This window comes from Papaver somniferum, chromosome 4 (genome assembly GCF_003573695.1).
Source record: "Papaver somniferum cultivar HN1 chromosome 4, ASM357369v1, whole genome shotgun sequence".
Taxonomy (NCBI): Eukaryota; Viridiplantae; Streptophyta; class Magnoliopsida; order Ranunculales; family Papaveraceae; genus Papaver; species Papaver somniferum.
The window spans coordinates 27,695,513-27,767,601 of record NC_039361.1 but is presented as its reverse complement, the minus strand read 5'-3'; the positions used below and the strand labels follow the sequence as shown (position 1 = coordinate 27,767,601).

The 72,089-nt window shown below is 38.3% G+C and overlaps 3 protein-coding genes across 4 annotated transcripts; all 3 read left to right on the top strand.

The window, feature by feature from the left end:
• Positions 1–46,951: 46,951 nt before the first annotated feature.
• On the top strand, positions 46,952–48,489 carry LOC113273657. Of its 2 annotated transcripts, none has more exons than XM_026523302.1 (5): positions 46,952–47,034; positions 47,122–47,172; positions 47,260–47,322; positions 47,404–47,471; positions 47,591–48,489. In XM_026523302.1, the coding sequence occupies exons 1-5, from the start codon at positions 47,011–47,013 to the stop codon at positions 47,631–47,633; spliced, it is 249 nt and encodes an 82-aa protein (XP_026379087.1). In that variant the 5' UTR covers positions 46,952–47,010; the 3' UTR covers positions 47,634–48,489. The 2 variants fall into 2 exon arrangements, with proteins under 2 accessions (XP_026379087.1, XP_026379086.1); XM_026523301.1 differs by having other exon boundaries at positions 47,400–47,471.
• Positions 48,490–51,312: 2,823 nt separating this feature from the next.
• LOC113272238 lies at positions 51,313–54,450 on the top strand. The gene is made up of 5 exons (XM_026522110.1): positions 51,313–51,417; positions 51,493–51,588; positions 51,695–51,750; positions 51,834–52,936; positions 53,003–54,450. The coding sequence occupies exons 1-5, from the start codon at positions 51,313–51,315 to the stop codon at positions 54,448–54,450; spliced, it is 2,808 nt and encodes a 935-aa protein (XP_026377895.1).
• Positions 54,451–55,582: 1,132 nt separating this feature from the next.
• LOC113272237 (ATP-dependent DNA helicase PIF1-like) lies at positions 55,583–56,173 on the top strand. Its single transcript, XM_026522109.1, has one exon. The coding sequence runs from the start codon at positions 55,583–55,585 to the stop codon at positions 56,171–56,173; it is 591 nt and encodes a 196-aa protein (XP_026377894.1).
• Positions 56,174–72,089: the final 15,916 nt, after the last annotated feature.

The window sequence follows — 72,089 nt, the reverse complement described above, 5'->3', positions numbered from 1 at the left end:
GTCACTATGACGGTGCTAGAGTCTCTCTCCCATAATATGATGCTTTTTCCTTGAGGGAAAAACATTAGTTTTCTTTCTCTCTTCCTTTCTTGCTTCTCTTCTTTTGTCTTGCTTTTTTATTTCTTTTTTTATTTTTTGTCCTTATTTCAATAAATTTGGCCACAATGATGTTTGGACCATTATTTAACTATCATCCAACCTATTGGCGCCATCCACCAGCCTTCCCAGTCTTTCATGAAGTCAACTACATTAAAGTCAACTATCAGTCAATAGTCAAGTTAACATCAAGTGGTGAATACCAAGTTTGCCCGACATGGTCCGCCGGTCCAATTTTTCTAGCCTACATCGGTCCAGTTCGTGCGACTCGACTCACCTAACTCGGTTGGTGGACTCAAATCTCCCACTTCAGTCCATTTATGCTCTCAGTTAATATTTCGGTCAAGCTGCAAGCCAGTCTATCCAGTTGCAAAATATGCTGCGATCCATGTTGTTAATCATGCTGCCAACCATGATGTCATTCAGTCTACAATTCAGTTATTCAATCATGCTTCTAGACATTTTGCCAACGATTCTACTAGCCCATTATGTCTGTCAACCACTCAAGTAAATCTTCCAACAAGTCTTGTCGGTCAAATATATCGACATTCACAGTCAACATGGAGCCAACAACAAAAATTAAATGCATGCCACCTGTATGCACATAATCCATCTCTCGACACGTGGAAGGCATGCATACCACTATACCAAGGGGCATTGAAACTACGAACCACCGAGAAGTAGGGAAAGATGCCCTAAATGTTACTTTACCCAATCTCAAGGATAACTCAAAGATCGACGGTAGGGGTTAAACATATTGACATGTGTGTGATGGGACCTGCAGACAGCTGGCTGTCGCACGCAGACGACCCAACCACCCACATTAAATACCCTAAACATAGGGTACATGTCAAGATATCTAAGGAAGAGAAGGCATCGATCCAGCGGTATCAACAACATTCGCTGGGGGCATCGGTTCGGAACGAAGACACCAGCGGTATTGGCACAGAGAACAAGAAGATAAGATTTCAACGGTCTCTGAAAAGAGACCCCACATATTTTCCCTATAAATACCCTCCTCCTCTGAGAGAGAAGGGGGCGACCAATCTAGAAGAGTGAAGAGAGAACTAGGAGAGAGAAATAGGAAGAGTAAGTATGATTTCCATTTCCTCCATTATCGTATTTCACTTAAAGTCATTCGACTTCATATGTAACCCTTCAACGCATAGTGAAACTCAACACCCCGTGGATGTAGGCCTTAGTGCTGAACCACGTAAATCTCTGTGTTATTTACATTTCAGCATCGTATTTACATTGTATTACTTATATCTGGATCAGTCATGCTTCGTAACCCTGTGGGATGATTGATCTAACTTAATTTCGACTAGACAATGACGAGTCCGAAGACTCTGAGTTGATGAGTCATCGTGTTTATGCTATTTATAACCGTCATATTGTGTATAACATCTTTCATTTATGAATGCGAACATTGTTTGTGGACACGTGGATGCCTTCGTGATTTATGTGTTCACAATCTGGCGCTAGAAACAGGGACTCTGTCCCGGTAAAAGATTTATGTTTCCTGTGATTTTTGAGCCTTTGATACTATTCCTCGTGAAATAGTATCTCAGACGGTTTATTCTAACTTCGTTATAGCCGCCTTTAAAGGCCTTAGCAATTCTATAAGAGTTTTACGCTGATTCTTCTACAGGAGTTTTACACTGATTTTTCCATAAGAGTTTTACGCTGATTCTTCTACAAGAATTTTACACTGATTTTTGCATAAGAGTTTTACGCTGATTCTTCTTCAAACTTCATTTACGGACTTGTAAAAACATCAGATCTGTTTCCTAGGATTTGTCTTCTCTGTTTTAAGGTAACAGATCTGCCATCTGTCCTTTTAAAATACCGAATATGTCCACTTTGAGTGTTGAAACCGCAGATCTGGTACCTTTTCTATTTAAAACAAACAAATCTGCCAACCATTATCGTTTAAAACCGCATATCTATCGTATTAGGATGTTAGAACACATTTAAAACTCCCTCGTGTTATTCTTAGAACTTCACGATGGATCGAAGGAATCAAGAAAATTCAATACCTCTGAAGAGGGGAGTAATAGCTGGAATATCTTTTTCGTACCTTCAGTGTCATGATCGCCAGCACTTAAGTTTAACTATGCTAACAAAACCGTTGCGGTCCCCTTTTCCCTCGACTGCTTATCGTCTTTTGCAGGAATCTGACATGGAAAAAGTCAAAGAGGTAGGAAAAGGAAAGTCCCCATCAAAAGAAACGCTCAGGACCACACCAGTTGTGACCCGCAGTAAGCAGAAGGGTGAGAAACCAAAGACAGCGACCCAGAAGGTGGACACAGCTGAGATCACCTCACCAATAAACGCCAGCACGATAGCAGCGGCAGCGGCAGCGGTCAAAGTTCTTGCTGCACAGGCTGATAAGACCAATCTAGTAACGGGATCACGCGTTCATGAGCAACGTGAAGGGTTCGCAGAATCAACAATGCACCTGGCAGCCTTCGGAATGCCGCAGACAAATGATCAAAACCAGACCATTCCAACCACTCATTCATTGCTGACGACGAATCAACCCATCATAACACAAGGAGAGCCACCGGTGAAGGATACTGATCCCCCTTCCCCCAAAATCCATACAATCGACGAAGGTCGAACCATGGAGGTTGGAGGGCAGGGACAGGTCGGGACACCAAACCAAGGATCGAATCATTCCTCCCAATTGATGGCAGAGCTCGAAGAACTAAAGAAGAATTAGAGAACATACGCAGAAGCAGTGGCATTACTGGCTAGTGAAAACCACGAGCTCAAAGATAAGATGGCGAACCAACATGACGAAGCTAATTCAAAAGCACCAGAGCCAAATCACGATCAAAGAATGGTCGTAACAAACGAAGCCAATCCCGAGCCCTTGAATCGAGGACACATCAGGGGAAACCGATCGTCAGACCAAGAATATGTTCCCGAAGACTCGGATTACTTCGATAGTAATGATCGAATACCAGGGAAATCCGCAGCAATAGCCGGCCATCACCGTGCGATGGAAGATATTCGCGCTGAAATGATGGCAGAGATCAAGCAGCTGAAGGCCAGGCAAGGAGGTGGAAGATTAGAGGAAGTCATGAGAGAAGCTAATACTACTCCTCTAGTCCCAAGCTTAGCCAAAGCTGAAATCCCCAAGAAATGTCCGATCCCAGCATTTGAAGGCTACGATGGATCCAGCGATCACGCGGCCCATCTTCGGTATTACAACCGCATGTTGGCCCTATGGGATCAGGACGACGTGGTCCTCTATAGATATTTCCCTTCAAGCTTGAAGGGATCGGCTCTGTCCTGGTTTGATAACCTACCTCCCAACTCCATCGGATCGTATGAGCAACTCACCGAAATTTTTTTAAGAACTTACATGTATAACAAGGTTGTCCACGCTGGGATGGACAAGTTATTCTCATTAGCCATCAGATACAAGGAGACGACCAGGGAATACACGGATAGATGGCATAAGATATGCCATGCTATAGGGAATGTGGACCCAGTGGTCAGCATTAACTGCTACAAGTGGGGTTTAGACAGGACGAGCCCGTTGTTTGTCGAGATTCATGGGAGCGTACCCACGATGGAAGGGGATCTTCGAGTAATCATCGAAAAACACGCCAGGTTGGAAGAAATCCAACGAGAAAATCTGAGGGCCCATGCTCAAAGATCTCATCGAACTAACTCCACAGAGCAGGCCAGAGGATCGAAAAGAAGTTCAATCGAACGCCCATACGAAGATAGGAGAGGAAGAAGAGAAGGTCCTCGAAACGATGATCGAAGATTCGAAGATCAAGTCTACACGAAGCTAAACACAAGTTACGCTCGAATCTTAAAAGAAATTAAGGGTCGAGAAAACTTGGAATGGCCATGGTCAAAAGGAAAGCAACCCCCAAGATCCGAAAAATCGAAGGAATACTGCGACTACCACTATTTCAATGGGCACCCAACCGAGAAGTGCAAGAACTTGAAGATAATGGTCCAAAAGCTTATCGACAACGGAGAACTGAAGCAATACATAAGGAAGGAAGAAGCAGATGACAGGTCGAAACGAAGCAAACAAGTTCAACTTCCTGAAGGCAATCGAACACTAAACACCATTTCGTGTTCGAAAGCCGTTGGACCATCGTTAACAGTGCAGATTGGAAAAAGGCTGAGAAAGAAATTCGAAGACTACTGCGAGCTGTACAAGATCGATGAGGTAGAGATAGACGATCACGAGCAATGGATGGATGCACCGATCACTTTCGAGGCAGATGATGTGGAGAAAGACATGGAGGATCACAATGACCTTTGATCCTCACACTGCCCATATCAGGGTGCAACATCAAGAAGATCCTCATTCACGGAGGAAGTTCAGTCAACGTCTTGTTTTATGATACGTTCAAACGACTGGAGCTAAACTACGAGCAACTGATATCTTCGTACCACACCATTTATGGATTCAACGGGGCTCCTACGAAACCATTGGGGGACATTATTCTACAAATAAATGCAGGACCGATGAAGATAGACACCCGTTTCAGCGTGGTAGACGCTCCTTCCCCCTACAACGCTATCATCGGATGAAGATGGGTACACAAGCTCAAGGGGATAGCATCAACTTATCACCAGTGTCTTCGATTCCCATCACCCGAAGGGATAATGGAGATCAAGGGTGACCAGGTCACTGCTCGGGAATGCCAAGCTATGCAAAACCAGCTCAATAACGAGGTAGATGAGCAACAAAAATCCCGCAGAAGCCGAAACAAGGAAGATGCCAAAGAAAATGCCATCGATTTGTACCTCGAAGGAATCGCAGAAAAAAGCATGACGAAAGGGTCGACGTCCAATGCGCTGAGGCAAGTACCTCAGCGGACAAGACGACAGAGGAGCCTACCAAATATCAATTAAAGAACGTCCCTCTCCTAGAGGAACCGAAGCCTACATTTACATCTTTGGAACCCGCTAAGGAAATAAACATAGGGACAGACAAAGATCCGAAAATGATCAAGATAGGAACTTTAATGAGCAAGGAAAGAGAGCTAGCCCTAACCAAACTACTCATAGAGTACGCGGATGTCTTCGCGTGGAAATTAGGAGACATGCCGGGAATAGATCCGAAGATAATTCAACATGAGCTCCGTATAATACCAGGCACAACTACTTTCAGACAGAAGGTACGCAAGATAGCTCCAGAGTATCATCAGCCCATTGAGAAGGAACTCAGCAAGTTGCTAAAAGCATGATTCATCAAGGAGGTGAAATACCCCACGTGCTGGTTAAAACCAATACGAAGATTGAGCAGCCAATTTACTATGTCAGCAAGACACTTAACCCGGCGGAACGGAATTACACGAAGATCGAGCAGCTCATTTTGGCACTAGTATGGGCAACTCAGAAGTTGAGAACCTATTTCTTGACTCATTATGTTCGTGTCCCCTGCAAAGCACCGTTAGAGGCTATTCTCAAAAACACTGGGAAAGTTGGGAGGATAGCAAAATGGAACACACATCTCGACCAATTCAACATAATCCATGAGATTCAACATTCCCAGAAATCTCAAGTTTTGGCAGATTTCCTAGCGGACTTGCCTCTGGACAATGACGAGGAAGTCCAGTCCATGCCAGAAACCGAAGATGGAAAAGACCCTGTCGATATTCTGGAACCTACATACCAAAGGCAATGGGAAGTCTTCGTAGACGGGTCCAGAAATCGGGAAGGTGCTGGCATAGGCATTGTAATCACCACCCCCACCGGAGAAAGGATCGTCCATGCGCTGAGACTAGAGTTCAAGGGGCATACCAACAACATCGTCGAATACGAGGTTGTGGTACACGCTCTTCGTTTAATAATAGAAATGGTCTTAACCGAGGTACGGTTTACAAGTGACTCACAGCTGGTCATACGACAAATCGGGATAGAATACAATGCCTACGACGAAACCCTTTCAAAGTATATGGCGTTAGTCTAGACACTGGCATCCCAGATACCGAACATCAAATTTCGGTACCTATGCAGAAAGGAACTCAGGCATGCCGATGCCTTGGCATACGTTTCATCTATGTTAAAAGATGAGAGCGTGAAAGCTATCAAAGTATCCTGGGTGTACGAACCTTCCATCATCGCTCAGCAATCCCTCGCCACACACCGCAAGGAAAAAATTTAGGGAGGACATTGCTGAGGATGATGTAGGGGAGGATATTGCCGACGATTTCATGGAAGATGACATCGTAACGAAAGAAAATGAGGATAAGGATTTTACCAAGGAAAAAATATTGGAGATCTGAGATTCATCTTTACCTTCAAGAAGGTGCTCTACCTGCAGGCCTGAAACTAGCCAGGCAGATACAATCCAAGGCAGGGAGATATGACCTCCGCGAAGGGATCTTATATAAAAAATCTTTCCTCGGGCCATTACTGATGCGTGTCAAGACAAGAGGGGCACCTCATTCTAAAAGAAATACATTATGGCGATGCAGGGAATCATAGCGGAATGAGATCGTTATCAGACAAGGCAAAAATGCAGGGGTATTACTGGCCGCATATGATAAGAGATGCATCTAGGATGGCCAGAAGATGTGAAGAATGTCAACGGTTTTCCAGAAGTATCCATGCTCCCGCAACAAAGTTAAATTCTGTAGATAGCCCCTGGCCCTTCTCCAAATGGGGAATAGACATTGTCGGACCCCTGATCGAAGGGTCAGGGAAAAGACGATTCTTAATCGTAGCCACGAACTACTTCAGCAAGTGGGTGGAGGCCAAGGATCTGGCTAGAATCCGTGACTCAGACGTATTCACTTTCATCTTCCAAAATATCATCTGCAGGTTCGATATCCCAGCGGAAATCGTATCCGACAATGGCAAGCAATTACAAGGAAGAAACATAGACATGCTTTTCGATACTTTCAAAATCAGGAAGAACAAATCTACACCGATCTATCCCCAGATCAAAGGACAGGCCGAAGCCACAAATAAAACTATCGCCCTCATCCTCAAGAAGCAATTGGACAAACACAGAAAACGCTGGTGTGAACAACTACACAACGTCTTATGGGCATACCGAACCACGCGTCGGTCCGCCGCCGGTGAATCTCCATTCCTCCTTACCTACGGGACTGAAACGGTCGTACCAACGGAAATCCTTATGCCAACAACTAAGACCGATGCATGGGAAAAGAACCTCACCACGGACATGATGTTGGAAATGCTAGATGAATTGGAGGAAAGAAGGGAAGCAGCGTTACAAAGGATGGAAAACTGCCAGCAAATGTTAGCAAGGGATTACAATAAAAAGGTTAAGCTTAGAAATTTTGTAGAAGGGCAGTATGTGCTGAGAACTATACCCCAATACCAGCGAGAGAAGAAGTTGGGTAAACTAGCACCAACGTGGGGAGGACCATTTGTTATACACGACATCACAGGAAACGGGGCATACTACCTGCGTAACCTCAAAGGAGAAATCCTCAGACATCCTTGGAATGCTAAATATCTCAAACCATACTACCCATAATGCAGCGCAGCCCTGCACCTGCGTGAAGAGTACCGTAAGAAAAAAGCAGCGTACTCGCTTGACATGTTTCTATCTCTGGACGAGGAGTATCAGCCCTCAATCTATCAATCAAAACGATCCAACTTTTTGAAAAATCTATCCATTGGGGAAATTATTCACTTACAATCTCTCAGGACCCCCCTATAAGTGTTTATAAGTGTAAAACCATGTGGGAGACATCCAGCAGAAAGAGATACCCAACCAACTCTAAGGTAGCGGTTCAGCGGAATGGGTGTTTGTAAATATTTCAATAACTCACCACATATCCGGGAACGTTGCCTCGACCCCCACCGTCTGGGAATCCTCTGGCCCAGGATTAGCCAGTGGGGTATAGGTCCCAAGATGATCACGAAGGTGCACACCTTTGGCATCGGAACCAAACACTTTTATCATTTGAAATCTTATTAAGCATCTAATATATTAACTGACCAAATGTTGCAGGTAGGAAGAAAATTGTAAATATACCAAAAAGTGTTGATCTATTTCATGAAAGTTGATTACAAGATCAGGCAAAACACAAGAAAACAATATTATATCCAAAAAATGGCCCGAAGCCAAATAATCAACAAAGATCAACTTCCCAAATAAAGAAACCTATTTTCCCCTAGATGACTCAGCATGATCAGTGGGATTCTTCTTCTGAGACGAAGGAACGCTCCCACCCGAAGAAGGACCAGAGGAGAAAGTCATAGGTTCGGGCATCGAGTGACGGGGATAGTTATTGACAACATTATGATCCCTTAAGAGGCCTTGCTCGACCCGTGTCAAGACCTTATTGACCTCCTCGGCCAACTAACAACGAGCCTTGTGACCGATAACAATAGCCCGAAGCTCAGATTGGGACAATAAAGCAGTCAACCGAGCCACTTCCTTAGTTGCCTCCGCTTCGTCACGAGAACCAGCTAAACCTTTGTAATACGATGTCTGGCTCTCCTGCTACACTAGGGAAGATTGATCCTCTTTAAGCTTTGCATTTGTAGCAAGAAGCTGTCCCTCGAGCTCTACACAAGGAATAAACGCAACGTATAAGGAATTAAAGATACGAATTTACACACCAAAAAATAATCATATACCTACGACTCTAGACGAAGCTGCCTCTAAATCATAAACAACAGCGTCGCGGCCTTCAGCGAGAAAATCGAACTCATCGGATATTTTCTTATAATCCAACTGAAGATTTGAGAAAGCATATTGACTCTCATCTAACTCTACCTGCTTCATAGAGTCCTGGTGACGAAGGTGGTTAACTTCATCATTCATTTTCTTTATCCCTTTATTAAGCCTATACATGTTCATCTCGAGATTCCTCTCAGACTCGACCATACGGGCAATGTCAGCACGAGAAGCAGTCAAAGCATTGCTAAGAGCATGGGCTTTGGCCCTAGCATCATCTCTCTCTCGAACGAGCTGCTGTATATAATTAGTAACCTCAGGACCATGAGAAGAACGAGCTTGATGTAGCTCCCTCTCTAACTGCTCTACCCTAGCCTCCAAGCTAGAGGCATGTTCAGTGGCCTAACGAATACTATTATGCATATCAATAAAATGGGATTTCCTGGCCCTTAACCCAGCTAGCAGCTTGTTATGCTCTTCGGCCCTAGCATTCCACCTGGTGGCTTCACTCTTGATCTTCTCCACTAACCCCTTGATATGAGAGGCAAGCCGGACCCTCTCCTTCCGAAGCCACATCAACTCTTCGGCTTCACCCGCTGGAGATTGGGTGGGACTCAGAAAGAAAACCAAGAAGACTAAGGAAGAAGACGAAGGTAAGATAACGAAGAGAACACGAACTTATAACTGACGAATAGCCCTTGCGAGCTTCCTCCAACTCGCTGCGAACAAGAGCCAAGTCCGTTCGAAGCTGCTCTTCCATAGCACCCAGTTGCTCTCTTTTTCAATCTGTCATTCAAATCCTGAATCTATTTATCCTTAGCAGAGATGAGAGACTCAGCGGTGCTCAACTCTTCTTCCCGGTGACGAAGCTTGGCCTCAAGCTTAAGGGCTTTGTCCCTGAAAAACTGGTACAAAGTATGGTTGCAATACTCACTCCTCATTATCTGATGGAGCAAAGTAGAAGTCAGATTTTACGCTCACGAAAGAGTGATCAATCAGAGATCTAAAGAACATACCTCGAGTACCCGCTGTTGAGGAAAACCATATTGATATCCATCAGCAATGGCCATCATCTCAGCAACCGATGAAGAATGATCAACCAGGAGTTTCGAAGAAGAACCCCTTAAATCTTTGTCCCACATTTCTGCAACTTTACCTTCGGGAGTCATCTGCATCATCTGACGAGTAAAGGCATCAGATTTTTTCTTACCAGGAACCAGTGGTGCAGGGTGGGGCACGAACATCAGCTTGCTCTTCATCATCCAATCAAGGATTACATCGTCACCTTCAGGCATCTGCAACTGAGGAAATTCCTCTGAGGATGAATCGATGATAGTACCTTCGACGAAAACTTCTTTTCCTATATCAGGATTACCCGTCACTACAGAAGTTTTTTGAACCTCCTTCGCCTTGCCAGCAAGAGCTTCTGCATCTTCACCAATAGAACGGTTCTCCTCCCCAACAGTCTTGTCACCCGTACTGATGGGGTCACCATCCATCCCGTCGCCAAGAACATCCCAATCATCGTTGGGAGAAAGAAGAGAGAAATCCTCTTCCAAATCCATGGCAGCGCCCATATCAACCGACCCACCCAAAGAGTAAATTTTTCCAAAAGAAAACTCTTGGGTAGATACAGGCATCGAAGATTGAGGACCCGCTCCATCATTCCCGTGACTAAGAGTGGGGGGACGACCAAGGCCTCCACCAGGGGAAACTTCTTGCTGCACACCTCCCCCAACGACATCTTCATGTTCCTTAGCACCATCATCAGGAATAACGTCTTTCTCAGCAGAACCATCACCATCATGCTTGGACTCTTCGTGCTCATTGGGGGAAGTACCGGTACGTTCTTCATCATCGGACAAGTCATCCTCAATAAAGTCTTCGTTCACTGGACTATTCACCTCATCAGGCATTTCCGGCTCTTCAGCAGCAGTGGTAGAGGATTGAACGGGTCCAAGATTTTTATTCTTTGTTGCCTAAAAACCAATATGTAATGAGTCCGATGAGTTTTTATCCTCATTTTGACTAAAATGTCAAATTCAACAGAAAAGGGGCAAATACACAGACTAACAATAAACCATACCTTGACGGCAGCGGAACTCTTCGGAGGAAGATTAGAACTCTCCTCCTCATCCATATCAACAATGTCGCAGGCATATTCAAAGTTCATCCCCTCAAAGTTTAATCGCCACGGACAAAAATCACCATAGCGAGAGGGAGGAGTTTCACGAGCCTTGCTACCAACAACGGGACGCCAATCACGTGGACCAGGTATCCAACCATAAGCCCAAGGACCAATAACCTCAATAACGGTAGCATGCCACTCATAATCATGATCACGTTGAATCCTCTCACGATTAGGAAAAATCCTTCGCTGGCTTGACTTTTCGGTACCAGGAACGTATTTCAGCTTGGTACCACACACTTCGCTTAAAATACGAACACCACGACTAGGTGTCGTAATAGTACGAAGACCAACACTCCAAGGCTTGTGTTTCCTCCCATTAACATAATCTCTGAAGAAGCTATTAAAGTTCTCAGGAGTATACCATCCCCGCTCAGCTGGGTTAGGAACATAGCAGGTCATCGTTGTTTGCCCCTTGCTACGGAGATAACATTCCTTGAGTGCAGGAAGATAATTCCTGGTCAGCTGCACCACGGAACGACAGTGTGTATAGGAAGTAGAACCCTCACGATTAGCCAAGGCGTCGTAATAGAAAGAATCGCCAGATTTATACAAAGGAAATATCAATCCGTCCTCGAAGGCCCTCACCGTAGTAAGCAGATGATACTCATCGTACTTATAGATTGATATCATATCAAAGGAAAGATCATCATCAGGAGCATAAAATCTAACATCAAAGTGTTCGAGTTCGTGTTTCGCTTTAAAAGCCTCGAGATCTATGTGCTTGAAAGTTACCTTCTTTCTGGCAACGGAGAGGCTCCGTATCAAGGGAAGGGTCTCGGAATCTTCATCTTAATCTGGAGAAGACCCCTTAGGGGGAATTAAGTCCGAAGCTTTTCTCTTAGATGACGGATTCCTGGATGAACCAATCTTTGAAGCGCCGCCTTTAATGATCTTTCCTCTCATCGGAACGGCCGGAGGGGGGAGGCATCGTGTCAGGAACAAATGAGCGAAGAGGTTGGATATTCAGTGGCGGCTCAGTGAGACGATGAGAAGTAGGTGGTACCGCTGCTGACCCAGCCCGTTGGGTAGCCGCGGGACGACTAACAACGTACTTTGACCCTTGAGGGCCCCTCGCTTGATCCCCCTTCTTAACAGAAGAAGTTATAAAACTTGTGGCAGAAGAGGTCCTCTGGGCACGAAAATCTGGGTGCGAAGACCTAGATGGACCTCCTTCGGACGGAGATATATCTGGGTCCTTGGGAGGAGTCCCATGAAGGCTCAGTGGCGGAGTCTGGTAGGGAGCCCGGTGATGATCAGCCATATCTACACGTAGAAGGCATGAAAACAACACGAAGAGTCAACAAAAGAAACTATAAGGATCAAAAAGTGCAACTTTTCAAGTTTTGCGAACTCATCATGAACATCAGTTGAAAAACCTAAAATAGAGTATCTAGCGGAGAACCCTAGGTAGGTTGCAAACGAAAGAAGTAAATCCACAGAGCAAGAAGTTTATAGGTTTAGTGATGAAGAACAGGGGCAAGTATATATACTTTCGTATAATTTTTCTTCATCACTAAACCAATAATACAGCAGCAGAAAAACAAAACAAACGCAACTGAAAGAAGAGGACAAAACCCCGTACCTGCGATCCAAGCTTACATAGGCGAGTAAGGAAGGTAGCGACAAGCAGACAAAACTCTGAAAAATCCTAGGATATCCTGCTCCTTGCAGCACCAGCAGTAAAGAACTAAAGAATAGAAGAAGAGGATGAAGAGTCAGAGAGTTGAAGACTGACAGAAGAAAGAGAGAGTGAAAGAGAATGTGGATTTATTTCAAAATTAACTCTCTCCCACCATTTATAGCACCAGGAATATTGAGACCAACCCACGAATCGAGAAGAAGTTATTGCAAGGGCGTGGGGAACGTGCCATAAAATCCTGGAGAAGTTATTCAAGAGAGATGGGAGGATTATGACGACAGTTATCTTCTAACCTTGACTAAACCCCACATTAGAAGAAAAGAGGCAAATTGTATGCACATAATCCATCTCTCGACACGTGTCCAAAGATCTACACGTGGAAGGCATGCGGACCACTATACCAAGGGGCACTGAAACTACGAACCACCGAGAAGTAGGGAAAGATGCCCTAAACGTTACTTTACCCAATCTCAAGGATAACTCAAAGATCGACGGTAAGGGTTAAACATACTGACATGGGTGCGATGGGACCTGCAGACAGCTGACTGTCGCACGCAGACGACCCAACCACCCACATTAAATGCCCTAACCATAGGGTACGTGTCAAGATATCTAAGGAAGAGAAGGCATCGATCCAGCGGTATCAACAACAGTCGTTGGGGGCATCGGTTCGGAACGAAGACACCAGCGGGATTGGCACAACGAACAAGATAAGATTTCAACGGTCTCTGACAAGAGACCCCGCATATTTTCCCTGTAAATACCCTCCTCCTCTGAGAGAGAAGGGGGCGACCAATCTGGAAGAGTGAAGAGAGAACTAGGAGAGATAAATAGGAAGAGTAAGTATGATTTCCATTTCCTCCATTATCGTATTTCACTTAAAGTCATTCGACTTCATATGTAACCCTTCAACGCATAGTGAAACTCAACACCCCGTGGATGTAGGCCTTAGTGCTGAACCACGTAAATCTCCGTGTTATTTACATTTCAGCATCGTATTTATATTTTATTACTTATATCTGGATCGGTCATGCTTCGTAAACCTGTGGGATGATTGATCTAACTTAATCTCGACTAGACAATGACGAGTCCGAAGACTCTGAGTCGATGAGTCATCGTGTTTATGCTATTTATAGCCGTCATATTGTGTATAACCTCTTTCATTTATGAATGCGAACATTGTTTGTGGACACGTGGATGCCTTCATGATTTATGTGTTCACACCACCGAATTAAGTCAGTCTGTTGGTCGATGAAAGTTTGACCCTTTTTCACTAATTTAGTGCCAGAATCTGCTAGGAATCTTCTAGAAGTTTCTGGGTTGCTTGTTAATCAAGTTGTTGTGGAGAAAGTTCTAAAATATTTCAGATATCTTGCTGCAAAGTTAATTGCATATGAAGTTTATCTCGTTAATTCAACTTTTTTAAATTATTAATGGAAATACTTTGTTGATCAAAAGTGAAGAAGAAAAACAACTAATACGTTCTTGAGAATTGACGACCCAGATAAAATACCTGGACATGATGAAGAAAATTTTTATACTGCTTGAAGATAAATAACATAGTGACAAGAATATATTAATTCCTTTAAGAGACTCGGAAAAACATGAAGACCTTGAGGATGAAGAGCTCCATCAGGAAGAATCACAACAATTCACAAGTGCGTGAAGTAGTCGGGTAGGTCTTTATACCAGCAAGAGTCTATCTTATGGAAGAAGTAAAGAAGATGCATGCAATTGACAAATGAAACATTGACCTAAAGAAAACCGACCTCAGATTAAAGGCATCGATATACTTTACAGAAAAACATCAATCATTCGGAATGTTTATCAATATAGAATTTTCGGGATCGATCCCACCCAAAACTGATGCCAATTAAAAGGCTGATCATCGAATCTAAGCGAAAGATTTTGAAAGATAAAACAGAAAGGATGTGTAGTTTTCACGAATTCTTAATTATAATATGAAAAACCTAAAATACAAGTTTTGAAGATCAGGCCCTTGGACAGATGAATCTAATCGGTTAGATGGATCCTTAGCTGGAAGCTTGGTTGATTACCTAGAAAGTCTAATTTCATAAAATAACGAATACCCACGAGTTTAACATCAAATCTGTTGGTTATTAGATAAGTTAGTGGGTGTATCGCTAGCGAGCATTGTGTGCATATGTTTTCGTGAATTTTGAATGCCAACTAGAGCGCGGGGGATTTCATTATAAAGTACTTCCCTCTTCAATGAATTCACGTGCTCTTGTTTTTCCTTTTGTCGTAGGTCCGTGCTACCCTGCACTGTCATGCGTATCAGCTTCCTAAGTTAGCGGGTTTTAATATGATAGATCAGATTGTCCACGGACAAGGATACAATACTTGAAAATTTAAATATAACTATTGTTGATACATCAAAATTATTACCTCTAACAGGGCTAGGGAGTCCCTAAATGGGTGACAAATCCAATATGAACAAAGGAGACTTGAGGACTAAGTCCCAAATCCACTAAGAAGCATCCGTGAGGAGAAAAGGATAAGGAGGAAATTAAGAGAAAAGAAGGAAGTTGTATTAGAAAAGGAGTGGCATTAATGGTAATTAAGGAAGTTTAGGACATGTGGCATGATGTCATAAAAAGAAGGGTTTTTGGGAAAGTCTATAAAAGGAGGTACATAGTACAATGGAAAAAAGTTCTCTCTCTTACCATTCCTAGAAAGTGTAGTCATTGGTGTGGCTAGGACGGGTAGAACCAAAATCATATTCACCCCTCAACATTTGGCGACCACATCTGGAGGCTCGTTCCTAGCTCGCCAGGACGCACACAGGAAACACTAGCACAGGCGCGCTAGAAAACCAGCTGATCAACCAATCGCCCAGCTCGAAAGGCGAGAGAGAGGAAATAGTGTCAAGTCTGATCACACAAGGAAGAAAACCGGATGTCGCGCAAGAGAAAGACAAATAGACATCAACAGGCGATGTACCTCCCACGCGGCCATCCATGCAAGAGATGCAGAGCGAACTGGACGATCATGTCCGAAGAGAGCGAGAATGAGGAAATTGTTGAAAACGGCCGAAGTCGAGCAGAACACCAAAGAATCAACGAGAAACATGGGAGAGGAAGAGGAAGAGCCTATGGTCATGTCGTAAGAAGCGATGTCCAAATACCTAGAAGAAAATTATCGGGTAGTAAAGCACGATAACTACGACTTCATGACTAGCCCATACTCCTCCGAAGTCGTAGACTACCAATACTCGGAGGATTATACCTCGCCAAAATTCAAAGTATACGATGGACAAGAAAATGCGCGTGAACACCTTAGCCGATTCTTATCCGCCATGAAAATTTTATTCAGCCCAATGGAGGATCACGACTATAGACCTGAGCAGGTGTGGCCAACGTGTAGGAGAAGAAATAGGAAAATCATCACCCGGTTTCGCCTTTTTTCCCTAGAATGCCACAAGGATATCAAGGAAGAAGCACTGGTAGAAATCTGCGTACGTGGAATGACACCCCCCCCCCCCCCCCTTTAAGAGAATCCTAGTCAACTTTCGGTTTCCAACCTTTGTTGAACTGGAGGAAGCAGTGGAAAGAATCTCCAACTGTGTGGATGAATCTAACAAGGATTACACAAGGCGCAACACAGTTAACTATGTGTCAACTGCTCCAAGAAACACCCGTGCTAATAATAACCAATAAGGGTGGAATACACATGCGATCCAATCTTACAACCGAGAAGGCGCCAGAGACCAGCAAAGAGCATACCCACATCCTCTACCATACAGTAAGGAACATATTAAGGGATTATTGGAGCAATAGTTAATGAACAAAGAAGTCCAACTACCTCCGAAAAAAGCAGACCTCAACACTGTCGATGAGAATAACACCAGATATTGTCGCTTCCACCGAAAGATACATCACCCTACGATCAACTGCTTCAACCTTCGAAGGATCTTTCAAATGAAACTTGAACTTTGCAAAATCGAAATGGGCAACCCAGAAGGTGATAAGTGAATTCAACATCAAGTCATGATGGTCGCCCGTGAGCCAAGCGGGGACATATGGAGGCCTTGGGAAGATAACCACGACGAAGTGTGCGAAGTCGAAATGGAAAACCTCGCATTCGAAAACACATATGGTGTGGCTAGAAAGTTTGTGCTCACGCAACAGTTATTTGACTCACTAGGGTTCAGTGAAAATCAGATCAAGGAGGCATCCAAGGCAATATCAGAAATTGCGGCAGGAAGGCCTTACGACCCCATGCCTAAAGGAGCGATTGTGTTTACTGACGAGGATATCTTTTATCCAGGGGAGCATCTCAGGCCTGCGAACCACTGCAGTAAGAGGGTTTGGCGGACACACACAGACAACCATTGGGATCATCAACTTGGTAATGAGGGTTGGGCTCATTCGAGCGCTTACACTGTTTTACGTTCTAGAGGACGACACCATATTCCATGTGCTTCTAAGGAGAGGATGGATGCTCAATTACAAGGTCGTAGCCTCAACTTACCATCAGTGCGTCAAGACTAATATCAGGGGGAAATAATACCGAATACCCACAACAGGAAACCCTTTTGACCCAGAGAAAACGTACATGGCAGACGCGGTCTTCTACGAGACACCAAAAGACACGGAGAAGGTACCTGATGCGCAGCTCACTCCACTGCCCAAATGGGAGGAAGAAGAAGAGGCGAAGCCAGCTAAATCCGTCTTCAGACGTTCCAGAATGGTGCTCCCGACGGAAAGAAATAGGAAACAAGAGGAACAACCTAGGTTTCAGTGATTCTCAAAGCCAGATGGTGGGGAACGTATACCGGTTATAGCAATTATCTAGGGGGATGTCCTCAAACATACAAGATTGCGCCATGTCATCAATGGATGAAGAGGCGTGAACCCTCTTAGAAAGTGATACCCATGAATAAAGCGAATTACCTTTCGGAGCGATTGACGACGAGGACCTTCGAAGCCAGTACGTGGAAGTAACACGGACAGTCCCGGAAGAACGGAACCTGAGGATCTCACCGTGGACAACGTGAAGGAAATCAACATCGGGACTGAAGAGGACAAATGACCCATTATGATTGGAAAGAATCTGGGCAGAGAAGAAAAGGAAACGCTGATCGAATTGCTCAAAGGATATAAAGATGTCTTGGCCTTCGACTATGACGAAATGTCGGAACTGGACAACAACCTCGTCACCCATAATCTAAGTGTACCACCCGAGTTCAAACCAATAAAGCAGAGAAGCCGTGAATTTCCAAGAGCTACGGCCCTAGCCATAAAAGAAGAGATGAAGCGCTTATTGAAATCTAAATTCATCAAGCCTATCCAACACCCAACCTGGCTCGCACGCATCGTGCCCGTGACAAATAAGAATGGGAAAATCAAATGTTGTGTGGACTATAAGGATCTAAACCGATCATGCCCCAAGGACGACTTCCCACTTCCCAACATCAACATGACGGTAGACGCGACGAGAGGTAAGAAGCGATTCTCCTTCATGGACTGTTTCAGCAGATACAATCAGATACGGATGGTCGTGGCAGATGCAATGAAGACGGTTTTCCAAACCCCGTATGGGAACTTCTATTATGTTGTAATGACATTCGGCTTAAAGAATGCATGCGCTACCTATCAACGCGCCATGACGTCCATATTTCACGACCTGCTGCATCAAACAGTAGAAGTGTATATCGATGACATCGTGGGGAAGTCACAGGTTCCTGAGGATCACATCTCGCACCTAAGGGTTGTCTTCGAGAGGTGCAGAAAATTCCAACATAGAATGAATCCACTCAAATGCGCTTTCGGAGTAACATCGTGGAAGTTTTTAGGGTTCATGGTAACCAACGAAGGGATCCAAGTAGACCCGGATAAAGCCGACGCCATTATAACTATGTCCCCGCCAACAAACACCAAGGAACTAGAGGCATTTATCGGAAGGATATCGTACATACGACGTTTTATACCAAGGCTCGCCCAACTGCTATCCGCATTTCTATCGTTACTAAGGAAAAACGATGTGTTTGCATAGGGAGAGATACAATTCGCGGCGTTCCAAAAACTCAAACAGTGCCTTGTTATCCCAAAAGTATTAAGACCACCTGTCAAAGCGGTCCCATTATATTTGTACACGGCATCGACCAGCTTAGCAATCAGAGCCGTACTGGCACAGAATATGGGGGGTGACCAGTTGTCACCTATCTATTATGTAAGCCGAGTTATACGCGATGCAGAACTCAGATATCCACGAGTCAAGCGAGCATGCCTTGCTCTCATCTAGCCTCACAGAAGCTGCGCCCTTACTTGCTAACCCACAAGACTATCGTGATAGCCCCGGCGAACCCAATAACATACTTAGCTTCCAAACCTATCTTGACGGGGAGGACCGCGCGTTGGTTACTACAACTATCCCAGTTCGAGCTCAAGTATCAACGACCAAAGGTAGTACACGGGTAAGCAATAACTGATCTAATAGAAATGTTCCCAGGGGAAGGGGACGACGAGGTACATGAATACATACCTGGAGAGGAAGTAGCCGCGGAAATTGATAAGCTATGGACCATGTTCTTTGATGGATCGTCTTATGGAAATGTAGGAGGAGTCGGAGTGGTATTCAAAGCCCCGCAAGGCGACTTGTTGTCATACTCGTTCAAACTGGATTTCCTATGTAGTAATAATGTTACTGAATATGAAGCATGGATTCTGGGTCTCAAATTGGCGAAAAAGCTAGACCTGGGAAGCATGGAGATAAAAGGTGACTCTAAGTTAGTAACGAACCAGGGAAACGGTGACTTTCACGTGAAATAGGCGCATCTGGCACCATACAGGGCAGAAGCACAAAGTTTGATCCATCAAACAAAATCGATTCTAGACCACGCAGGTAGGAGCGGGAATAGTCATGTAGACTCCCTGGCCACTCTGGCGAGTAAAATTCTACTTAATGATGGAGAAGAAGGTAAAGTGGCAGTGAGAAGGAAGGAATTACCCAGCACTTGGAAAGAGGACCTAGCCTACGACGAAGCGGATGACTGGCGAAAGGTGTATAACGAAGATCTGACAAAGTTAGACGAGGATCGGGTCATGCCAGCTAAAGCTCTAAGGAAATTTATGATAATACAAGGAGGATTGTACTATCGGGCCGCATGAGGATCCATGGAAAGATGCTTAAACAAGAAGGGAGCATACAAAGTACTACAGAACTTACACGCAGAAACTTGTGGCCAGACATGCGTTGTCCATCTCTACAGGAGGCTCCAAAGGTTGGGAGTATATTGGCCAAGTATGTCGGCACAAGCTGCGACCCTGCAAGATAGCTGCGCTGACTTCCAATATCCACCACAGCCTGCGAAAGTCTGTTCAGCCGAGGGCATCGATTGGAGACAACCATATATCGACTACCTACAGCACGGCAAACTACCTAGCGCAAGGTAGGCTGCACTAAAACTTCAAAGAAAGGCGTCGTCACAATTCTTTATAAACGAAAACGTGCTTTATCGAAGAAGCTACATCATTACAATCTTACGATGCTTATTTGATCAAGAGGCGACCGAAGTCATGACCCAATCCCACAATGCAGAGCACCAAGGGATGCGAAAACTATTCTTGCAACTTTATGAAGGAAGGTTCTACTGGCCAACTATAGAGAGTGACACCGCCTAGCACGTCAAGAAATGCCTGAGTTTTCAGATGCATGGGACGCTGATCAAGGCGCCTCATACCCAATTACATAACATAGTAAATTAAAAAGTGGGGGTTCAACAACCACACTCAATATTTCGCTTAGAAATCTGTATAGACAAACTCCAATATACTTTCTAGAGAATCAACTAGACAGTCAGACTCAATCTAGATAAAAGTATATCAAAGAGTTTATATCTCAATCTCTCGATTTGATATATACTCAAGAAAATAGAAATCTGCGATTATCAAATACTAGAGAGATAACTTGGATGGTACCAAATACCAATATCCAAGTGTCAATCAATTTAAATCAACAACCAAAAGGTCGGATATTCTAATTGATTGTACAACGCACAACCTGTGATATTTCAATTGTATAACAAAATATAATGCGGAAAAGAAATAACACAGACACCAAAATTTTGTTAATGAGGAAACCGCAAATGCAGAAAAACCCCGAGACCTAGTCCAGATTGAACATACATTGTATTAAGCCGCTACATACACTAGCCTACTCCAAACTAACTTCGGTCTAGACTGTAGTTGAACCCCCAATCAATCTCACAATGATCCAAGGTACAGTTATGCTCCTACATCTCTGATCCCAGCAGAATGCTATGTACTTGATTCCCTTAGCTGATCTCACCCACAACTAAGAGTTGCTACGACCCAAAGTCGAAGACTTTAATAAACAAATCTGTATCACACAGAAAAGTCTACGGTAATAGATAAATCCGTCTCCCACGAATATACCTATGAGTTTTGTTCCGTATTTTGATAAATCAAGGTGAACAAGAACCAATTGATAAACCGGACTTATATTCCTGAAGAACATCCTAGTATTATCAATCACCTCACAATAATCCTAATCGACGTAGAGAAAAAAGATATTGTGGAATCACAAACGATGATACGAAGTGTTTGTGATTACTTTTCTATCTTGCCTATCGGAAATATAAATCTCGAGCCAATTATTACAATCGTACTCGTAATGATAGAAGATCCAAGATCAGATCACACAACTACAAGAAAAGTAGTATCGGTATCGATTCACAATCCCAATGAAGTCTTTAAGTCGTTAACCTGGTTTAGAAGAAGAAACCAAAAGTTAAAGGAGAATCGACTCTAGCAATGCAACTAGTATCACACGTAAGGTGTGGGTATTAGGTTTCCCATTTGCTAGAGTTCTCCTTTATATAGTCTTTCAAATCAGGGTTTGCAATCAATGTTAGCTTGGTAACAAAGCATTCAATATCACCGTTAGATGAAAACCTGATTAGATTCAAGCTAATATTTCTCAACCGTTGGATCGAAAACTTAGCTTGTTACACACAAATGAAGTGTCCAATTTTGGGTTCATGTAGCTTTTCCCAAACATTAACATTCGTTGGTTCAACAATAGTTAACCAAATGGTTAGCCATATGATCACTTTCATATCCACCATATTCTTTTTCACCATAACTAGTTCAAATGACTCAAATGAACTAGTTAAATAGTTTTTCAATTGCTTAGATCTTATGTAACTACACAAGACACAATCGAAGCAAAAACGGTTTGATTCACTTGAATCGGTTCATAAACTTAATATCCACGGTTTGCAAAAGCATTCCTTAGTTTATATAAACATGAGTTCAAGAACAACATATTTTAGATATAGCCTGCTCAAGTTCGCGGACTTAAGCTCACGGAAGGAGTTCACAAACTCCAGCAGAAATTCTCGGGTCGAGAACTTCCGCCAGTTCGGGACTGAGTTCGCGGACTTGGCTCACGCCACATTCCGTTTCTCTTGATTAACAAAGTTCGCAAACTTTGGTTCAAGGAATAAGGACTTATACATATATGTGTTTCCATAACAATGCTTATATCCTACCAATGGTTATTTAATCTAAACTCTCATTTCAATCATTGAAACATTCTCAGAGGACGTTATATAGCCGTTATTCACATACCATTTTTCGTCAGAGCAATTTCCAAAGTGATTGAAACATAACACGACATTCGTCACTAAGTAAACATGAATTTGGCTAAAGCGAAAGCTTACCAACACATATTTCGAGAAATTGATAGGCGAGTTACACTCAGCTCGAAATAACAAATGTGTATAATGAAAGTCTATATATCAAAACGATTTTTGCCTCAAGAATAGGAGATAAAGTAGATAGACTTTTGAGTGACAGATAACTTCAAGTCTCCACATACCTTTTAGTCGACGAAGATCCATCAGTTCCTTGAGTAGTCCTTCGTCTTGTATGATGATTGCCATGGAGTCTTGAGATCAAATACACTTTCTATCCTAGTCCGAGACCTTTAGCTATATAGGCTAGAAATTAAGACTTATAGTTTTGATCACTAACATTGACAAACATGCTTGAGATAGCAACGCATGAGAGTTCGACCGAGCAATGCTCTAACAATCTCCCCCTTTGTCAATTTTAGTGACAAAACTATTAATACATATGGAATACAAAAAATAAATAAATTAACTTTTGTAACTCCTATTCTTCAACATTACTCGAAATCTTTGTCACTTCCAAGTACTCCAATGATCCCAAAGGTTTTAAGTTTAGCATCATCGTTGTGAAAAATTCGTAGCTATAACAACAAGAAAACAAAAGTTCTCAATCATTATTATACAATGTCATAATATCATTACACAACGTCAAAGTCCAATTGTATCACAACTTCAACAACAATACTATGGTGATATGTATCACTCTCCCGTAGTCAATACTCCATCTCACATGGAAACCACTCCCCCTTACATAATGATCCGAAAACCATATGTATTTGTAGTTTGAACTACATATTAATTCTCCCGCTTTTTGTCAATAAAATTGGCAAAGGTACAAGAACGGGATCTTAATGAAATTTCCGAAAGAGACATTTCTTGATCAAAAGAAAGCAAAGGTATATCATCTTATTTAGATGCAATCATAAATCCGAAGCTAAATTCATTCATAAAGGAGTTTGTAAAGATACAAGATAACCCCTAAAATATTCCATAGCGGCACTCCCCACAAAGATTTGGCAATTAAGTACAAGTTCAAAAGAACTCTCCCCCATAAAATGTCATTCCCGAAAGAACAACAAGAGCGACCTTAATTTCGAAAGAAAAGAAGGATTTCTTTGGACATAACACATACAAGTATGAATTTGAATCCAAAATACTCAATTAAACTAACCACAAGAGAACCCATGATTAATTTAATCGACAAATGCTTAACATAAGTGAACTTATGGAGACTCAAAATATACAATTAGATTAATCACAAGAGAACCCATAATTAATCTAATTGAAATACACAACCAAACTAATCACAAAAGTAATCAATTTAATTGGTCATGCTCGACATAAGAAAACTTACGGAGCAACAACTAAATAACCACACAAGATGATTAATTTAGTTGAAATTGCTCGACATAAAGTACCTCACGGAACAAAAACATAGCTAATTAAAAATAATCAACTTGGTTGTATAATGCTCAACATAAGACACTTTACGGATCCTCACAGTAATACATAAAATATGGATCAGGGAAGATCAATTACTGTGGAATACACAAGGATTCATTCTATTTTCCATCACTATTCGCATAACGACATACAATAGACATAATCCTTGAAAACAAAAGATTTTAACCTATCTTCCATCAATAATTGACATAATATGCTTAACTTTTGTATTTGTCAAAAGTCTACTCATTCTTTTATCAATACATGCATATCGACATACAAAAGACTTTACTTTTAACAAGGTATGGGACAATCATAGTTCACGGACGCAAACACACATATCCAACAATATTGCAATATATAAAACCATAAAGATTAATACTGCAAAAATCATCTTCCAAACAAATTTTAGAATTTAAACCAATAAATCTAAAAACATGAAGATGAAAACGTTGGAAATAGCTATGTGTAATCACAATAATGGCTATTCCAAACTCTAGTTATTTTTCTAATAAAAACAAGAAAATAAAAGATTTACTAGGCAATAAGACCTTTGAAGAATTCTTTATCATCCCCGAACTCCTTTTCGTCAACAACCATTGGGATATAAGGTTCATTAAGGTAGGAGTTTATATCAATAAACCTTCTCAGCTGATGTTGTCGAACCAGGGCCTTCTGAATCTCATGAGTCTTAAACACAAAAGCCTTTATTTGTTGAATCTCCTTTCACATCTCCTTCAACTCTTAAAGAACACCAGAAAACTTCTGAGAATTTGAAGGAATGGCTCTTGACTTCCTCACATTCCTTCTTTTTCTTTTCAAGGTAGGAGATAACGAAGATTTTTCTTTTTCCTTCATGATTGATGGCTTAACAATCATATTAACATCTTTTCTATCAGAAGACATCATGCTTGGAGTATCCATAACGTATGGGTTTGTGAGAGGAAATCATAAATTGAACTCAACAAGTAGTCTTGAGATAAAAAGAGGTTTTGAGTAAGGAAAAAGGAATGTAGGGTTTCAAAACCTTTAAACAGGTTCGCACACGTCCAACTCACAACCCTATAAAGAGTGGAATTGTCGATAATAACCCTCATTTGTTGATAGACATGGAAGAACAAAAACTAAGAAAAATAAAAAAAAAACATTCCTAAAGCCTGAGAGATACAAAATCATTATCTCTTTTGATCAGGCACATGAGACAAGATTTCCAAATCAACACAATCAAGTTGTGTTGCGGTGAACAACAATTTGTCCACCGTTTTCCTCTTGAGAGGAATCCTCAGACTTCTGTCTATCAAACCGACTCGACCATACTTTCTTCTCTAATGGTCTTGGTTTATCCTTGGAAACTAACTTCTTAGACGAAGATAAGATCCTACATACCTCAGCGGTCTTCTGAGCAAGTTTAAGCTTCCTTGCTAAATGATTTGCTCTTCGTTGAAGTTTGTTGACGTGCCTCAATTGGTGTTTGTAATTGTAACACCTTGATAGTTCATGACCCTTTAGAGAACAATATGAACACGTCAAAGTAGGATAAAAATCAGGCTTCTGAGATGTGCACGCATCCAGACACATGGTGGAACCTGAAACATTACAAACATAGTTTCCAAGAAATGGGTCAATTTTTTCTTCCAGATTAGTTGGATTATCTTATGAAAGAATATTGAGATTGATGTATGTATTGCTACAATTATCAAAATCAATATTTTCACCAAGAAGTGCAACAATTGATTTCTCGCCTTCATTAGAATCATAGCTGTCAGAAATTTCATCAAGAGTTGCAGCAAGACCTTTGTTCCAGTGTATTTTCTACGATTTGGGCACTCGTTTGCAAAATGACCAAACCCTTTACACTTAAAGCACTGAGGCATATCCTCATCATCAGTTTCATCTGTTTCCCTGTTTTTAGGAGGAATATGATTATGAGGTTTAACTGATGCTTTAGGCTTATCTCTGGAGAACCGTTTACTTCTCTTCAACAGAAGATCCCTAAACTGTCTTGTGATCATCGAGACTGACTTGTCAAGATCTTCATCTGATGAATCTGTCTCAGAATGATCATCTTCAGAGATATACACTTTTTTTTTACTCTTATCAAGTAATTTAGTTTCCTTTTGTGCTTAGAACGCAACATCCTTAGTTTTGGATGAATGTTCGTGATCAAAGATCTTAAGCTTCCCAACCAGCGTATTTCTGGAGAGATTATCAAGGTTATTTCCCTCAACGATGGCATGCTTCTTAGAATCATATCTGGATGGCAGCGATCTGAGAATTTTCATCACAATGTCCTTTTCAGGAATAGTCTTACCCAATGCAAAAGATGCATTAACAATTTTAGACACTTTGTGATTAAACTCATCAAATGCTTCTTCATCTGCCATACGAAGGTTTTCCCAATCGGAATTAAGGTTTTGAAGCCTAGATTCCTTTTCACTGGAGTTACCTTCAAATACGGTTTCCAAGATATCCCAAGCTTCTTGCGATTTAGTGAAATTAGTCACATGGTGCTGAAGATTAGGGGTAATGGCATGTATGATTTCATTTAAACCTTCGGAGTTTTTCTTTGGAGCAAGTATCTCAGCAGGGCTGTATTCACCAATAGGTTTGGGAACGTTTACATTAACAACATATACCCATGATTGAAAATCACGCGCTTAATGAAAAGCTCACATAGCAATTTTCCACCATAAGTAATTAGAGCCATCGAAGACTGGTGGTACGTTAATAGAGATAGCACCTTTGTCCATAGAGTCAGATCGCTACAAACACAGACTTATAAGGTCTTAAACGTGTTTGCCTGCTCTGATACCAATTGAAAAAGTAGGGGTACAACAACCACAACCAATATTTCGCTTAGCAATCTGTATGGACAAACTCCAATATACTTTCTAGAGAATCAACTAGACAGTCAGACTCAATCTAGATAAAAGTATATCAAAGAGTTTATATCTCAATATCTCGATTTGATATATACTCAAGCAAATAGAAATTTGCGAGTCTTTATCAAATACTAGAGAGATAACTTGGATGGTACTAAAGACCAATATCCAAGTGTCAATCAATTTAAATAAACTACTAAAAGGTCGGATATTCTAATTGATTGAACAACGCACAACCTGTGATATTTCAATTATATAAAAAATATATAATGCGGAAAAGAAATAACTCATACACCAGAATTTTTTTAACGAGGAAACCGCAAATGCAGAAAAACCCCGGGACCTAGTCCAGATTGAACATACACTGTATTAAGACGCTACAGACACTAGACTACTCCAAACTAACTTTGGTCTGGACTGTAGTTGAACCCCAATCAATCTCACACTGATCCAAGGTACAGTTATGCTCCTACGTCTCTGATCCCAGCAGGATGTTACGTAGTTGATTCCCTTAGTTGATCTCACCCACAACTAAGAGTTGCTATGACCCAAAGTCGAAGACTTTAATTAACAAATCTGTATCACACAGAAAAGTCTACGGTAACAGATAAATCCGTCTCCCACGAATATACCTATGAGTTTTGTTCCGTATTTTGATAAATCAAGGTGAACAGGAACCAATTGATAAACCAGACTTATATTCCCGAAGAACAGCCTAGTATTATCAATCACCTCACAATAATCCTAATCGACGCAGCGAAAAAAGATATTGTGGAATCACAAACGACGAGACGAAGTGTTTGTGATTACTTTTATATCTTTCCTATCAGAGATATAAATCTCGAGCCAATTATTACAATCGTACTCGTAAATATAGAAGATGCAAGATCAGATCAAACAACTACAAGAAAAGTAGTATCGGTGTGGCTTCACAATCCCAATGAAGTCTTTAAGTCGCTAACCTGGTTTAGAAGAAGAAACCAAAGGTTAAAGGAGAATCGAATCTAGCTATGCAACTAGTATCACAGATAAGGTGTGGGGATTAGGTTTCCCAGTTGCTAGATTTCTCCTTTATATAGTCTTTCAAATCAGGGTTTTCAATCAATGTTAGCTTGGTAACAAAGCATTCAATATTCACCGTTAGATGAAAACCTGATTAGATTCAAGCTAATATTTCTCAACCATTGGATCGAAAACTTAGCTTGTTACAAACAAATGAAATGTCCAATTTTGGGTTTATGTAGCCGTTCCCAAACATTAACATTTGTTGGTTCAACAATAGTTAACCAAATGGTTATCCATATGATCACATTCATATCCACCATATTCTTTTTCGCCATAACTAGTTCAAATGACTCAAATGTACTAGTTAGAGAGTTTTTCAATTGCTTAGATCTTATATAACTACACAAGACACAATTGAAGCAAAAATGGTTTGATTCACTCGAACCGGTTCATGAACTTTATAGCCACGGTTTGCAAAAGCATTCCTTAGTTTATATAAACATGAGTTCAAGAACAACCGATTTTAGATATAACCTGCTCAAGTTCGCGGACTGGATTCGCAGACTTAAGCTCACGGAAGGAGTTCACAAAATCTAGCAGAAATTCTCGGGTCGAGAACTTCCGACAGTTCGCGGACTGATTTCGCGGACTTGGCTCACGCCACATTCCTTTTCTCTTGATCAACAAAGTTCGCAAACTTTGGTTCAAGGAATAAGAACTTATACATATATGTGTTTCCACAACAATGCTTATATCCTACCAATGGTTATGTAATCTAAACTCTCATTTCAATCATTGAAACATTCTCAGAGGACGTTATATAGCCGTTATTCACATACCATTTTTCGTCAGAGCAATTTCCAAAGTGATTGAAACATAACATGACATTCGTCACTAGGTAAAGATGAATTTGGCTAAAGCGAAAGCTTACCAACACATATTTCGAGAAATAGATAGGCGAGTTACACTGGGCTCGAAATAGCAAATGTGTATAATGAAAGTCTATATATCAAAACGACTTTTGTCTCAAGAATATGAGATAGAGTAGATAGACTTTTGAGTGACAGATAAGTTCAAGTCTCCACATACCTTTTAGTCAATGAAGATCCACCAGTTCCTTAAGTAGTCCTTCATCTTGTATGATGATTTCCATGGAGTCTTGAGCTCAACTACACTTTCTATCCTAGTCCGAGACCTTTAACTATATAGGCTAGAAATCAAGACTTATAGTTTTGATCACTAACATTGACAAACATGCTTGAGATAGCAAAGCATGCGAGTTCAACCGAGCAATGCTCTAACAGTAACGTCGTGGCCATTCCACAGTTGGGGGTAGACCTCATAGGTCCGATAAATCCAAACTCCTCAAAACGCCATAAGTACATAATCACCGCTATGGAGTATGCATCCAAGTGAGTCGAGGCGATACCTATGAAAGACTATGCGGGAGAGACCATAGTTGCATTTATCAAGCAACACATCATTTATAGGTTCGCGCACCCATGATAATCAGGGCAGATAACGCTAAATCGTTCGTTAACAAAGATGTGATTGACTTGCTCCAGCAATACAACACGAAGATACATACGTCGACCCCTTATTATCCCAAGGAAACGGGAAGGATGAGGATACTAATAAGACTCTCATTCGGATCTTGAGTAGGACAATGCACGATCGACCACCACAGGAAGGCTGAAGAAAAACATGATCAACTTATTGATGAACTTGAGAAGTCTTTTGGTCGAGAACGGGAACTCTATAGCATCATTGAGTCCTTCTCTAACAATATCGTAAAACTTTTTCAAGAAACTATTCTACAACGTGAAAATATTAGTACTCTTGAGGATATTGTTAAAGAAGATTCAATTAGAGAAAAGCGTTTGATCGAGACTCATTCATCAGATCTGGACAACATTCGTGTTGAAAAATAGAAATTGGTTACTTCCCTTCTTCTAGCCCAAAACAGTGCAAATCCTTGAAAGGGGAAAACTCTGTTTTAATGAGAAAATCTTCTGTGTCTATCACTAATTCTCAGACAGAATTACAATACATGAAGAACAGTTCTCCTAAGGAAGTTCCTGCTAGGAAGTGTTTACATAACTTGCAGACTTCTAATAGGGCTATGAATTTAAAACAGGTTCAGTCCAATGTTTCTCTTCCACGAACCTTTTCTTTATGTGGGAAAAAGAATCACTATGTTCAACATTGTTTTGCTAGAAAGACACAGATTTCTGATCTTCAAAATCTACTTCTTTTTACAGTCGACAGAGTAAATTGTCTGACGACCTCTACAATGGATTTCATTCCTGCAGAAATCCAAAACTCTCATAAAAAGGGTTCCAGTGGTCTCTCTCCTCGAAATCTCTACATGGATCGTGTTTCTCCTCTTGGTGTAAACTCTTACACCACTAAAATACACATTCCTAGCGGTTATGAGAATAAGTATGGTAGATCTAAGTCTAGATGGAGGAGACCTCTTTCCACTAATCCTTTGAGACCAATTTCTAGAGGTTTTAGACTTAATTCTTAGAAAATTCTCTCTAATGGATTTTCTAAAAAGGTTATGTCAAATTCTCCTAGAATTACAAATAGCCGAAGGAATACAAGAAATACTAGGTTCAAACTCTCAGATAGTATTCACAGTGCATCTGTCAATACTCATGGTGGGATTACATCTCACCTTGCTACCTAGTTCTAGGAAATTTCGTCCTTGTATCTAAATTGAGAGTTGCAAGGATGATATTTGCGAGATACTCAAGTCTATTGTTGGTAGCCATCTGTCTTGTGTTTCTTTGTGTTATTTTCCCCTTACATGAAGGTTGAGTCACTTCTTGACTCCCTGTAACCAATGTATCTCTTCCGTATGCTCTGATTAAGTTTTTTTTTTTTTTTTTGTTATTGAGCCATGATGGTAAGAGATATTTGAAAATATAGGGTATTTCTTGTTGGATCTTTTCTGATCCATTAGTCTTCCTCACCTAGTCCACGAACGTCCGTGTCTTTCTTGGGAGTTTTAGGGTTTCCACAACAAGGGTGTCCTTCTCTTGTTTGTAAACATATTTATATTGTTTTGACTTCCCTAATAATAATAAAAAAAAAGGAATGAAGAACTCCTAAAGACCTCAAGAAGTGGTGAATCTTGAGATGGAAGAAGACATTAAGGGATGCATTTCTGTTCAAGAACTTGTCTAGAAAAAGATGATTGAAAGGAAAGAGTATAACTCCTGGATTGGAGAATCTATCAATTCCTTTTCAGAATGACTCTAGGGTCGAATTTGCAAATCTTCAAATGAAAATAAATCAGCTTATTGATGGTCAGTCCAAAATCCTTGATAATCAAAAGATCTTGAATCGGGAATCAGAAGAAACTCATCATGGACTCTGTCAAGGCTAGGCATCTTGCCCGCATTGTTGATCAGAAAGTTAGTGTTCTAACTCATGAACATGGAGTCTCTACGGTCAAAAAAAAAATCAAGGATATCAGTGATACATTTTATGATGGACCCTTTCAGAGGTATGATGTTATCAAAGAAACTTGATTTTTTTTTTATTGCCTGGGAAACTTCTTATGAGAATTTATTCTTGTGTTTTAAGAAGGATAACTAGGGTTTGGAATATCCATAATTGTGAGTACACATAGGTATTTCCAACGATTTTCATCTTGCAATGTTTTTAGATTTATTTATTTATATTCTAAAGTTTATTTGGAAGATGATTTTGCAGTATTAATCTTTATGGTTTTATATATTGCAACTTGTTATGGGATATGTGTGTTTGCGTCCGTGAACTATGATTGTCCCATATTGGCTCAAAAGTTAAGTCTATCATATGTCTTTATGCAAATATTGATAAAAGATAGAATGAATTTTTGACAATAAAAGTTAAGCCTATTATGTCATTATGCAAATATTGGTGGAAGATATGATGAACTTTTGTTTACAAAGATTAAGTCTATTACATGTCTCTATGCAAATATTGATGAAAAATAGAATGAATCTTTGAATATTCCGCAGTATTGGTCTTTTCCTGATCCACATCTTTGTATAAGTACAGTGCGGCTCCATAAGTTCTCTTATGTTGAGCATTTCCGATTAAATTAATCATAGATTAATGTAATTGAGTATTTTGGATACAAATTCATGTTTCTTGTGATTTGTTAATATCCAAAAAATCAGAAAGTAAGGTCGCTCTTTTTGTTCTTTCGGGAATGACATTTTTATGGGGGAGAGTTCTTAATTGAACTTGTGCATAATTTCCAAATCTTTGTGGGGAGTGCGGCTGTGGAATATTGTAGGAGTTTTCTTGTATCTTTATAAACTCCCTGATGAATACACTAATTTCGGCTATGTGAAATCATCGAAACAAAGTTTATATGTTCTCTTTTGGTCATGAAGTATCTCTATGAAAATTTCATTAGGATTCCATTAGTTTTCGTACCTTTGCCAATTTATATTGAAAAAATGGGGAGAATTAATGTGTAGTTCACACTACAAATACATGTGGTTAACGGATCATTATGTAAGGGGGAGTGGTTTTCATGTGAGATGAAGTATTGACTAAGGGGGAGTGATACATATCACCATAGTATTGTTGTCAAAGTTGTGATACAATTGGACTTTGATTTTGTGTGATAATACTATGACACTATATAACAATGATTGAGAGCTACTGTTTTCTCATTGTTATAGCTATGGATCTTCAACAATTATGATGCTGAGTTGAACACATTCAGAATCACTGGAGTACTTGGAAGTGACGAAGATTTCGAGTAATGTTGAAGAACTAAGGAAATCAAGCATTTGGATTGAGATCTACAAAGTTTATTTATTTTGTATTCCATATATATATTGATAGTTTTGTCACTAAAATTGACAAAGGAGGAGATTGTTAGAGCACTGCTCGGTCGAACTCGAAAGCGTTGTTATCTCAAGCTTGTTTGTCGAGTTTAGTTGCCAAAACTATAAGTCTTTATTTCTAGTCTACTTATAGCTAAGTCTTGGATTAAGATAAAAAGTGTAATTGAACATTAGACTTCACGGTGTTCATCGATTGAAGACGAAGAACTACTAAGGGGATCTTATGGAACTTCATCAACAAAAGATATGTGGATAATTGAACTCATCTATCACTCAAAAGTCTATCTACTTTATCTCATATTTTGAGATAAAAGTCATATAGCTATATAGACTTCAATTATGCACATTTGATATTTCGAGCTGAGTTTAACTCCCTTACATATTTCTCGAAATATGTGTTGGTAAGATTTCACTTTAACCAAGTTCATCTTATAATCTTAACGAAAGTCAAAAGATGATCATATGAAAATCGCCTCGTAACATCTTACATGATTTGTGTGAGACAGTCATTTGATGTACACTCAAAAATTTTCATATTGATCATTCGATCACTTGAAAATTGCTTTGAAGCTGATAGTTTGTCTGAGACAGGTATTGTCGTCTTCCGAGAATGTTTTAATGGTTGAAATGAGATTTTAGAACAATTGAATATAAGCACAGTATGTGTACTTTCATATGTGTAATCCAAGTTCGGGAACCATGGTATGCATACCCGTATGCGTACTGATTGGTTTAGTAGAGGTCCGGGAACTAAGTACGCATACCGGTACGCGTACTAGTGTGAGGTTCAAGTTACGGGACTTTACTAAGTTTGGTGGTATGCGTACTCGTTCGCATACTGGCAAACCCAAACTTAGTCCGGCCACTAAGGTATGCGTACCCGTTTGCATACTTGAGTGGTCTATGTTCTAAAATCGGTTTGTTCATGAACTAATATATTTATATAATAAGGAATGCAATCTTTTGCAAACCGTGGCTATAATTTTCATGACTTGATTCGAGGGAATCAAAATCGATTTTGCTTCAATTGTCTCTTGTATACTTTTATGAGAATATAATCAATTGAACAACTCTAGAACTAGTTTCATTTGAGTCATTTGAACTAGTTATGGTTAAGATGAGTGAGGTTGATATGAAAGTGTTCATATGGATAACTTCGGTTAACTATTGTTGAGCCAACAAAGGTGTAAACATTTAGGTACGGTTACTCATATCTAAATGAAGTCACTTTTCATTTGTGAGTAACAAGCTAAGTTCGATCTAACGGTTGAAAGATATTAGCTTGAGTCTAATCAGGTTTTCATCTAACGGCGAATATTGAATGTTGTGTTACCATGGTAACATTGATTGCAAACCCTGATTTGAAGACTATATAAAGGAGAACTCTAGCAACTGGGAAACCTAATCCCCACACTTCATATGTGATATTAGTTGCGACTAGAGTCGATTCTCCTTTAACCTTAGGTTTTTCCAAAACCCCGTAGGTTAACGACTTGAAGACTTCATTGGGATTGTGAATCCAGACCCAACTATTTTCTCTGTAGTTGCGTGTTCTGATCGTGCTGTTTTCTATTGTGATTGAGTACTATCTTCTCTAAGTTTTGCTTGAGATTTAATCTCCGATAGGCAAGATAAAAATTCGTCACAAACATCTTTGTCTCGTCGTTTGTGATTCCACAATATCTTGTTTCGCTACCAGACGATTCAGATTATTGTGAGGTGATCAATCTTTCTAGGCTTTTCTTCGGGAATATAAGTCCGGTATATCAATTAGTTCCTGTTCATATTGATTTATCAAAAGACGGAACAAAACTCATAGGTATATCTGTGGGAGACAGATTTATCTATTTAATAGACTTTTCTGTGTGAGACAGATTGGTTTATCAAGTCTTCGACTTTGGGTCGTAGCAAATCGTAGTTGTGGGTGAGATCAACTAAGGTAATCAAGTGCGTAGAGTTCTGCTGGGATTCAGAGACGTAAGGAGCGCAACTGTACCTTGATTATTGTGAGATTGGTTAGGGCTCAACTACATTCCAGTCCAAAGTTAACTTGTGGTAGGCTAGAGTCTATAGCAGCTTAATACAGCGTGATGTTCAAATATGAACTAGGTCCCGGGGTTTTTCTGCATCTGTGGTTTCCTCGTTAACAAAACTTCTGGTTTCGGTGTTATTTCTTTTTGGCATTATATTTGTTTATATAATTGAAATATCACAGGTTGTGCGTAAGTTCAATCAATTGTGAATCCAACCTTTGGTTGTTGATTAAATTGATTGATAATTGGATATTGGTTTTTGATACCGTCCAAGTTATTTCTTATATTCAATCGGGCTCGCAAATTCCTATTTGTTTTATTGCAGATTGAATTGAGAAATCGAGATATAACTCTTTGATACACTTTTCTTAAGATTGAGTCTGACTGTCTAGTTGATTCTCTTGAAAGTATATTGGAGATAGTCCATACGGATTGCTAAGAGAAATATTGGGTGTGGTTGTTAGACCCCCGCTTTTTCAGTATTGAGTACTGTCTTCTCTAAGATTTGTTCGAGATTCAATCTATGATAGATAAGATAAAAATTAGTCACAAACATCTTCGTCTCATCGTTTGTGATTCCAAAATATCTTGTTCCACTTCTATACGGTTAAGATCACTGTGAGGTGATTGATATTACTAGGTTGTTCTTCGGGAATATAAGTCCGGTGTATCAATTGGTTCCCGTTTACCTTGATTTATCAAAAGACGGAACAAAAAAATCGTAAGTATTTCTGTGGGAGACAGATTTATCTATTCAATAGACTTTTCTGTGTGAGACAGATTTGTTTATCAAGTATTCGACTTTGGGTCGTAGCAACTCTTAGTTATGGGTGAGATCAACTAAGGGAATCAAGTGCGTAGAGTCCTGCTGGCATTCAACGGCATAAGGAACGCGATTGTACCTTAATCAGTGTGAGATTGGTTAGGGCTCAACTACATTCCAGTCCGAAGTTAACTTGTAGTAGGCTAGATTCTGTGGAGGCTTAATACAATATGGTGTTCAAATCTGGACTAGGTCCCAGGGTTTTTCTGCATTTGCGGTTTCCTTGTTAACGAAATTTCTGGTGTCCGTGTTATTTCTTTTCCGCATTATATTTGTTTATATATTTCAAATATCACAGGTTGTGTGTAGTTCAATCAATTAGATTGTCCAACCTTTGGTTGTTGATATAGATTGATTGACACTTGAACATTGGTCTTTGGTACCATTCAAGTTGTTTCTCACATTAATCAGGCTCGCGGATGATCTATCGGTTTGATTTGATGATTACATTGAGAAACAGAGATATAACTCTTAGATGCATTTTCCTTGATTGAGTCTGACTGTCTAGTTGATTCTCTTGGAAATATATTGAAGTTAGTCCATACAGATTGCCTAAACGAAATACTTGGTGTGGTTGTTAGACCCCCGCTTTTTCAATTGGTATCAGAGCACACAAACACATTTAAGACCTCTAAGTCTGTGTTTGTAGCAATCTTGCTCTATAGACAGAAATGCTATCTCTATAAATGTACCACCAGTCTTTGATGGCTCCAATTACTTATGGTGAAATTTTTTTATGCTTTCCTTAATTTCTTCAAGCGCGTGGTTTCAATCATGTGTTCGTGTAGTTAATGGCTATGATCCTTCGGTTGTTGCAGAAGGCGGTGTAATTGTTCCAAAGGATATTGGTGCATACGATACTGCCGAGATTCTTGCTGGAAAGCAAAATTCTGATGGATTAAATGCTACCATCCATGCAATTACTCCAGATCTTCAGCACCATGTGACTACATGCACTAAGTCTAAAGAAGTCTGGGACATCTTAGAAACTGTATTCGAAGGAAATTCCTCTGTGAAACAAGCTAGGCTTCAAAACCTAAATTCTGATTGGGAAAACCTTGGTATGACTGATGAAGATTCATTTGATGAGTTTAATCACAAAGTGTTTGAAATTGTTAATGCATATTTTGCATTGGGTAAACCAAGGGTTGTTCCCTCTAATCTTCAGAAGTTTTCTGGTGTTCTTGAAGAGTTTAAGGAACGAGGAAGGGATTCAACAAATAAAGGCTATTGTTTTAAGGACTCTTTAAATGGATAAATCCCTCGTTTGGCATCAGTCAAGAAGGTTTGTTGTAATTGACTCCTTTCTTCATGAACCTTATGTTCCAATGACTGTTGACGACAAGGAGTTCGGGGACGATAAATTTTTTTCAGAGGTCTTAATGTCTAGGAAACTTCTTATGAGAATTTATTCTTGTGTTTTTAGAAGGATTTTTAGAAGGATAACTAGGGTTTGGAATAGTCTATATTGTGATTACACATTGCTATTGCCAACGATTTTCATCTTGCAATGTTTTTAGATTTATTCATTTAAATTCTAAAGTTTATTTGGAAGATGATTTTGCAGTATTAATCTTTAATGGTTTTATATATTGCAAATAATTTTATGGGATATGTGTGTTTACGTCCGTTAAATATGATTGTCCCATATATGTCAAAAGTTAAACTCTATTATGTCATTATGCAAATATTGATGGAAAATAGAATGAACTTTTGATGTCAAAGATTTAGTATATTGTGTCATTATGCAAATTTTGATGAAAAATAAAATGAATCTTTGAATATTCCGCAGAATTGATCTTTACCTGATCCACTTCTATGTGAAAATACTGTATGACCCCGTAAGTTTTCTTATGTTAAGAGTTTCCGATTAAATTAATCATGGGTTCTCTTGTGGTTAATTTAATTGAGTTTCCTGGATAAAAATTCATGTTTCATGTGATTTGTTAATGTCCAAATAAATCCTTATTTTCTTGTAAAAGTAAGGTCGTTCTTGTTGTTCTTTCGGGAATGACATTTTATGGGGGAGAGTTCTTAATTGAACTTGTGCTTAATTGCCAAATCTTTGTGGGGAGTGCGACTGTGGAATATTGTAGGAGTTTTCTTGTATCTTTATAAACTCCTTGATGAATACACTAAGTTTCGACTATGTGAAATCATTGAAACAAAGTTGATATGTTCTCTTTCAGTCATGAAGTATCTCTATGAGAATTTCATTATGAATCCGCTAGTTTTCATACCTTTGCCAATTTATATTGACAAAAAGGGGGAGAATTATTGTGGAGTTCACACTACAAATACATATGCTTTACATATCATTATGTAAGGGGGAGTGGTTTTCATTGTAAGATGAAGTATTGACTAAGGGAGAGTGATACATATCACCGTAGTATTATTTCCAAAGTTGTGATACAATTGGACTTTGATGTTGTGTAATAATACTATGACACTGTATAACAATGATTGAGGTGTAATCCATAATGATTGATAGTTTTGTCACTACAATTGACAAAGGGGGAGATTATTAGAGCACTGCTCGATCGAACTCGCAAGCGTTGCTATCTCAAGCTTATTTTTGTAAAGTTTAGTTGTCAGAACTATAAGTCTTGATTTATAGTGTACTTATAGTTATGTCTCGGATTATGATAGAATGTGTAGATGAGCTTCTTCACGGCGTTCATCGATTGAAGACGAAGAACTACTAAGGGGAGATTGTGGAACTTCATCAACAAAAGTTATATGGAGGCTTGAACTCATCTATCACTCAGAAGTCTATTTCTATTTTATCTCATATTAAGACAAAAGTCGTATAACTATATAGAATTTACTTTATACACATTTGATATTTCGAGCTGAGTTTAACTCGCGTACATATTTCTCGAAATATGTGTTGGTAAGCTTTCGCTTTAGCCAAGTTCATCTTTTATTCTTGACGAAAGTCAAAATCTGATCATGTGAAAATCTCCTAGTAACATCTTACATGATTTGTGTGAGACAGTCATTTGATGTAGACTCGAAATGTTTCTTATTGATCATTTGATCACTTGAAAATTACTTTGAAGTTAATAGTTTTTGTGAGACATTTATTTCCGTCTTCTAAGAATGTTTCAAAGATTTTAATGGAGTTTAGAACAATTAACCATATAACACAGTATGCGTACTTGTATGCAAACTGTTGTAGATATATTCCAAGTCCGGGAACTTAGTATGCATACCCGTATACGTACTGGTTAAACTGTTAAAGTCCGGAAACTTAGTATGCATAACCGTATGCGTAATTATTTCAACTGATGTTGTTCGTGAACGACAGTATGCGTACCTGTTTGCATACTGGCGAAGAGACCAAGTCCGGCTACTTAGGTATGCGTACCCGTTTGAATACCTGAGTGGGTTATGTTCTAAATCGGTTGTGCATGAACAGATAAATTTATAAAATAAGGAATGCAATCTTTTGAAAACCGTGGCTATAATGTTCATGAATTGATTCGAGTGGATCAAAATCGATTTTGGATTGTGTCTTGTATACTTCTATGAGAATATAAACAACTGAACAACTCTATAACTAGTTTCATTTGCATCATTTGAACTAGTTGTGATTAAGATGAACAAGGTTGATATGAAAATGTTCATATGGCCAACTCTATAATGTTCAAATGTACCTTAATCAGTGTGAGATTGGTCAGGGCTCAACTACTTTCCATTCCGAAGTTAACTTGTAGTAGGATAGAGTCTGTAGCGTCTTAATACAGTATGGTGTTCAAATATGGACTAGGTCCCGAGGTTTTTCTGCATCCGCGGTTTCTTCGTTAACAAAATTTCTGGTGTCTGTGTTATTTCTTTTCCGCATTATATTTTCTATAGAATTGAAATATCACAGGTTGTGCGTAGTTCAATCTATTAGATTGTCCAACCTTTGGTTGTTGGTATAAATTCATTGACACTTGAAAATTGGTCTTTGGTACCGTCCAAGTTGTTTCTCACATTAATCAGGCTCGCGGATTTCTATCTGTTTGATTTGTTGATTAGATTGAGAAACAAAGATATAACTCTTGGATGTATTTTCCTTGATTGAGTTTGACTGTCTAGTTGATTCTCTTGGAAATATATTGGAGTTAGTCCATACAGATTTCCTAAACGAAATATTCAGTGTGGTTGTTAGACTCTCAATTTTTCACTTTGCATCTTTCAATGCTTCCAGGGATAACATCATAAAAAAAATTGAGTTCAGCTGCATCAATTAGTCATACCTTTTGTATTTATCACACTTCTTTTTGTTCTTCTCTGCTGTTTCTTTCATGTATGGCCAGAAATAGCCCCGGGATCTTTCCTTTTCAGTCAGGGATCTTTTTTCAGCATGGTTACCACAGTCTCCTGAGTGTATTTCATCTAATATTTGTCCTTCCTAGTTTTCTGTTACACATTTGAGTAGTGGTCCCAGGTATGTCTTTCTGTACGTGTCACCATCTAGGAGCTGATACCTTGTCGCTTTGGTTTAATTTTTTTCCTCTTGTGGGCCATCTGGTAATGTTCTGGAATCAAGGTAGATGAATATTCCCTTCATCCAGGTTCCTTCTACCTCAACTAAGGTCATGCTCGAGATCTAAGTCACTGTGCCATCGTATATATACATCTCATGAAAAGCTGACCTTTCAAGGATTTCAATCTTCATTGTTCTAGGTATAACTGAACCCAGGAAAGACAATGCATCTTCGTGTCTCATTTCATTCCTTGGTATTCTAATACTTACTTTTTCAAAACTGGATATCAAAGTGCTGACCTTTCTTTTGTATTTCGCCATCGAGACATCAAACCACCTATTTCCAATTTCAGTTCAACAGCCATGAAAACTGTTTCTCAACTTATAGATCACCATAATAAAGAATGAAAAACCGACACCTTACAAGCTTTATTTGACAATTCTATTGTTGAATCTATTAAGTAAATTAGGATACCTTTCACTAGTGATGATAGAATAAGATGGAAACCATCTAATGATGGAGTTTTCTCAGTCAAAACTGCTTATAGAGCCATTTTGAATGAAAACCAAGAAGTAGCTGCCCTGAGACCACCAATATGTTGGAAACCCCTATGGAAAACCGATCTCCCTGTTGAAATTCAACACTTCCTTTGGAAATTTATTCATAAATGTTTTCCTGTTAGAGACAGAATTGTTAGGCGTAATAATCTCATTGATAAATCTTTTCCTTTATGTACTAATCCTTGTGAGTCTATTCAACATCTCTTTTTGGATTATCCTGTGACTTCTAGTGTTTTGAGTGATATTGATATTAGCATGTTTCATAGGATTCAAGGTAATGATCTTTATGCTTGGATTTCTTCCTAGTTTGACCATGATATCCAAGCTAGAACAAATTACATCAACCAGCTTTATACTTGCTGCTTTGTTATATAGGAAATATGGAAATATAGATGCTCTGTGGTGTTTGATAATTTGCAGGTAAATTCTGATACTATTAAGAGAAATGTGAGAAATCACATGTCTGACTGGTAGAGAGTTCAGACAAATGTTCAACAGACATAAGAACTGTAAATATGTCTCATCCAACAGTCTGGAAAAAACCTGAACCTGATGTTTTTAAATTGAATTTTGATGTTGCTTATTATAAGTTTAATAAGAAAGCAGGATTTGGTCTAATATCTAGATATGTGGCAGATATTTCCAATGGATCTAGATGTGCTCCAGGAGAAGGACTAGGACCTGAGCAAACTGAGGCGTTAGCAGCTCTAGAGGCAATCAGATGGGTAGACGCAAAGGGATTTCATAAAATTCAGCTAGAAGGAGATAGCCAAAGAGTCATTAACGCCTTAAATGGAAAGGAAGGAGCAGTTCACTGGTTGAATAATAATATATCAAAGATTGTCATCATTATTTAAATAAATTTGAACACTGGTCATGTAACAATCTAAAGACTTAAAGGACTAGACAAATAAATCTCCCACATTGAATGGTGAGGAAACCCTCGCTTCTTATTAGCTGAGACAAACCTTTTTTTACTTTGTGAAATGAACGCTCTGATGAGGACACTTGGCAACTTATGATTGGCTTAAAAAAAGGAAACCAAATTCAGTTTGGAATACAAGCCGTGAGAATTTGGAATTCCTTCCTAACGTGGCAATTCAAGCCGTCTCAGTTTGGAGTTTAAAAACGTGACTATGTTAGGAAACTAAATCTAACTGAAAAAGGAAATCTAATCAATATACTATGACACAGTTGCCTTTTTGGGAGGAACAAAGAGCGGTCAGGATGGGTTCTGGAAACACAACAAGAGGCCCTGATTTCGTGGTCCAACAGAAGGAAGGTATCCTCCGTCCGTTTACTTAGTTGTAAACATATCCACCGTTCTTTGTTTTTCTACGCCAGACAGAAGGGTCTGAAAAACGCTGCAATTGACACATACGCGTATTGATCCTTAACCGCTTGCAAAGAAAGTAGGAGTGGTTTTTCTAACTAACTTATACATAACCGATCCACTATATATCATCCCCATTTTTGGTTAAAAGCATTTTCAAACTCTCCATCTCTATCTTCCTCTATTCCCAAAATTCTCCTTTTAAATTCAATTGTGGTAATTTCTGCCTTACAATTTGATGATGATATTGAATTGCTTTTCCATTCAAAGCACCGTTTTTGTAAAGTTTTCTGTTTTTCTGACATTTACTTTTAAAATCTCTTTGTTCTTTGCAGGTGTGTAACTATCACTGATCTCTCTCAAGGTTCATAACTACAACTATTAACTCGGTTCCTGCTCTTGATACCGAAGGAAGGACACAGTTTTTCTAGGACTAATGGATGTCAAATGTAGGCATGGCTGGACAACGCACCGGATGACAGAAAAAACGACTTCCTCTTTAAGAATTCTACAAGGAAAAGTTCGTCTACCATTACTCCGTGAACCACCTACATCCTTGACAGAAATATATGACGGTAACGACGCCACATCAACTTCGTTTCGGAAACACATTCCAGAGTATGATGCAACAAATGCATTTTCCAACCTCGGGTGCAAATTAGATACAAAAGCTTTGAAATGAAGAGGTCCGAGACTTCAACACCAGTAATATTTGGTCGTGGAGAATGAAATGGATATTTCATAAAACAAAAATGTTGGAATTCTATGCCAACAATATTTTATTTTCCTATACTTTTAATATTTGTGGGTTTTTACTGTTGAATACGTGTCATGTTCATTTTCTCATGTCTTCTACTGTTGAATACATGTCGTATCTGGATTCTTCGTTTTCTCTTCCATGCATTCTCTTTTCATTTTAGTTTGAAGAGTATGTCCGATGACAAGTGCAAGTGTGCAAATAAAGTGAGTTTGCATTCTCTTGGTGCGGTGACTTATTGGTGGGAGGAATTATCAACTTCAAGGGATTGTTCATGCATTTTTTTCACTGTATATTATGAAAGTATTCATTGAGTTAATCTTTGCAGTTAAATGATTTTACAGGTTTGATCTTCCTTGAAATCCCGTGAGGTTTCTTTGTGTGATTTTACGCAAAAAAAGTTATCTTTTGCACGAACAGTTCATATCTCAATAAATTGCAATTCTATTTGTTATATTTTAAAATACACCAATTTATTCTTAGTTTGTTTAATTGAATTGAAGGAATTGTTATCACCTGCTCAACCGTCACCTGTGTAGGATTTCTTCATAATCAGTGAAAGATGATCACTATCTAAATATTACTGAATCTTATCAATTGCCTATGTTGATGTTCACATTATGTTTTTTTTTTCATTTTTCATATGCATTTCAAATTTAATGTTGCATTATGTTCCGAGTTGTTTAGTGAACGCCTGTGTAAAATTAAGTTACTAAATAGTGGACCTAATGTTTTGGACAATGATCTTCTGTTCTCGGCATTAAGTGATGATAGTAAATACGTAAAGGGAAGAGATTGTGGAGAATGAGGTGACATTACGTGGAAATAATAAGAAATTATTTGTAATTAGTATTAAAAAGAGAAAATGACATTACACATTGTTAAGATTTCTCTTTTAATAATGAATCAACTGTGTTTGATGTTGCCATGAATGTGCTTCTCCTTGCCATTTTTTTTCGTTGTTGTTGTTGAATTGAATTGGACATATAATATACCTGTACTGCGGGTGCTTTCATTTCCGTTTGAAATATTCGATTAGTACCGATAGTTTACAGCGCAGTCTTGGATGATAGAATCTGTCTTTCTATTAGATCCGGTTAAGACTTGCTCCAACTCTTCGAAGCCGGTCAACACGTGATCGCCAGATTATTATACATTCTGTGATCGGACGAAGTTTGCTGGACCAAGTAACCAAAATAATATCATTTTGCATTGAATTAGAAATTTATTCATATTTCTTTTGTAATCAAAAGATATTAACAACTACAGCAAGAATGCAAAACGACCAGCAAAGTTATCAGTTTAATTTATGGAAATCAATATCGAACAGGAAAGGGCTACCGAAATATCGAAGGCGCGGCAAAATCATGAAGTTCATCGCGGCATGACTATTAACAAAATCATAAAGTCCGTCGCGGCATGACTATTAACAAAATCATCGCATACGCGTTGCATATGCGATGACTATTAACAAATCACATGGACAATCGGTGAAGTATGTGGGGATTGATTTACGTAGTCCAGTATTTAGCCATGGTCAGCTATATGTCGCATTGTCTAGGTGTACTGGTGCAAGGAGAATTACTTTATTGTTGCAAAATGAATCAAATGTGTTTTTAGGTCCGGTAAAAAAAAATGTAGTGTATCCCGAAGTATTATTGTAGAATTTGATGCTTCTTTTAATTTTCTAGATTGTATCGTACATGTAATTTATAATATTTCTTTACATTGGATGGTTTTATTAGTTTGTTACTGTAGTATTTCGTGAAAAAAAAAACTCCCCTCATAAGAATATCCCCAATGCTTGCACCAATCCGGGTTTGGTGAAAACACAACTATTGAAAACACAACCATTGTTAAGATTTCTCTTTTAACTATGACACGGTTGCCTTTTTTGGAGGAGACAAAGAAAGGCCGGGATGGAGTCTTGGAAAGACAGATAGTGGTCTGGATGAATTTTGAGCTCATCCACCGTTCTTTGTGTCATTAAGAAAATCTTGATTGCTCATCACTAATCTATAGCAGACTGGTTTTCTGTACCATCCACGTATCTCCGCAACTCCCATTTCGGTTACCATTTGTATTTCTGGATTTTCAACTCCCCATAATTCCCTTACGAAACTACCTGAACCTCCAAGCCTACTTTTTCTTCTCAAAAATTTTAGTGAGATTTGGGAAACGCAATTTCTTCTATCAGATCTTCTCTCAGATTTCTTCTCTCACATAAAACTGCTATCCAAAATTAATTTGTTTTCGAAAATCCCAGAACAGGATCAGTCTCACCAATTCAACATGTAAGTTTCGCCTCCCTTCTAACTTCCGTTTATAGTTTTTGCCAATGGTGGTTGCCGATTGATTCATGCAAAGTTGATTAGAAGAAATCGATTCTTCTTTCATTGGGTTTTCAATTTCGGTTTCCATATTAGCTACACGTTTTACGTATGAAAATGCCTCTCATTTTTCTGTTTATTTTAAGTTTCGATTTCCCTTTTTAATGCTACCGATTAATTCAATCAATTGGTTCTTAATGGTTTGGGTGGAAAGTAGGTTTTTCCCATCACAGAAGAATCCTTATTCTGTCAAATTATTTTAGAAGGATTTACAATGATTTTGAGTGGAAAAATTAATCGTTGATTTTAATGTTCCAATTCTTAAGCTTTTGTGAAGAAATTTTTGTTTGTCAAATTCTTAGGAACTGATTTGAAGTATTATTAAGGTTGGATCTTAGTGATGAGTTCTTTGGGTGTTGCCTTTCACGCGAAATAAATGGGTCTTATGTATTCCAAATGCGAGTTGAACTTATATGATTTTAGATTTAACATTCATTTTTAATTTGGGGTTCTTAGTATCACCTGTACTTTATTAACTGAATTCGGAATCCTAGAGTTCTGATCATGTTTTTTTTTTCTTTCTAGCAGACAATTTTGAGTTGCATGATAAGAAGAGGCTGTTGCACCTTTTTTGGTGTTATATCAAACCTAATTTCATGTTGTTCACAAATGGTGCCATTTCAATGACCTGAAGTGGATTGGCTTTGCGGCTTAAATAGTTTTGTATCTAAGTATGTTTCAGTAACTATAACTATCTTTGTTGAGATCTATTATGAGCTGTTGTGTACAGATGATAACCTAAATAGGAGTAGATTTCAAAGGCTTTTGCATGATTGTCTCATTAAGATGAAAACAATTGGAAAGTTGAAAATGGCGTCCTAGATTTTTGTAATCCAATTAGGGATTACTTTTCCATACTAATTTGTATCATACAAGCTTCTTTCGTTCTATGTATCTGAACATCTATTTGTTCTTAATTTATCGGAGTACGGATATTTATAATGCTTATTTTTCTGAACTTGCAGGTTGTTCCTCCTGCTGAGTATCTAAATTGTCTTGCTGCACTTATTCAAGCCATAACGTTGACGCTGAAAGTAAATTCTGGCCCATCTACAGTTGCACGAAGGTTTTATAATGTTTCGATCACTCATAATATTTGATTTGTTATTTGATTTTTTTTTAATGCTAGTAGCTACCCAAATAGAGAGCAAAATGGCATCACGAGTGACCTGCACAATCCGTTTCCTGACATTTGCAACCTTTCTGATGCAGATGTGTTTGGTTTCTTAAAAAAAACACCAACATCTAGGTGCTTCAGAGGTCCGGTGGGCAATAAAGCCGAATGCGCGAGATCACAATTGAAAATCTCAGGTGAACTCACTTTAGTTGTTCAACACTGAATTTCTCATTCTTAAATCTGTTAGTGGATATGCATAATCAAAATCTTATTTCATATAAAAATTTTAAATAGACGTGTGGTGCATAGTTAATGAAACTAGGATATCAGAACGGTACATTGACGAATGGTGTTCTGATTGAGGTATTGACCTATGTTGGTTTGTATTCATTAAGGTTGCCGTTTTTTTTTCTTTTAGGTGATAAAACATTTAGGGTTTTGTTTTAAACTATTGGGTATAATTTTTTTTCAGTTTTGCTAGATTCATGGATGCAGTGAGATATGTCCACAGTTGCATCTTTAACACCCCTAATCGCACGAAGAAAGTGATGAAAAATGTTCCATACAAATGGCAATCTACAGTCCCTGTTACATTTATGCACAACTACATCTATCAAACCAGCAATCACAGGAAGATTGTACGAAATAGTGTGACCGGCCCGGAATTTGGAATACCATCCTCAACTACAGGTGAGTTTGTAACAAAGCTAATTCAGTTAAACAAAGAGAAAATGCAAAAACAAAGATGGGATGCAGCCATGCAAGTAGAAAATATTCGCACATCAAAAACGAAAGGAACGAAAACAAGAAAGAATACATCAAAGGTACTTTTTAAAGATTGTATTGTTGATTCTGATCATATCTTACTTTGGTTTAGGCTATTGAAATTTGAAAGTCTGTGGCTGAGTTTTCAAGCCATAAAAAGAGTGGTGCAGCAAACAACAACTAATGGTTTGTTCTTGGACACAAATTATCCATGTTTATCTATATATGGCGAGGTATGCTAATTCATTGGAAAACGGTTAGTTCAACAATGATTAATACCTACTTCTTAGTGTCTCACACTTTTTAATTGCTGTAACAGATGGATCGTGACTTAGATTACGCGGTAAGAAAATCCAATAATCATATTTTTAGATGTCTACCATTTTATCTTTCTGAATGTCATATTAACGGAAACTCTCGATTTCACAAGATTAAACATTTAGCAAGGAATGGTGTTCTGATTGACTTCCATGATATGAAGGTTTGTTCATCTTATGTTTTCTATCAGTTTTATTTTATTTTATTTTCCATGAAATGTGATCTATTTTCAATGATTTGATGATAAAAGCCGATTGAGGACCGGCTGATTGTGACTGATTTGGGGAAGAAAAAATACGTTGCTACTCCCGAGGTAAACGATATCACATTTTCAAACATTCTTAACAGTAATTTTGTTTTTTATGTACACAAAGTTACAAATTTTTGTAGAAAGACCGGCAAATGGGAGACAAAATTTATCTTAGTTTGCACTATGGGCCTCAATGGAAACAAAAACATAAGGTACTACTCAGATCATTCCCATTAAATTTTTTTTTCTATCAATTGAAGCGAATTTGCTAAGACTGCGGATATGCAATTATTTATGAAATGCACAGAACTAATGAATTGCTTATACTCAGATTGTTGTACGTGCTTCTCATTGGCGACACATGCTCCTCATAAACACTTTTACATTCTCAAACGTGATGAAGAAAATGTACCCTACAAATGGAAAGACGTCAATTTCCCATATATGCAACGACTATTAATAAATTACAGGGACAATCGGTGAAGTATGTGGGCATTGATTTACGTACTCCAGTATTTAGCCATGGTCAGCTATATGTCGCATTGTCTAGGTGTAGTGCTGCAAGGAAAATTACTTTATTGTTGACCAATTAATCAAAGAAAGGCCGGGATGGAGTCTTGGAAAGACAAATAGTGGTGGTGATTTTGTAGTCCAACAAAGGGAAGGTTTCCTCCGTCCGTTTCCATAGGTACAGACTTATCCACCGTCCTTTGTGTTTCCAAAAACACAAATCATAGAAAATTGAAAACCGCTCAGTCCAGATTGAACCGACGCAAAGCAACCTCCTTTTGTTTCGCCCCATTTTTCTTAGGTGTCTTTTATACCAGTTGTTCTTATAACTTCCCAAGATATGCCAAAACTGCAAATCGTTACGCTATTAGTCTAAACGGCAAAGAAAATAAGGATTACGTTATCTTAAAACTCAAGTTTCAGTTTGTGAATCCGAATAAATTTCATTTTCATACATTATCATCGGATATCGTGAATGTAAAAAAATATCGGATCGTCATCAAAATCGAAGTTTAAGAGAGGCGATTCAATCATTTTTTCGTTCAGATTGTTTGTTTCTCATAGTTTCGGTTAGGATCTGTAAGTAGTTTCTATCATTTTATCTGTTATCATTTTCTTTTCTTTTTTGATAATTATGAGATACTGGATCGTTTTGTATTTGTCGAATCTTTGATTCGATTGTGTTGAAATGGAAAAGAGAATCCACATGACGTACAGGGAGATCAGCAGTTGTCAGTTCTTTTAGATTTTCAGTTTCGAATTTGCTTTTCTGATCACTTATTCACTGTCAATATTGTTTATTTTAGTTCTAAATGATTGTTTTTTCTTTTCTTTTTGGGTGATGTTCAGTTTTTATCATTTATGTTCATTCATCCTATTTGTAATTGATTTCTTAATGTTTGTTTACAGTAATCAACTTCAATATTACGATCAAAATGTGAACTTTAGCCTAAAATCAGGTTGTTGTTTTTTGAATTCATATCCTATGTGTAGTTCAGGAATGGTAGATCGTATAGGTTGTTGCATCCTTGGAAATTATAAAGCTTCACGGTGCAACTTCAACGTCAAAACTTCATTATACGTGCAATTTGGTAACTTTCTTAATTTTTCTATGAACAAATTTATTTTTCTGAACTGTTTTTTGAAATTATTTTAGAAATTTCCAAAAATAACGTTGTATTGGGTTGGGAAATTTTTAGTAACTAATGTGCACACGTCCATTGCAACAAATTTGTAGTAGTTGTATCATAGTTGTATCATGTAACTTCGGCTTGCATCAGAGGTGGTTGGTTCAATTTATGAACTTGGTTGTATCATGGTTTGTTCTGGAGATGACTACCCTTCTTTTTCTTTGCATTATGACATGATCTAGAGAGACGTCTGTGTGGTACACTTAGAAACTGTAGTTACCGTTGCATTAAAGGAAGAATTTGTTTTAAAAGCACTGTCATGAGAAAAATTGAAGGTCACATAAATGACTTCCTGTTTATGTAGTTGACTTCCTGTTTATGTATGTACTGCCATACTGTAGACAAGAAGAAGCTCCCTACATAGGACGAGCGCTCCATGAACACTACCACACCTACTGTGGATGCACATAGGGCACAAAAGCCATTACTAATCTTTTTATTATTAGAAATTCATCAAATTAGGATAGTTCGCTACTGTGCTCTCTGTTAAACTGAGTCTCATTATGTTTGCAGGAGGGTTTGTGGTGTTGTCTTGGACCTTGGTGTAAGCTCAAGATGTAACTTACTCTGATGCTTTTCAGTTCTATTAACTTCATGTTTATCCTAAGCAAGAACATACATCATTTGCCAAACTAGACGTATACGGATTGAACAGCCTTTGGTTTCACAACATCTAGACCAAATTGCACGACTTTGCATTATTTCTACAAACTTTATTATTTGATTGGTAATGAAAGATAGATTTAACGTTGGACCTACAAATTAAACTTAAAATTTCCTCAGTATTATGTTGGTACGGGGAGTATGGCTGCACTATAAGGTGATCACTTAATTTTTTGCTTTGGTTTGTTAAGCGACCAAAAGTGTCCTGTTTTTCTAATTTGAACAGGACACCTATAAGATTCTTAACTTCATGTACGTTTGAGGGGATAATCATTAAAACATCACCCTCATATCACCAAAAGGTCGACTATTTACACAACAGCTGATGATTATTCATTTTGGATAGTTTCTGTTGCTTATTATGGTGTACTGCTTCTTTAGAAAATGATGGTTTAATGTCTTTCTGGTGTCCAAATGATGGTTTAATGAGTTTTGGGAAAGACAATTACTGGTCAGTTTCCATGGATTTCCAGAAAGTGTCAACTTATCCACCGTCAGTTTCCATGGAAATATCTATACCTTCCACTGACATCCATTTTCATTTCAAAAGAGTCATCTGGATTAAGTCTTCAACTTGGTTTGCGGTTTTAAAGGTGATAATAAGCGAGTACATAACCATTAAGATGGCCTAAAACTCTTCAACTTCGGTAAATTGATTAACGGTTAAAAGAATGACATAGTATCGGAGTGTATGAGTCGGTATTGAATGGATACAAAAGTTAAGGAAAAAATGAAAAAATGAAAAACTAATAACTGTGCACACCCACTACCTTGCAGTTTCATGATTTGTATCTTTCCAGTAGTGGGATCAGTTCAAAACGATGAAGTTTTCTTGAGATCATTACTCTATAAATAGACTGATTAGGTGTGATTAAAACAAAATTATAAAAGTTCATTCTCTGGAAGGTTTAACATGTGAGTACAAGTCATTACATCGACAATTATATTCTGCACTCTGTTCGATTTGATTTATTGGATTTAAGCTATCCCAGTTTCAAATCTAGGAAGAAAGTGAAAAGCGACTAGATTTACCTCAAAGAATTTTTTTTAGGTGATCAAATATTTGGATGAAATACACATGAAAAACTTACTATCATCCATCAATTTATTGATCTAATGATGACCTTTAATTACCCATCTTATAGTTTAATAAATCCCATAACCAGGATGACAAATTAAGAAGATTTCGATTTTTTCATGGTGGGATGCGGATCATCGATCGACTGTCTGATTAGAGCCTATATATAGAAAAAAAGGATTATTAACCTTCATCTTACAACACCTTATACACTAACTACATTTTCTATTAATGAATGCAGGAGACACACGAATCATGAGAATCAAACAAATGATGGAGTTCACATGCTCTATAATGGACATAATTTGATTACCCAAGTTATTGTAAGCATAATTTTGGAAATTTGGTTGAGTTGTTTGTTTTATGCTGTTTAATTTTTTTTTTTTAGTTAACATACTTTAATTTTTATGTTATCAGCATCCGTCAGTTGCATATAGGACAGTGATTCTCGAGAGGTTAAAAGATGTGCATAGTGAGACAACAACCGAACAGCCACCGCGGTGTGTTGTTGCGGGTCCACCGCAGGCGAGAAATAATCTAACATCGACAACATCATCTCGAAGATCATCAGCCCAAAGGCAACGACGTGATATAGAAAAACAACACAAAGAGATGAGAGAACAGGAGCATCGTGAGAAAGGAGCACAAATTGAAAGAGAAGCAGATGCAGAACGACGACGAGCACTAAAGGGAAAGGGAAAATATATTACTGAAGAGGTGCGCATACATAGTAATTAATTGATTTTATTGTTAAAATTTGAAAATTTACAAATTTATTTACCAAAACTATAGAATCCTCCATGCAAACGGATGCGCCCGAGTGGTATACAGATTAGAGAAAGCGAGGCTGTACCACATGAGCATGAAGATGCAGAGTCATATGAAGAGGTGAATTAACTTGAACGTTAAATAATTTACTCGCGCACATATATAATTATCATTTTTAAGTTCGAAAATAAAAGAATCATACTGGTTGACAAAATTTACAATGAAGTCGGCTGTATTACATAGGAGAGTTGGTAGCACATCAGACGCTCAAAACACTGAAATGTAAGGATTTAAAAATTTAGATTGCATAAATTTATTTAGTTTTTGCATAGGGTAAGCTAGATTATCTTATTATCACTATGCAGGACGTCTATTAATGTTAGAGAAGATGATGGGGTGTCGGATACTTACGAAATTGACGAAGTAGATTATGACACTGACGAATTACATGATCCAAAAACTTTTATCAATCAAGTAGTTGTTGTTGCTACCGATGTACGTGATTTTCTGGGACAAATGGATGTCAAATGTCAGCACTGCTGGGCATTGCGCTGGATGGCAGAAAAACTTACAAATTCATCTTTAATAAACCTAAAATTTGGGTCATGTTGTCTCCAAGGCAAAGTTTGCCTACCGTCACTGCGTGAACCACCGGTAGCCATCAGAGAATTGTTTGACGGAACCGACGCCGAATCAATTTATTTTCGGAAATATATTCGAGAGTATAATACAACTAATGCGTTTACTAGCCTTGGATGCAAATTAGATACAATAGATTTGAAAGGGAGAGGTCCGAGACCTTTCTCAATACATGGGGAGTTGAGACATTTAACCGGAGGTGTTCTACCAGCTCCTAGGACTGAGAGGATGGCGGTTTACTCCCAACTGTACATCTATGATCCAGCCTTTTCATTGTTTGTCCGTGGCGAAAGAAATCCTCATTTAAATATGAATGTCCTACAGAAAATTCAGAATACTATGATCCAATTCAATGTTTTTTATACCAAGTATCGTCAGGTTTATGCAATTTTAGACCAGATGAGTCCGGCCGACCAGAATATCGGAGTTTCACTTCAATATAACAAGTCGACTGATAGTAGGCGTTATAATCTTCCGACAACAGATGAGATTGCGGTTATCGTTCCAGAAAATACTTATAAGGAGACTGGGGTGCAAGATATTATATTGCATTTGAGAGAAAACAACGGATTGAAACAAATTTCGGAGTGTCATCCGGCATACTTGCCTTTAGATTATGTTTTACTATTTCCTTTTGGTGAGCTGGGATGGTCACCAACAATGAGGCAATGGGATGAAGTCACCAAAACCTATACGAAAACAAAATTATCTCAAATGGAGTATTACAGTTACCGCATATTTGAACGTGCAGAAGAATATTCAACCATCTTAAGAGCCGGAAAACTATTTCAAGAGTTCTTAGTTGATGCATGGGCTGCTACAGAGCAAAGTAAGTTGGCATGGCTCAGATTCAACCAACCAACTCTGCGTTCTGACCTCTAAAGTTGCATTGCAGATATGACAAATGCGGATTTAAATCCGGGTGATAGAGGTAATCCTGTTACTTTACCATCTTCACACACTGGAAGCGGGAGGAATATGTACGAGATATACCAGGATTCGATGGCTATTACATGTTTTCATCACCATCCAGATATTTTTCTTACAATGACTACAAACCCAAATTGGCCAGAAATAAAAAATGCACTTTTACCCAATCAGAGTGTCACTGATCGTCCTGATTTGGTAGCTCGACTTTTTGAGCTGAAAAGAAAAGCATTGATGAAAGAAATAAAGGAAAAAAAGGTGTTCGGCACGGTGGTCGCCCATGTTTATACCATCGAGTTTCAAAAACGTGGGCTACCACATATGCATGCTCTTATATTTTTGAAAGATTCGGAAAAAATTTGTACGGCAGATATGGTTGATAAATTTTTTTCGGATGAATTTCCTAATGAGATAGATGACTCAATATTGTTTGATACCGTAAGCAAATGTATGGTTCATGGTCCATGTGGAGAGCGAGATCCATATGCAGCGTGTATGGAAAAAGGAAAATGTACAAAAGGATATCCTAAGAAGTACACCGACACAACAACTTTGGACGAGGGTGGGTATCCGAGTTATCGTCGTCGTCGGGATGGAATAGAAGTAACTGTCAGAAACAACAAAAAGGAGTATAATATATATGTTGTACCCTATAACCCGCATCTGTCAAGAATGTTCAATTGCCACATCAATGTGGAAATATGTGCAGGAATAAGAGCTGTAAAATATATTAACAAATACATTTACAAAGGTGGTGACCGAGCTACGATGGTTTTGGGAGAACATGACGAGATTCAACAATATATTGATGCGAGGTATATTGGACCACATGAGGCTGTATGGCGTTTGATTGAGTACCACTTGCATGAAGAATATCCTGCTGTACAACGGTTGGCAATTCATTTACAGAATAGGCAACGGGTTGTTTATAACACAAGGCAATCAATGACCTCGGTTATACGAACAGCACAGGAACATAGGACGACTTTGATGGGTTATTTTGAATATTATGCTAAAAATCCTAATGCTCCGGCATATACTTATCAACAGTTCCCGCAAAACTTTGTATGGTGTAAAAGGGTTAAACAGTGGAAAATTAGACAACAAGGATTTGCAATTGGAAGAATGTATTTTGTTAGCCCTAACGCTGGAGAGTTGTACTACTTACGTATGTTACTCACAACTGTTAGAGGTGCTAATTCTTTTGAAGACTTGAAGATTGTAAGTAACGGAGACGTAGACGAGGTGCACAATACGTTTCAAGATGCATGTATTGCACTTGGGATTTTAGCACATGATGGAGAATCGGAAAAATGTCTTCAAGAAGCAGTGGTTATGCAAACTGGAAATCAGCTGAGGAAACTATTTTGTATTATCCTATCGCAATGTAATCCATCAAGACCGGAGGTGTTGTAGGTGAAATTTGGAATGAATATATGTGATGATCTACCACATAGATTGCGAACAAGGTTTAACATCCAAAATCCAACAGATGAACTGGCAATGGATTACGAATTATACCTGTTGGATCAACTGCTTCAACGATCTGGAAAAAAACTAGAAAAATATGAATCAATGCCGAGACCAAGACATGATTGGGGTCAAATAGTAGGTAACAGATACATTTGGGACCATAGACAACTTCAGTTTGCATTAAGTGATTCGGTGATTCAGTCAGATATTGAGAAATTGAATGTCGCACAACGTTCGGCGTACAATGCGATAGTGGATTCTGTGAATGATCGCAATGGACGAATGTTTTTTCTGAATGGCGGTGCAGGGACTGGAAAAACTTTTTTGTACAACACAATACCAAGAAGATGTCGTAAAGATGGAAAAATAGTCTTAACTGTTGCTTCATCTGGTATCGCTTCACTACTTCTTAATGGAGGTCGAACGACACATTCCACTTTTAAGATTCCATTTGAAGTCCAAGAAGATAACAATATTTAGTATTAGTAAAGACTCGGATTATGCCCAGCTGCTTAAAGAAGTAAGATTGATCATATGGGATGAAGTTTCAATGCAACATAGACTTTGTGTGGAAGCAGTTGATCGCCTACTACGAGATATTCGCAGTGATGACAGACACTTTGGAGGTGTAACAATCGTCTTGGGTGGAGACTTTAGACAGACTTTACCAGTGGTCTCGAATACAAGTCGAGAACAAACTGTTGGAGCATCTATAAGAGGTTCATTGCTTTGGGATTACATTACTGTCTTGACGTTAAACCAAAATATGCGATTGGAGCAGGAACCGGAAAATTTGGAGTTTGCTGACTACTTGCTTGAGGTAATGAAATTTCATTGAATAAAACTATATTTATCGTAGACATAGCTATTTTAAATCCGATTAATTGGTATGTAGATTGGAACGAACCCTAAAGAGGTTGTTAATCTGCCATCGACAATGGGTAGATGTCAAAACATGCATGAGCTAATATCTTCGGTGTATCCTCTGTTGGTAATGGACGAACCAATGTCACCCAAATACTTAACCGAGAGGATCATTTTATCTCCACGTAATGAAGACGTCCATAAGATTAATATGGATGCATTAGAAAGATTACATGGGGAGACTTACACGTATTTTGCTGCTGACAAAATGATTCGGGATGATCATAGAAGGGATTCGGATTTTACAACTGAATTTCTCAACAATTTAAGTCCACCAGGAACACCTCCATTTAAGCTAGACCTCAAAGTTGGATGTCCCATTATGTTGCTGAGAAATCTGGCACCGAAAGAAGGCCTTTGTAATGGTACAAGACTGGTGGTGACGAGGTGCGGACGACACGTGATTGAATCTAAAATCATAACGGGAGAAAAAGCTGGTGAAGTAGTATTCATCCCTAGAATAACTTTTCAACCTTCAGCTTCAGAGCTAAACATACAAATGGAAAGACGTCAATTTCCCATACGCGTTGCATATGCAATGGCTATTAACAAATCCCAGGGACAATCGGTGAAGTATGTGGGAATTGATTTACGTACTTCAGTATTTAGTCATGGTCAGCTATATGTCGCATTGTCCAGGTGTACTGCTGCAAGGAGAATTACTTTATTATTTCCAAATGAATCAAATGTGTCTTTAGATCCGGTAACAAAAAATGTAGTGTATCCTGAAGTATTATTGTAGAATTTGATGCTTCTTTTAATTTTAAAAGAAGTAATGGTACATGTAATTTTTAATATTTCTTTACATTGGATGATTTTATTAGTTTGTTACTTTAGTATTTGGTGAAAAACAAACTCCCACCATAAAATATCCCCAAGGCTTGCACCAATCCGTATTTGGTGAAAACACGACTAAAATTAAAACAACAACATGCCGATGACGTACGAGAGGTTGAGACCAGGCCGAAAGCCTGGTTGATACCCTAGTAATGTATATAAAGGCTTTACCATCAAGTATTACGTACCATAAGGAATTACGTACCACAACCACAAAGGAACTTTGAATTCCATCTAAACCTAAGATAGTGGTGCTATCACACGGATGACCGTATAATAACAGTTATGTGGGCGCACTTAATAACCATTCGATCAGTATCTTTCTTAGATCTTTAAGATACGTTTGGTCCTTTCTTAGATCTTTAAGATACGTTTGGTCCTCTATTTTTTTTATTTTTTTTTATTTTCGTTCAATTACTATCTCTCAAACCTTCGAGAACTCCATGAGTCATGGTTTAAATTTTCTTTAGGGTTTTCGTCATAAAGAAAAAGAATTGTTGTATACCGATGAAAATAAATCAAACCCAACAAAAGTAGAAAAAACAGATTACTTAGCAAGATCTATTATGTGACGAATAGCTAAACAAGTTTGAATTAATTGGAAAAGATGAAAGTTAGCTTTTCCTTCTAAAAATCGTAAGGTTAATACAAGTTTTAGATCAATCTAAAGAGAGAAGAAATGAGTTTTTGTTAGATGTATGAGATAGAAATTAAAAGAATAAAGTGACAATCATAATAATGGTGGTTCTGCAAAGCATTTAGTGATCAGTGGGAAACGATTAGAAAGAAAGGCTAAAAAAGAAGATAACAACTGCAAATTTTCTCAAGTCAAAAACATTCGTGATTTCTAGAAAGACACTTATCGTATCGTATGGTTGAGAGGTGCGCCCGCATAACTATTATATACGGTCACCCGTGTGATAACACCACCTAATGAAAGAATACTCTTCCGGTGACCTTGGTTTTGTGCTGAAAGTGATGCTCATGGAATGATTGCACAATGGGTAACCGATCTCACTACTTTTGCGGATTAGTCAGCTTATTCTTTTACGGTTAACCTGTGTCATGTGGCTGGATGTAAATTATGGACCATCATTTGGTACTGCACCTACTTATGCTTATGTTATAGAGAAAGCCTCTAATATGTTGGTTGCATTGACGAATCAATGTTGAAGAGGGTATACGATTCAAAAGGAAAGATGCCGATCACCCCACCAGATGGTATGCCTGTAGAGATGTTCAAGTTTTTTCATGCCTGTAAGAAACAAGTAAACTTAAGAAATTCCACTTTTTGGTGCTTACTCTAAATTAAAAAATAATTTTGGAGTAATACCTCATGACATGCAATGTGGGAAGGGAATAACTAGCAATATGCTGCCCTTTTTTCCCGTTCCCATTCAAGTTCAGATGCATAAGGTTCCATTGTAGTCTTCTTCCTAGCCCAAGAGCAGAATTGAGTAGACCAAAGGTATATTAGTCCGTTAAAGTATTATCTGTTGTTTGTGACGTTCCTACTCATTTCTTACAACATTGTTGAATCTAAACCATCGAACAGCACTCGAAGGCATGAGTTTATGATTTTATCTAAACCGTACGACTGATTAACTGGCTATATTATGTGCAATGCAGGTTACATATTAAAAGGCCAAGAATATACTTTAAATATTCTTAGTGTAGAAAAATATGTTTGTATTTATGACTTATGCTTTTGTTATAGAGAAAGATATCCAACACTACTGTCTTTTGCTAAATAGATAAATACATATAGACTACAAGGACAGGTTTTGTTCCAGAATGTCCCGCTCTTCGTGTTGTAAACTCGGAGGACATTTTCTCCAAACTCCAGGAAAAAAACGGTTAGACACCACTCTTATGGAAATACCAAATTTTTAGTGTCTTTTGTGTTGGAAACAAAGCACTATAATCAAATTACACAAAGAAACCGCTGAGTCGCGTACTAGGTCGCTATCTTTAAGGTGTTTCGCGACTCTGCCTCTTGATTGTGCTAGCAGTCAGTTTTTTGTCGAAACCCTATGGGATAAAACAGCTTATCTCTTTCGATTTCTCTGCACTGAGAAATCGAATCAATAATAACTCTTTCAACAACACTTGCTCAGAAAAACTTGACGAAATAAAAATAACGTTCTATTTCTTTTCTTCCAGAAACTAGTTTTTTTTTTATAATCAAAAAGAATCAATGAAATTAATGGAAAATTAATTTTCGATTAAATGCCAATTAAATTTCTTTGTAACAGCAAAAAAACGGCCGTATTAAAATTTCAACATTAACTGTAATTAATCATGATATAATTATCTTAATACGTTTTGAAAATTTAAGTTAAAAACAGCAAAAAAAATTGTTTCTGGATCAGCAGACTTGCCCAAGGCCCCAAGGCCCCGCTCACTAATGTAATATAATATATAGTATAAATAGTATATACCCTAGTGAAATTGTGTGGGGTGGGAATTGAACCCATGCCTATAGTGTGGGAGCTCAAAACAATGCCACCATACTATCTCTCTAACTTTGGCATATTATTACAAAACTATGTTTTTAAATATATACCCCAACAATCCCCCACTTATATTTTAAAACATTGAGCAAGTGTTATACAGTTGTGCATAAGCAAAGGTGCCTTTCGACTTGAACCTCTACATAGTGTTGAACTTTCTAAGTATCAGGTAACTAGAGTGACTCTCGTCTTGAACTCTAACTAATAATAGATTATACAACACACACAACTATATCTTTAGAGTAAAGTTCTTAATTTTGCACATTAGGGCCATGTGCTTATCCCTTTCTTAACGAACGATCTAGAGAAATGCCCAAGTTCTCATAGAAGGCGGCCACACCTTCACATTCGTATAGGTGAGTCTATCAAGGATACTCCTGTATATCCCACTCTTAACTTAAGAGTTATAGACATCATTAAGAGTTTAAACACTCAACCTGTTTCCCACTTCAGGATATCATGCTATGGGAATGCATGACTCTATCATATTATTTGTAACTTCGTCTAGTCCCTTTGAACCTATTTCTAGGTTGGGTATCCATTACAAATGACTCAACTTCTCACGGGCAAAAGTCCCATACTTTTAGAGATATTCCATACCTTTTCTCTTGCTAATCCTTTCGTCAAAGTATCAGCTATATTTCCTTCAGACCTTACATGATCTACTCTAACAACACCAGTTGTGAGAAATTCTCTAACTGTGTCGTGCTTTCGACGTATCTGTCGATTCTTACTGTTATTATAACAGTTCTCTACTACTCCGATAGAGGATTATATGGTGCAGTTCTTTCATGTATAATGCCATTAGTTTGATAAATTTCAGTAAAAGGAGAAGAATCATATTCAGTGCCTCTATCACTACGAAATCTCTTAATTTTCCTACCAAATTGATTTTCAATTTCAGCAATAAAAATCTTAAACTTTTCAATAGCTTCGTTCTTATGGCTCAACAAATAAACATAAGTATAATTAGAACAATCATCAATGAACGTCATGATATACCTCTTGCCATTTCTAGTTAGGATACCTTCATATTCACACAAATCAGAATGTATTAAGTCTAGTGGTTTCGATTCTCTTACAACAGATTTATGTGAAGTCTTGGTTATTTTTGCTTGACTACAGTATTCACATTTTTCAAAATCATTTTCAGAAAATTCAGGGAGGACACCTAACTTACTCATGTTATTTACTAACTTTTTACCCACATGACAAAGCCTACCATGCCAAACATTAAAATTCCAAACCATATAAGCAGAAGAATCAATTTTATTCATAGCATCAACATTAAGCTTAAACATTCCATCAGTAGCATAACCCTTTCCTACAAAATTCTTATTCTTAGTTATAGTGTAAATATCAGACCCAATAGTTTGATACAACCCAGCCTTGTTGAGAAGATAGCCGGAAACAAGGTTCTTTCTCATTTCTGGAGTGTGAAGGACATCTTTCAGCATGAGTGTCTTCCCAGAAGTAAACTTCAACTCTACCGTACCAGAACCTTTCACCATAGTGCTGTGGGAGTCTCCCAATAACACTTTCTTGTCCTTGGTTTCAGCATAAGTCTTAAACATGGACCTATCAAAACAACAATGACGCGAAGCACCACTGTCTATCCACCACCCATCAGATCCACCAACCATGTAGAACTCTGGATCAGAGACCATGGCAATTATAACGTCACCCACAGCATTAGCTTGTGCGTTATTCTTTTCCTTGTTAAATCTGCAATTCCTAGCCATGTGGTTTGGTTTATTATAGATATAACAAAGAAATTCAGAATTGGAATTTTGTCCATTTTTCGATGGGTGTTGGTTCTTGTTTTGATTAGGCCTTCCTCCTTTCTTCTGGTTCGGGTTAGGTTTCATATCCCTTTTCTTAGGTTTTAAATTCGGATGAGTCTTATTGTTAGAAACAATGAGAATCTCTTCCTTCTTATCTTGTTTCCGAGCTTCTTCCTCAACCCTGAGCTTAACAATCAAACTTTCAAGAGAAAATTCTTTAGTCTTGTGACGCAAAGTATTACGAAAATCTTTCCATCTAGGTGGTAACTTGTCAATCATTACAGAAACTTGAAATTGTTCATCAGTTTTCATACCTTCGGCCACAATTTCGTGGTAAATTTTTTGAAGTTCATGAGCCTGTGCAACAACTGATCTATCATCCACCATTTGGTATCTCACATACCGGCTCACAGCATATTTCTTTGAACCCGCTTCCTCGGTGTCATATTTTTTCTGTAATGCATCCCATACATCTTTAGCAGTTTCAAAAGTTGAATAATACTCATATAAATCGTCAGATAATGCATTAAGAATGTAGTTTTTGCAATCAAAGTCATTATCGATCCATTTGTCGATGGCCTTTTGTTTGTCCTCGGGAGTTTGAGAAACAACTTCTTCAACACCACCGGTAGGAGGTGGATCTGTAGCAGCACCACCGCCAGCAGCAACAGCAGCAGCAACAGCAGCAGTCTTATCAGCAGCAGGTTCCAGGGTTCCAGGATGAACACTCGACACAATCATATGCAGCTTCATCAGTTTGAGATAAAAGAACATCTTTAGCTTCCATCTTCTGAAATGCAACCCTTCAAATTTGAAAGGCTTGTTGGTATCATCAACGCGCTTCTTTTCATTCTCCATAGCAGAAACGTACACCTTAAAATTGTTGGAAACAAAGCACTATAATCAAATTACACAAAGAAACCGCTGAGTCGCGTACTAGGTCGCTATCTTTAAGGTGTTTCGCGACTCTGCCTCTTGATTGCGCTAGCAGACAGTTTTTTGTCGAAACCCTATGGGATAAAACAACTTATCTCTTTCGATTTCTCTGCACTGAGAAATCGAATCAATAATAACTCTTTCAACAACACTTGCTCAGAAAAACTTGACGAAATAAAAATAACGTTCTATTTCTTTTCTTCCAGAAACCAGTTTTTTTTTTTATAATCAAAAAGAATCAATGAAATTAATGGAAAATTAATTTTCGATTAAATGCCAATTAAATTTCTTTGTAACAGCAAAAAAACGGCCGTATTAAAATTTCAACATTAACTGTAATTAATCATGATATAATTATCTTAATACGTTTTGAAAATTTAAGTTAAAAACAGCAAAAAAATTGTTTCTGGATCAGCAGACCTCCCAAGACCCCCAAGGCCCCAAGGCCCCGCTCCCGGACTAATGTAATATAATATATAGTATAAATAGTATATACCCTAGTGAAATTGTGTGGGGTGGGAATTGAACCCATGCCTATAGTGTGGGAGCTCAAAACAATGCCACCATACTATCTCTCTAACTTTGGCATATTATTACAAAACTATGTTTTTAAATATATACCCCAACAATCCCCCACTTATATTTTAAAACATTGAGCAAGTGCTATACAGTTGTGCATAAGCAAAGGTGCCTTTCGACTTGAACCTCTACATAGTGTTGAACTTTCTAAGTATCAGGTAACTAGAGTGACTCTCGTCTTGAACTCTAACTAATAATAGATTATACAACACACACAACTATATCTTAGAGTAAAGTTCTTAATTTTGCACATTAGGGCCATGTGCTTATCCCTTTCTTAACGAACGATCTAGAGAAATGCCCAAGTTCTCATAGAAGGCGGCCACACCTTCACATTCGTATAGGTGAGTCTATCAAGGATACTCCTGTATATCCCACTCTTAACTTAAAAGCTATAGACATCATTAAGAGTTTAAACACTCAACCTGTTTCCCACTTCAGGATATCATTCTATGGGAATGCATGACTCTATCATATTATTTGTAGCTTCGTCTAGTCCCTTTGAACCTATTTCTAGGTTGGGTATCCATTACAAATGACTCAACTTCTCACGGGCAAAAGTCCCATACTTTTAGAGATATTCCATACCTTTTCTCTTGCTAATCCTTTCATCAAAGTATCAGCTATATTTCCTTCAGACCTTACATGATCTACTCTAACAACACCAGTTGTGAGAAATTCTCTAACTGTGTCGTGCTTTCGACGTATCTGTCGATTCTTACTGTTATTATAACAGTTCTCTACTACTCCGATAGCCGCGGTACTATCGCAGTGGATCAAAGTGGCTGGTATCGGTTTTTCCCATACTGGAATGTCTGATAACAGACTCTTCAGCCATCCTGCTTCTTTACTAGCTGCTGCTAGTGCCATCAATTCAGCCTCCATCGTAGATTGGGCTATAATTGCCTGTTTCTTTGATCTCCAAGATACAGTGCCCCCAGCAATAGTAAAAACATATCCACTGGTGGCCTTGGAATCATCTGAAAGAGTATTCCAATTAGCATCGCTAAATCCTTCAAGGACTGCAGGATGCCTCTTATAGTGTAATCCTAGGTTTGTGGTTCTTTTCAGATACCGCATAACCCTCTCAATAGCATCCCAGTGTTCCAAACTAGGATTACTGGTAAACCTGCACAGAACTCCCACTGCATATGCAATGTCTGGTCTTGTACAATCAGTTGCATAACGCAGACTTCCAATTATACTAGCATATTCAGATTGTCTAACACTTTCTCCAGTGTTCTTAAACAATTTCACATTAGGATCAAACGGAGTACAAGCAGGCTTACAATCAAAATATTCATACTTTCTCAGAATTTTTTCAATGTAGTGAGATTGATCCAAACAAATACCACTACTAGTTCTAGTTATTTTGATTCCCAAGATTACACTAGCTTCACCCAAATCTTTCATGTCAAAATTCGAACTAAGCATACCTTTAGTTTCATTGACAACAGATAAATTGGAACCAAATATCAGCAAATCATCCACATACAAGCAAACAATCACACACACATCATTCTCAAATTTATAATAGATGCATTTGTCACCCTCGTTTATTCTGAAGTTATGTGAAATCATTAAATTATCAAATTTCTCATGCCACTGTTTAGGAGCTTGTTTTAAACCATAAAGGGATTTTTCTAGCTTACATACTTTCTGTTCTTGTCCAGGAATTACAAAACCTTCAGGTTGTTCCATATAAACTTCCTCTTCTAGTTCACCATTCAAAAAGGCAGTTTTAACATCCATTTGGTGAATAACAAGATTATGAGCAGCGGCAACAGCAATCAAAACACGTATAGATGTTAATCTAGTAACAGGAGAATAAGTATCAAAGAAGTCTACGTTCTCTCGTTGCCTAAATCCTTTAGCAACCAGTCTAGCTTTGTGCTTCTCTATTGTTCCATCAGGTTTTAGTTTCCTTTTCAAAACCCATTTACAACCTATAGGCTTACAACCAGGAGGTAAATCTACTATACGCCAAGTTCCATTAGACATATGAGAATCCCATTCATTATCTACAGCTTCTTGCCAGAAACTAGACTCTGCAGAACTGAACGCCTCTTGTAAATTAGAAGGTTCTTCCTCTACGGCATAAAATTCAAAATCAGGATCTCTTGTGTCAGTCCTAGCTCTTTTACTTCTTCTAGGTTCAACTTCAGTGATCCTAGTTTCTGCACTTCTAGGTTCTTCTAATCTATGTTCAGAATCAGCTCTAGGTAAAACACTAGATAAAGAACCCCCACTATTACCCCCACTATTTCTAGATTTAAAAGGAAATCTCTCTTCAAAGAAATCAACATCAATAGATTCAATAATAACCTTATTATTAATATCAAAGAACCTATAAGCTTTACTGTTTTGAGCATAACCAATAAAAACACATTCATAAGCTCTACTTTCTAACTTATATCTTTTAGGATCAGGTTTTCTAACAAAAGCTAAGCAACCCCAAACTCTAAAATAAGAGACATTAGGTTTTCTATTTCTCCAAAGTTCATAAGGAGATATCATGGTTTTATTATTAGGAATGCGGTTCAAAACATGGCAAACAGTCAGCAAACATTCACCCCACCAATGAGAAGCAGCACCAGAGCTAAGCAAACAAGCAACAGTCAATTCAGTAAGAGTACGATTCTTTCTTTCAGCTTTCCCATTCATTTGAGGATTATATGGTGCAGTTCTTTCATGTATAATGCCATTAGTTTGATAAATTTCAGTAAAAGGAGAAGAATCATATTCAGTGCCTCTATCACTACGAAATCTCTTAATTTTCCTACCAAATTGATTTTCAATTTCAGCAATAAAAATCTTAAACTTTTCAATAGCTTCGTTCTTATGGCTCAACAAATAAACATAAGTATAATTAGAACAATCATCAATGAACGTCATGATATACCTCTTGCCATTTCTAGTTAGGATACCTTCATATTCACACAAATCAGAATGTATTAAGTCTAGTGGTTTCGATTCTCTTACAACAGATTTATGTGAAGTCTTGGTTATTTTTGCTTGACTACAGCATTCACATTTTTCAAAATCATTTTCAGAAAATTCAGGGAGGACACCTAACTTACTCATGTTATTTACTAACTTTTTACCCACATGACAAAGCCTTCCATGCCAAACATTAAAATTGCAAACCATATAAGCAGAAGAATCAATTTTATTCATAGCATCAACATTAAGCTTAAACATTCCATCAGTAGCATAACCCTTTCCTACAAAATTCTTATTCTTAGTTATAGTGTAAATATCAGACCCAATAGTTTGATACAACCCAGCCTTGTTGAGAAGATAGCCGGAAACAAGGTTCTTTCTCATTTCTGGAGTGTGAAGGACATCTTTCAGCATGAGTGTCTTCCCAGAAGTAAACTTCAACTCTACCGTACCAGAACCTTTCACCATAGTGCTGTGGGAGTCTCCCAATAACACTTTCTTGTCCTTGGTTTCAGCATAAGTCTTAAACATGGACCTATCAAAACAACAATGACGCGAAGCACCACTGTCTATCCACCACCCATCAGATCCACCAACCATGTAGAACTCTGGATCAGAGACCATGGCAATTATAACGTCACCCACAGCATTAGCTTGTGCGTTATTCTTTTCCTTGTTAAATCTGCAATTCCTAGCCATGTGGTTTGGTTTATTACAGATATAACAAAGAAATTCAGAATGGGAATTCTGTCCATTTTTCGATGGGTGTTGGTTCTTGTTTTGATTAGGCCTTCCTCCTTTCTTCTGGTTCGGGTTAGGTTTCATATCCCTTTTCTTAGGTTTTAAATTCGGATGAGTCTTATTGTTAGAAACAATGAGAATCTCTTCCTTCTTATCTTGTTTCCGAGCTTCTTCCTCAACCCTGAGCTTAACAATCAAACTTTCAAGAGAAAATTCTTTAGTCTTGTGACGCAAAGTATTACGAAAATCTTTCCAGCTAGGTGGTAACTTGTCAATCATTACAGAAACTTGAAATTGTTCATCAGTTTTCATACCTTCGGCCACAATTTCGTGGTAAATTTTTTGAAGTTCATGAGCCTGTGCAACAACTGATCTATCATCCACCATTTGGTATCTCACATACCGGCTCACAGCATATTTCTTTGAACCCGCTTCCTCGGTGTCATATTTTTTCTGTAATGCATCCCATACATCTTTAGCAGTTTCAAAAGTTGAATAATACTCATATAAATCGTCAGATAATGCATTAAGAATGTAGTTTTTGCAATCAAAGTCATTATCGATCCATTTGTCGATGGCCTTTTGTTTTTCCTCGGGAGTTTGAGAAACAACTTCTTCAACACCACCGGTAGGAGGTGCATCTGTAGCAGCACCACCGCCAGCAGCAACAGCAGCAGCAACAACAGCAGTCTTATCAGCAGCAGGTTCCAGGGTTCCAGGATGAACACTCGACACAATCATATGCAGCTTCATCAGTTTGAGATAAAAGAACATCTTCAGCTTCCATCTTCTGAAATGCAACCCTTCAAATTTGAAAGGCTTGTTGGTATCATCAACGCGCTTCTTTTCATTCTCCATAGCAGAAACGTACACCTTAAAATTGTTGGAAACAAAGCACTATAATCAAATTACACAAAGAAACCGCTGAGTCGCGTACTAGGTCGCTATCTTTAAGGTGTTTCGCGACTCTGCCTCTTGATTGTGCTAGCAGTCAGTTTTTTGTCGAAACCCTATGGGATAAAACAGCTTATCTCTTTCGATTTCTCTGCACTGAGAAATCGAATCAATAATAACTCTTTCAACAACACTTGCTCAGAAAACTTGACGAAATAAAAATAACGTTCTATCTTTTCTCTTCCAGAAACCAGTTTTTTTTTTTTTATAATCAAAAAGAATCAATGGAATTAATGGAAAATTAATTTTCGATTAAATGCCAATTAAATTTCTTTGTAACAGCAAAAAAACGGCCGTATTAAAATTTCAACATTAACTGTAATTAATCATGATATAATTATCTTAATACGTTTTGAAAATTTAAGTTAAAAACAGCAAAAAAAATTGTTTATGGATCAGCAGACCTCCCAAGACCCCCAAGGCCCCGCTCCCGGACTAATGTAATATAATATATAGTATATACCCTAGTGAAATTGTGTGGGGTGGGAATTGAACCCATGCCTATAGTGTGGGAGCTCAAAACAATGCCACCATACTATCTCTCTAACTTTGGCATATTATTACAAAACTATGTTTTTAAATATATACCCCAACAATCCCCCACTTATATTTTAAAACATTGAGCAAGTGCTATACAGTTGTGCATAAGCAAAGGTGCCTTTCGACTTGAACCTCTACATAGTGTTGAACTTTCTAAGTATCAGGTAACTAGAGTGACTCTCGTCTTGAACTCTAACTAATAATAGATTATACAACACACACAACTATATCTTTAGAGTAAAGTTCTTAATTTTGCACATTAGGGCCATGTGCTTATCCCTTTCTTAACGAACGATCTAGAGAAATGCCCAAGTTCTCATAGAAGGCGGCCACACCTTCACATTCGTATAGGTGAGTCTATCAAGGATACTCCTGTATATCCCACTCTTAACTTAAGAGTTATAGACATCATTAAGAGTTTAAACACTCAACCTGTTTCCCACTTCAGGATATCATGCTATGGGAATGCATGACTCTATCATATTATTTGTAACTTCGTCTAGTCCCTTTGAACCTATTTCTAGGTTGGGTATCCATTACAAATGACTCAACTTCTCACGGGCAAAAGTCCCATACTTTTAGAGATATTCCATACCTTTTCTCTTGCTAATCCTTTCGTCAAAGTATCAGCTATATTTCCTTCAGACCTTACATGATCTACTCTAACAACACCAGTTGTGAGAAATTCTCTAACTGTGTCGTGCTTTCGACGTATCTGTCGATTCTTACTGTTATTATAACAGTTCTCTACTACTCCGATAGCCGCGGTACTATCGCAGTGGATCAAAGTGGCTGGTATCGGTTTTTCCCGTACTGGAATGTATGATAACAGACTCTTCAGCCATCCTGCTTCTTCACTAGCTGCTGCTAGTGCCATCAATTCAGCCTCCATCGTAGATTGGTCTATAATTGTCTGTTTCTTTGATCTCCAAGATACAGCGCCCCCAGCAATAGTAAAAACATATCCACTGGTGGCCTTGGAATCATCTGAAAGAGTATTCCAATTAGCATCGCTAAATCCTTCAAGGACTGCGGGATGCCTCTTATAGTGTAATCCTAGGTTTGTGGTTCTTTTCAGATACCGCATAACCCTCTCAATAGCATCCCAGTGTTCCAAACTAGGATTACTGGTAAACCTGCACAGAACTCCCACTGCATATGCAATGTCTGGTCTTGTACAATCAGTTGCATAACGCAGACTTCCAATTATACTAGCATATTCAGATTGTCTAACACTTTCTCCAGTGTTCTTAAACAATTTCACATTAGGATCAAACGGAGTACAAGCAGGCTTACAATCAAAATATTCATACTTTCTCAGAATTTTTTCAATGTAGTGAGATTGATCCAAACAAATACCACTACTAGTTCTAGTTATTTTGATTCCCAAGATTACACTAGCTTCACCCAAATCTTTCATGTCAAAATTCGAACTAAGCATACCTTTAGTTTCATTGACAATAGATAAATTGGAACCAAATATCAGCAAATCATCCACATACAAGCAAACAATCACACACACATCATTCTCAAATTTATAATAGATGCATTTGTCACCCTCGTTTATTCTGAAGTTATGTGAAATCATTAAATTATCAAATTTCTCATGCCACTGTTTAGGAGCTTGTTTTAAACCATAAAGGGATTTTTCTAGCTTACATACTTTCTGTTCTTGTCCAGGAATTACAAAACCTTCAGGTTGTTCCATATAAATTTCCTCTTCTAGTTCACCATTCAAAAAGGCAGTTTTAACATCCATTTGGTGAATAACAAGATTATGAGCAGCGACAACAGCAATCAAAACACGTATAGATGTTAATCTAGTAACAGGAGAATAAGTATCAAAGAAGTCTACGTTCTCTCGTTGCCTAAATCCTTTAGCAACCAGTCTAGCTTTGTGCTTCTCTATTGTTCCATCAGGTTTTAGTTTCCTTTTCAAAACCCATTTACAACCTATAGGCTTACAACCAGGAGGTAAATCTACTATACGCCAAGTTCCATTAGACATATGAGAATCCCATTCATTATCTACAGCTTCTTGCCAGAAACTAGACTCTGCAGAACTGAACGCCTCTTGTAAATTAGAAGGTTCTTCCTCTACGGCATAAAATTCAAAATCAGGATCTCTTGTGTCAGTCCTAGCTCTTTTACTTCTTCTAGGTTCAACTTCAGTGATCCTAGTTTCTGCACTTCTAGGTTCTTCTAATCTATGTTCAGAATCAGCACTAGGTAAAACACTAGATAAAGAACCCCCCCTATTACCCCCACTATTTCTAGATTTAAAAGGAAATCTCTCTTCAAAGAAATCAACATCAATAGATTCAATAATAACCTTATTATTAATATCAAAGAACCTATAAGCTTTACTGTTTTGAGCATAACCAATAAAAACACATTCATAAGCTCTACTTTCTAACTTATGTCTTTTAGGATCAGGTTTTCTAACAAAAGCTAAGCAACCCCAAACTCTAAAATAAGAGACATTAGGTTTTCTATTTCTCCAAAGTTCATAAGGAGATATCATGGTTTTATTATTAGGAATGCGGTTCAAAACATGGCAAACAGTCAGCAAACATTCACCCCACCAATGAGAAGCAGCACCAGAGCTAAGCAAACAAGCAACAGTCAATTCAGTAAGAGTACGATTCTTTCTTTCAGCTTTCCCATTCATTTGAGGATTATATGGTGCAGTTCTTTCATGTATAATGCCATTAGTTTGATAAATTTCAGTAAAAGGAGAAGAATCATATTCAGTGCCTCTATCACTATGAAATCTCTTAATTTTCCTACCAAATTGATTTTCAATTTCAGCAATAAAAATCTTAAACTTTTCAATAGCTTCGTTCTTATGGCTCAACAAATAAACATAAGTATAATTAGAACAATCATCAATGAACGTCATGATATACCTCTTGCCATTTCTAGTTAGGATACCTTCATATTCACACAAATCAGAATGTATTAAGTCTAGTGGTTTCGATTCTCTTACAACAGATTTATGTGAAGTCTTGGTTATTTTTGCTTGACTACAGTATTCACATTTTTCAAAATCATTTTCAGAAAATTCAGGGAGGACACCTAACTTACTCATGTTATTTACTAACTTTTTACCCACATGACAAAGCCTTCCATGCCAAACATTAAAATTGCAAACCATATAAGCAGAAGAATCAATTTTATTCATAGCATCAACATTAAGCTTAAACATTCCATCAGTAGCATAACCCTTTCCTACAAAATTCTTATTCTTAGTTATAGTGTAAATATCAGACCCAATAGTTTGATACAACCCAGCCTTGTCGAGAAGATAGCCGGAAACAAGGTTCTTTCTCATTTCTGGAGTGTGAAGGACATCTTTCAGCATGAGTGTCTTCCCAGAAGTAAACTTCAACTCTACCGTACCAGAACCTTTCACCATAGTGCTGTGGGAGTCTCCCAATAACACTTTCTTGTCCTTGGTTTCAGCATAAGTCTTAAACATGGACCTATCAAAACAACAATGACGCGAAGCACCACTGTCTATCCACCACCCATCAGATCCACCAACCATGTAGAACTCTGGATCAGAGACCATGGCAATTATAACGTCACCCACAACATTAGCTTGTGCGTTATTCTTTTCCTTGTTAAATCTGCAATTCCTAGCCATGTGGTTTGGTTTATTATAGATATAACAAAGAAATTCAGAATTGGAATTCTGTCCATTTTTCGATGGGTGTTGGTTCTTGTTTTGATTAGGCCTTCCTCCTTTCTTCTGGTTCGGGTTAGGTTTCATATCCCTTTTCTTAGGTTTTAAATTCGGATGAGTCTTATTGTTAGAAACAATGAGAATCTCTTCCTTCTTATCTTGTTTCCGAGCTTCTTCCTCAACCCTGAGCTTAACAATCAAACTTTCAAGAGAAAATTCTTTAGTCTTGTGACGCAAAGTATTACGAAAATCTTTCCATCTAGGTGGTAACTTGTCAATCATTACAGAAACTTGAAATTGTTCATCAGTTTTCATACCTTCGGCCACAATTTCGTGGTAAATTTTTTGAAGTTCATGAGCCTGTGCAACAACTGATCTATCATCCACCATTTGGTATCTCACATACCGGCTCACAGCATATTTCTTTGAACCCGCTTCCTCGGTGTCATATTTTTTCTGTAATGCATCCCATACATCTTTAGCAGTTTCAAAATTTGAATAATACTCATATAAATCGTCAGATAATGCATTAAGAATGTAGTTTTTGCAATCAAAGTCATTATCGATCCATTTGTCGATGGCCTTTTGTTTGTCCTCGGGAGTTTGAGAAACAACTTCTTCAACACCACCGGTAGGAGGTGGATCTGTAGCAGCACCACCGCCAGCAGCAACAGCAGCAGCAACAGCAGCAGTCTTATCAGCAGCAGGTTCCAGGGTTCCAGGATGAACACTCGACACAATCATATGCAGCTTCATCAGTTTGAGATAAAAGAACATCTTCAGCTTCCATCTTCTGAAATGCAACCCTTCAAATTTGAAAGGCTTGTTGGTATCATCAACGCGCTTCTTTTCATTCTCCATAGCAGAAACGTACACCTTAAAATTGTTGGAAACAAAGCACTATAATCAAATTACACAAAGAAACCGCTGAGTCGCGTACTAGGTCGCTATCTTTAAGGTGTTTCGCGACTCTGCCTCTTGATTGTGCTAGCAATCAGTTTTTTGTCGAAACCCTATGGGATAAAACAGCTTATCTCTTTCGATTTCTCTGCACTGAGAAATCGAATCAATAATAACTCTTTCAACAACACTTGCTCAGAAAAACTTGACGAAATAAAAATAACGTTCTATCTATTTTCTTCC

Coding starts and splice junctions, on each gene's coding strand:
- LOC113273657 (XM_026523301.1), top strand. CDS start 47,011: ATGGATCGTGACTTAGATTACGCG. Junction 47,323..47,399: donor AATACGTTGCTACTCCCGAG/GTAAACGATATC, acceptor AAATTTTTGTAG/AAAGACCGGCAAATGGGAGA. Junction 47,472..47,590: donor AATGGAAACAAAAACATAAG/GTACTACTCAGA, acceptor GCTTATACTCAG/ATTGTTGTACGTGCTTCTCA.
- LOC113272237 (XM_026522109.1), top strand. CDS start 55,583: ATGGATGCATTAGAAAGATTACATGGGGAGACTTACACGTATTTTGCT.
- LOC113272238 (XM_026522110.1), top strand. CDS start 51,313: ATGAGAGAACAGGAGCATCGTGAGAAAGGAGCACAAATTGAAAGAGAA. Junction 51,589..51,694: donor ATGCAGAGTCATATGAAGAG/GTGAATTAACTT, acceptor TTTACAATGAAG/TCGGCTGTATTACATAGGAG. Junction 51,751..51,833: donor GACGCTCAAAACACTGAAAT/GTAAGGATTTAA, acceptor ATCACTATGCAG/GACGTCTATTAATGTTAGAG.